General features: G+C 31.1%; 4 protein-coding genes across 9 annotated transcripts in view; 3 read left to right on the top strand and 1 right to left on the bottom strand.

Moving 5' to 3' along the window:
- Window positions 1–18,419: 18,419 nt before the first annotated feature.
- Window positions 18,420–45,000, top strand: LOC123302558. Its single transcript, XM_044885529.1, has 5 exons — window positions 18,420–18,691; window positions 42,732–43,078; window positions 43,197–43,458; window positions 43,731–44,087; window positions 44,890–45,000. Exons 2-5 carry the CDS (start codon window positions 42,732–42,734, stop codon window positions 44,908–44,910), a joined length of 987 nt encoding a protein of 328 aa, XP_044741464.1. The 5' UTR covers window positions 18,420–18,691; the 3' UTR covers window positions 44,911–45,000.
- Window positions 45,001–56,263: 11,263 nt separating this feature from the next.
- Window positions 56,264–60,832, top strand: LOC123302138 (inosine-5'-monophosphate dehydrogenase). Its single transcript, XM_044884944.1, has 7 exons — window positions 56,264–56,613; window positions 56,682–56,778; window positions 56,901–56,949; window positions 57,016–57,117; window positions 57,911–58,039; window positions 58,474–59,405; window positions 59,510–60,832. Exons 2-7 carry the CDS (start codon window positions 56,687–56,689, stop codon window positions 59,757–59,759), a joined length of 1,554 nt encoding a protein of 517 aa, XP_044740879.1. The 5' UTR covers window positions 56,264–56,613; window positions 56,682–56,686; the 3' UTR covers window positions 59,760–60,832.
- A 3,246-nt stretch (window positions 60,833–64,078) lies between these two features.
- On the bottom strand, window positions 64,079–68,823 carry LOC123302456 (26S proteasome non-ATPase regulatory subunit 2-like). Its single transcript, XM_044885359.1, has 6 exons — window positions 68,651–68,823; window positions 68,528–68,584; window positions 66,957–67,633; window positions 65,220–66,847; window positions 65,038–65,156; window positions 64,079–64,510 (listed from the first exon to the last, which is right to left on the bottom strand). Exons 1-6 carry the CDS (start codon window positions 68,720–68,722, stop codon window positions 64,334–64,336), a joined length of 2,730 nt encoding a protein of 909 aa, XP_044741294.1. The 5' UTR covers window positions 68,723–68,823; the 3' UTR covers window positions 64,079–64,333.
- Window positions 68,824–70,603: 1,780 nt separating this feature from the next.
- The window catches only part of LOC123302285 (transforming acidic coiled-coil-containing protein 1-like), a 5,735-nt gene continuing 4,249 nt past the window's right edge, over window positions 70,604–72,089 (top strand). Inside the window, exons 1-4 of one of the 6 annotated variants that reach the window (XM_044885156.1) lie at window positions 70,617–70,725; window positions 70,819–70,927; window positions 71,003–71,186; window positions 71,621–71,751. In XM_044885156.1, the coding sequence (XP_044741091.1) occupies window positions 71,064–71,186; window positions 71,621–71,751 (254 nt within the window). In that variant the 5' untranslated portion in view covers window positions 70,617–70,725; window positions 70,819–70,927; window positions 71,003–71,063. Of the gene's footprint in view, window positions 70,726–70,815; window positions 71,187–71,620; window positions 71,752–72,089 lie in introns of all 6 variants that reach the window. The other 5 variants (XM_044885155.1, XM_044885153.1, XM_044885152.1 and 2 more) reach the window with 5 other exon arrangements.

Raw genomic sequence — 72,089 nt, 5'->3', positions numbered from 1 at the left:
TATTTATGTTAGTAGGGTGGCAGAGCACTAAAAACATCCTTTATTAGGGATAAATGAAAGTCCGGCCATTAAAAGACGGACCCAATCTGACTTTTTGATATTCCAGCGCCCCAAGTTAACTTTTCTAACTTTTGTCGACTGGACTTTCATTTGTTCAACTGCTAGACTGTGAAGAGACCTTACAAACACGAACTAGCCGACACAAATTATGAACACCTATAAAGTTGTTGTAAAGTATTATCAACAATCTATACTTTAAAATCAACTCATTTGTTATAAATAAACGCACACCCACTGCTGGTAGCTTATGCACCAACCCCATTCACATTAAAGCACATAGACTGAACATCACCTATCTTTCCTTACAGTAGGAGGTGTGCCAACAACTGAGGTAATTTCTTGGGTCAGTTAGGAACATTTAGCCAAATAATATAGTAGGTTAGAGTCTCCTTCGTTATCGGAATTAACCAGACAAATCACTCCACCAATTAAAAACGGCCATGCACCACCACCCACTGAATTAAGAATGAGCTCTCAATTTGGCAATCCTTATAGTGTCTGGACCTGGTGAGTTTAACAGTGTTGAGTCAAATTAAGCCGCATATTCCACTTTTGGTGGTGCACTTCCGTCAATTCCTTTAAGTTTGAGCTTTTCAACTTCCCCCGGAGCCTAAATGCAATAAAAAAATACTAATCACGTATCATATTTTTTTTTACGAATCTACAATGACAAGTATGACAATAACACTTTGTTTTGACATTTCTACACCTCCGCCATGATGGATTTGACCTAAACAATTACCTCAGTTGCTAACACACTTAAAAACATTTGACGTTCAGTCTAGGTAACTAAATGGTTTAAGACCAACGGCAGCATATTTTAATAATAATGGTAGGAGTAGCAGATCATCAAAGACGAACTATCTAGTCAAGTACCAACTTTATATTGTCAACGATTACTTATTTACTATTGAATATTACGGGTTTCCAGATTATTCCTCTATTGTCTCAAATTTCTAATTATAAAACACATTAATTGGAATAATTTAATTAGAACAAACAATAAAGAAATTAATAGCATGTCAAAGTTTTTTTTAACGTAAAGTTTTTGAAAAATTGAAAATTAAATTTAAAAGAAAATAGTTTATTTGTAAAAATTATTTATTTGCGACAATTGGTTCGAGATTTTAACTAATTGAGTATTAATTATCTCACTTTTACGTCCTTAGCACGCTGTAAATTTCAGCTTGATATCTCTTTTCGTTTTTGAGTTATCGTGTGGACAGACAGACAACCGAAAATGGACTAATTAGGTGATTTAGGTGACCACTAATACCAAAATGTTTTTCGTAGCATCAATATTTCTAAGCTAAGACTAAACCTAGTATACCTTGATATATATTATATAAATACAGGGTATAATAAAAATGAAAATCAGTTGAGTAAATAAATATGTTGAAATAATTAAATAACGATCCAGCAATTTTGAAGTAAAACCAACGCCACAACATTGAGCATCCTTACATCGCTGTAAATTCTAATTTAAATTAGTGACAACCTAATTATTATGCCATCATAGCTGGAGCATTGAAAATATGCTATAGTACAGGCTATAAATGCGCACTCATTTCGAAAATTATAAAATAGGCAAAAATTTTAAAATATCTACTTACGAAAACACACACAACTCGTATAAAAAGTCAACGCACTACAATTATCGATATTTAATTGCGCTACAATATTCGATATGCAATTTTCGCGTTCGGAAACTCAATGTAAAGCTTGTTTGTATGCAGAGGTTTCATTAGATCGGAAGCTGAATTACGTTCTATCATTTCAAACGATAGACTCTTTGATAGGTCTTTCAGCAATCGACCAAAACTTGATAGAACGTTTTAGAAGGAAATTAATAATGAGAAAAATGATTTAATTTCTTTCAAATGATTTTCGATAACGTGGAGAAATTTGGCACTCCTCTGTCCTTGGACACTAGCCTCACATTCTTCTAGTATAAATCCAGATCTGAGAAAAACGTATTTATAAAGGGAATAAAGATAAATACGGCGAATTTGAAATGGTAATTAACAACAATTTCTATATAAGTGGATATACGTACAATTCCCTTCTTTGAATTTGAAATTGTTTACGTTAGTTTGATCTCATGTGGAAAATGAAATTTTAGGAAAATGTTATTATGATAAATTATGATAATTGAATGAAAAATTAATTTTAACAAAAATTAAATGCATATTTATATAATTGTATATTCCCTGATTCCCACACTTCTTCATACTTTCAGTTCCAGTTCCACGCACGTCACGATCTCGGTTTTACGATCACGACCACGACACACACAGCCAACGCGCATTCAAAATCAATTCACATTTTCAACAGCATATTTATTTCATTTATACTCAGCAAAAGTATTCAAGGATTATTTTTTTCACACTGAAATTTGAGTTGGCTGAATCTTTGCGAAAAATCGATTTTGGAACTTACTCTTTCAAATATAATATTTGGAAAACGTATTCTTTCTTATATAAGTATAATAATTGAGTTTAACCTTAGATCAAGTCTATAACAGCGGCCACCCACATTGGACTTAGTTACTCCGTTCTTATCCAAGTGACGATAGTGTGATTTTGCGGCGTCTTCTATGCACTAATTTTCTTTGTGCTCATTTAGTTAAAGAAAGTCAGTCAATTTATCTGGAAATCAATTCCCCTAAGATTTATGCGTAGTCCTTGCGATATGAAAAACATGATCCTAAAATACTTTTGTCGAGTATATTTTGATATTTACTTATTTTAATATACTAGATTTGATTATAGAATAAAATTCTATTCGAGTGAGTGGACTGTTATGAAAATTTTCCAATTATTATTATTTTCTAAAGAGGAAATGTAGATTATTCGATAGGAGTTTTATAGTTTTTATTATATCAAATATTTTCTCATAAATAATATTTGATTTTCTTCTGTTCGTTGCATTGTATATACATTATACAGTAGCGTAGTAGCGATAGCGTAGACTTCAGACTCTGTAAAGAATTTATTAGAAATATATAATACACCCCCGGATATTTCTAATGTTCAGTTACACCTTACACCCCATCTAAAGTTTTAAATAAGTTGATGATTTTATTTCATAACTCAATAAAATAACATCAATCGTCATCATATTGGGTTTCTTTGAAGAGCCATTTTCATAACAAATTCACAGGATGTAATCCTTAGGTGTGGCATCATAGGCGACGCCAAGGGCTGGAGCAGGAAGGGGCATCACAGTGGAGTATTTATCCGGACAAAAGTAAGAAAACTCAACTCTTTGGTTTTGCATTGAAAGTTGTTTTTCGTTGTAGTTAGATAACCACCCCATCACAAACTGGTCACTTGAGTTACCTTAACCTCACTCCCCACCTGTTTTTTCAGCCGCAATCTACCTGCTCTTACAGATGAATGTTATCATTGTCGTTGCTCTCGATTTACCGTGTCATTCAATTTACGTGTACTGCTCATTTCATGTATAATTAATAGTGGAAGCCGTTAACGTGTGTGAATTATAAAAAAAATATTGACATGTTAGCGTGCAACCTTGCACTTTCTATATGATTTTCTTGAAAACTGAACATATAAACTTTTAGCTCATTTTTCTAGTTATCAATACTAATTGAGTTGATTGATTCGTGAAAAGTTAAAATACAATTTTTTACAAAATATATCTTCAGTTCATGCGAAAAAGAGGTCATTACACGGAATAAGCTTGATAATTCTGTTTCTAAATCTTTCCATCTGATATATAAGTACTCTAACAACTTTTTTTTGCCAACCAGTGTTTTGTGCCAGGGTTTGGCTAAATTAAATAGACACGACCAAACTGAATGAGTTTTGTTACCTGTTCCAGAACATCCTGTATTTTGAGACGATGCACGGTTTTCGATGGGTATGGGGTTGCTCGCCAGACTTACTTAATGACTTAATATGCTGATTTAAAAGAAAATTATTGTGTTAGAATATTTACCATTTGTGTGTTGTGTGTACCCTTAATTACGGTCGTTAAAAAGTTCCCATTTTTAGGTTTTTCGTTTTCATATATACGTAATAATTATTTTTTTTAAAGTGAGATAGAATTATAGAATTCCTGTCCTCCTCACTGTTTCTGCTGAATTAATTATATATATCTTCGTCGTCGGTCGTCAGGTTCGAAGGTCACAAGTCAAAAATAGTCATATTAAACTAGAAGAAAATCGTGTATCTTTGGATATTTATAAAAAAATTAACTTTGAGAGTCACTAAACTTTGAAAAACAAAATTAACTTTGAAAAAAATCAACAGACAGTTGTTTAACACCATGAAGTTAGTCGATAAACGAAATGTCACTCACAATAGACAAAGATAGAAATGATGAAAGATTAAGATTCATCTATGAACACAATAGATAAGTTTATAGATCAGTCCCTCTATCAGGTAAAAACGAAATTGGCTTTTTTGAGGTACACACTTTGAGATCACGAAAATCCATAAAAGCTGCATAAAAATTTGGCTCGGAACGATCTTGTTTGAAAAACTATTTTTGGGAAAACTATTAATTTTTGCTGATAACATTAAATGGGAAAGTTGAAGATAATTTAAAAATACGTATTTTGAGCCAAGACTCGACCCCGTTCTCTAGTTATAAGCAGCGTAGACTTCTTAATGCTATAAGCCCTTTCTACTTGACAGCAAAGATGCAAAAATGAAATGAGATACATTTAATAAACAATGGTTTGGGGTTTGAGCGTAAGAATGGAAGTGCTTATGTTTGTTATATAAGAGATAAAATTGGTGTGAGAATACACACAAAGTTGTTATCTACTTAATTACGATTTAAATCTGAAAATTTTTTTTAATCTTTTCCTCCAACTAATTTTTTGGCTCGTTTAATTTTTTTGGTATATCCTGAATATTTCTTACAACATATAAATTTTTCTTAATAAAATTTTTGCCTAGTTGTTTAGGAAGCTATGTCTTAAGGAAATGGGTTTATGTGATTATTGATTGAAGATACAGTCAACTTTCTCCGGGGAAAATTGAAAGCCTAGGCGTCAAAAGACAAGTTGAAACACAAAAAGTCAAGATCTGGTACCTTCATTTTTGCTAGGAGAAGGGTGATTTTTGAAATTGTACATATCACTAATGAATTATCGTATATAACGACTACGCCGATTGCGGTACCTTCAATATAATTATAACCAGTTTTGAGTGTGTGTTGACTGTCGATGAGTATGAAAAAACCACCCTAATGCCTTATTATATTTAATATCATTCACATTTTGATGAACGCATTAAATATATATTTTTAAGCTTTTAAGCTCATGTATAAAGCTTTATATATTAAAATTATCAATTCGCTCCATTCACAGTTTATTCGGCCCGTACCTGCTATGCTACTATACTACTATGGTATGGATTATGAGGAAATGGAATGCAAAAATTTCGAATTCAACAAGCAAGTCAAATTTGATCCACTTCCCGGTTTTCGATTGACCTGAAATTTTGCATTCACGTTTAGTTTGGATGACTATGCATGGTAAGATTGTGGCGTCCTGATTTACATACATTTTTTTAGTCTTAAATTAAAAATTTTAATAAAAAATACTTTTTAAGGGACAAACTTTTATTGTACTCAAAAGTAGAAAATAATTTTATCTATGAGTCACTCATATCTGACTATTGGTAAAAGCTTGAGGTGCTTAATGTCAAGAATACATCGAAAAATAATGAGGCGTTCCTATTCATTTTTGATATTTTAAATTAAGCGCCTCAAGCTTTTACAAATAGTCCGGTATAAGTGACTCATAGATAAAACTTTTATTCTACTTTTTAGTACAATAAAAGCTTGTCCCTTAAAAAGTATTTTTTATTAAAATTTTTATTACTACTTTAATTTACTTTTCGTGCTTCAGTTGAACTTTCTATTGGCAATCAGCCACATTTAATATGCATTAAAAACCACATTTATAACAATCCGCCCACAACACCACTTAAAGCTAAACAGCTTATATTAATTGAATATACTATATCAATTTTAATATGCATTATGAATAATTTAAAGGTATACAGTGCAACTTGTTTCTATTCCTTTAAATACGTACTTGCTACTACACGTATAAACATCGACAAGGGGGGGATAAGGGTAGCTGCCCTTAATGGAAAGACAAACGGAAATGGACTCCTAATTAGGGAGTTCCACAAAGTAAAGCTCTCTACAATTAATTAATTATGTTAATTTGTTTGTAGCATTAATATTTCTAAGCGTTACAAACTTGGGATTAAACTTTGATTATATTTTGATATATTTCATGTTTAGGGTACAAAAATTAAATAAAATCATTTTTGACTATAAGTTTTTACGAAAAGAGCGCCCATACGATGAAATAGTGAAAGTAAAAAACAGCAAAAAAAGAAATTTTGAGGTAAGGCTCCCACACAAAAACACCAAAAAATTTCATGGTTCCCACCAGTACAAATTCGAATTCCAGGGTCTGTGAGCCCCCAAAATTTAACTCCACGCCTGTTTTCAGGTAAATTATGGTAAATAGGTCTAATTTTAAAATAAAAATAAATTTTCGCCCTTTGATTTCCTATATTTTTACTTGTACCTACAATTCCTTCTTTTCCCATTCTCCATAAAGTAATTTGGTCTCCTCTTTTCATGGAAAATAACGACAAGCGACGCCCTTGAACCCACTCGTTGTATTTCTAGTATTAAAAGAGTGAAGACGGATTGACGTACTGCTCTTGAAGACAGTTGCAAAAATTATCGTCGTCCCTAATAACAATCTATCAATAAGTACTTTACTTAGCTTTTTGTTATTATAAAATATTTATATATTTGTACTGCATACATATTGTCTGTAAACCATATTGTTAGCCATTTATATTATATAAAGTATGAAGAGTTCTTATGGACGTTCTTATGTATAAAACAAAGAGGGATTGTAGATGTGTATACATGAATCCAGCCTAGTTGTATACATACAATATCAATCAAACACTGTAACGCATAGCCATAACTTTCACACATTCCCTCTTTGTTTTATACATAAGAACATTCATAAAAACTGTTCTTACATCATATATTTTATATGGCTCACGAAATAGCTTACAATCGGTATAACTAAAACAGGTAAAACTCTGCTCAACGTAGGTGATCGAGCTATCGTTGTTAAATAAAACCGTAGGTGAATGCATCCACTGGATAAAAAATAACCACTGGATAAAAAAAAAAGAGCAAGGAAGGAACTATATTCCTTTTTTAATTTTTAGTCTTGCTGAGTTAAAAATTGTGTACAAAGTAGAATTTTTAATAAACCGATTGGTGTGGATGGGTTTCGATCTGACGATCTTCCGTGTGAGAAGCAGACACCCTAACACAAGGCCATGTTCACGTTGAGAATACCATTAATAATTCAAGAGTCAATCGGAAACTTTTTTTCATTTTGCTCCATCCGCCAAACGCGTAAAAAAGAACATAGTTTCAAAAATGAGCATAAAAATATGGCTCACTCTATTAGTAGTGTAGAGATATTTGGTTTTAAGGGTACTATTACGGTACGGAACCATTTAATAATAATTAGGTATGTTCAATTTCAGTTATTTTGCAAGAATGAATGGTATAAAGAGTGTTAAGAGTAACATGATAACAATGTAGGTATGAAGTTTGCTATTGTCTTGTCGTGTCTATAAATAAAAGGTAGCTTGGTCTCCACTTGACTCTCGCTACAACATAAGTCACAAATTCCGTATTTCATTTGTTGAACATGTCAACGTGCAACACACTTTGTCCGCACTTCAATTTTAATGAACGTATAATAATAAACTGTTGTAGGTACACACTAATTCATCAATAAGTGATACATCTACATGTTTTCGTTTTAATAGGGATCATTTCGTAAACACGTAAGTCGGTAAGTATGAGATATAATATGTCGACAATTAGCGTGTACTATGCCATCTGTTGATGTATGAGTGAACAAAGTTGGTAAGAAAAACTCATTTGAAATATTAATTATTATGTTCCAATTAACCAAATATCACGTACGAAGGACTTTGGCTTGTATGAAGTATACAATAATTTGAAACTTACATTTGTTTGAATAATAAAAATATGAAAGTACTTAAATGAATTCCTATTTGACATTCTTCAGTACTTTTCACTTTTCCCTCATTTCCATTGGGAAAAATTAATTTCCATGTCGATAGAACAATTAATTATGAATTTGAGTGTAAAACAGAAGACTAGAAACGTAAACATTTTAAAGTTATAATGCGTCGCGCAGTAGAGTACCTATTTATATCAAGTTTCTGGAAAAATAGAAATTTCTGGAATGAAAACATATTTATTTTTTTTTTTTTATATTTTTCTTAATTTTTCATAAGCGCCTGCACTACAACCAAATATTTAAGTAGTGGATGTGATGAAGTTTTATTTATTTCATTTTCGTCACTCATCCTTATAATAACATTCGCCTCTCTTCAAACATCCCCTCCCTACCCCGTTTCCTGTTCCATTCCTTCTGAACCCTCGAAATCCCCTACCCTCTTCATATTTCATTCACACAATCTATAAAAAATTTAATGTTGTTTATATTGTGCATTGACCTGTGCCTTAATTTTCATTGGAAAATATACAATTTTTATTGTTTTTTACTTATATCTCTACCATAAATATAGACTTATGAATTGTATCGAAGGTCAACCGGAAGGAGTGTTATCCAGAACACAATTGATGTGATTTTTTAAATGTGAAATGAGATGATATTCTGTAAATAAGTAAGCGCTTCATTTATAATATGATAGGAACATAGTTCCATCCGAGTGTCCCACGACACCTCTAATAAAAAAAATATTTATGGTCTATTCTTGATGTGGAGTTCTTTAAAATGAAAACATAAATATTGCATCTTTCCTATATTAATTATGATAATTGACTGCTAGTATGAATTGAATTAAATAACCCTGTACAATACAAATATATAAAATAACATTTGGTAGAACAGAATTGTGGGTTTACGTGCTTGAACACACTTTACGAGAAAAGTATTAGTATATAGTGCTTCAAACTTATTCATTCCTCGAAGATTTTCGTGAAATATCAACCAAATAAACTGGGACAGCCCGTTAGGTCTGTGGTTATAATCTGACTGTTTACAAAGAATATTTTCTTTTAAGAATTATTTTATCTTAGTTTTATAATTTTTATATAAAAAATTTTCCCTCTTGTTAAAGAATTTTCATTTTATTTTTCATTCTTAAAAATATATTATTATAGAAGAAAACTTAAGTAGCAGAGAAGAAACTGGTAGCTTTTAGCCTTGCAGTAGCAGTGGCTGTAGTATATAGCACATTTCACATCTGACATCGCTGATATCTCGCTGTACACTGTTGACTGTGACTACGAGTGAGTGTGAGAACAGAGGACTGTGTGCTCAAGCTCACTGTCTCACTGTTTCACTGTTCACTGTTCACTGTTCAATGTATAAAACCACATAGGAACACGGTTTGTGTGAGCTCATAGTCGATTTATAGCTCATACCAAACCCATCGTATTCATTCTCTTTTTTTCAACGTATTCGTAAGCAGCCAGGTGTTGCTTTGCTCCTTAACATCATTCAGTACTCAACTCAGTAGTGCTACAAACTGGAATGCTACAAATCACTTCCATAAATATTCCAAAAATTTTTCAAACTTTATCAATTTTACTCAAAATTGTCAAAACACTTTGGCCCTAGACAGTTTTGAAGTAAAACTTCTTTAGGCACGCGTGCCTTGGAGAATAAACTTGAGATTGTGAGATCAGAATGTTACGAGAATATGTCATCAAGCTTGTTACGAAAAGTGCCATCAAGTTGAGAGGAAGATATAAGTTAGTGAAGATAGAAAGAGAGAGAGTTGCGTAATAAAATATTATACATTTACACAGAGACCCAGTAGCTTAGTGGCAAAACCCGAGCCGACAAATCAAATGTTGCAAGTCAAATTTGATCCACTTCCCGGTTTCCGACTCAGCTGAAATTTTGCATGCAAGCTTAGTTTGGATAACAATGCATGGTAAGGTTGTGGCGTTCTGATTTTCTTATCATTTCCACCATATTTGATATATATACATTTCTTCTAAGTTTTAAATTAAAAATTTTAATAAAAAATACTTTTTAAGAGACAAGTTTTTATTGTACTAAAATCAAGAATGAATCGAAATATAATTAGGCATGTGGATTAGATTCATTTTTGATATTTTAAATTGAGCGCCTCAAGCTTGTACATGTAGTCCGGTATAAGTGATTCATAGATAAAATTATTTTCTACTTTTTAGTACAATAAAAGCTTGTTCCTTAAAAAGTATTTTTTTATTGATAGTTTTTTTAGTTACATGTCATTAGAATTACTTTTAAATAATGTTTTTTTTTCAATCGATCGAAGTATTTATTACTTTAAATTTTCATGGAAGTTGTTGTGGAAGTATTTGATTTGAAAAACATCAACATGTTTTTGTTTTTATTTACAATCTTTTTTTAGATATCTTGTTTTTATTTTTCCTAAAGTATAATTTATAAAAAGTTTTTCATTCATTTTCATTCATAATGAAAATTTAACAAAAGGTAACATAATGTATATGTGTGTAACACACTGTGCTTGTATATCTATCTACACTCGTTAGACGTCCTCGTGTATGTGTGTTCACTTGGGTGCTGAAAATTTTAACGTATATTGACTGTCATCCGTTATTTAATTCAATTTATTTTTAATTGACGGTCAATATTTTTTCAATGAAAAATGATACCTATTTTTTTTATTTAACTTGTTTGATTTCCATTAGGAAAATATATATATTTATACATAAATGAAATATATATGTGCAAATATATATTTATTTATTTTTCATGGGAAATTCGAGTCATTAATTTTATAAATCATTTGTTTAAAATTATCTTTGCAATTTACGGTCAACGTTCAATTAAAAATGGTCAAGCGATGCCTAATTGTAGATTGTAATGGCCGCTATAACCGTTATATTGATTTATCTAATATTCGTGTAAACGGTATGTTTACATGTGTACAGACATAATTGCTTACATTTTTACTCGCGTAATGAGAGGAATTTTCACGGTTTCTTAAAAAACTTAAATATATTTTGAGATATTAGCTCAGTTGGTTAAGGCGTAACCAATTCCGTACGCGGTATGCATAGGGTAGCGGGTTCCATTCCCGCCGTCGCAACAAAAGTAATTGAATTAATAGTTGTGATGGGCTGGTGTAGTGCATGGTATATGCATGAAGGAGGTGCACTCAGCCTCTGAAATTGAGGCGCTGATAAATGAAATTATCAGCGGAAAGGTGGTAAAACACATATATGGTATCACAAAGGTTCTCTATAGCCTAAGTGTGTCCTACGTGGACTACCAATATAACCTAACATAACCTAACCTAACTTGTAGATAAAAATATACGCTTTTATCACACGAAAAATTGAAAGTAAATTTTCCATACGAAAAATTTTTAACGAGATACTTAATAGTTTTCTCTTGTGGTTTGAAAAACGAAATTTAAGTTGATTAAAGTGAATGAGTGAAAAAATAATAAATGAAAATATGAATACTTATTTGCAAACCACTTCAAAAGCTTAAAACAAAAACCATAAACACACTTCAATCGAAATATCATTCTTACGAATTTCTATACAAAAAATACTAAATATATTTTAACCAAACCGACGCTACTACAAGTGCCGACGAGGCATTCGTTTTTTTTCTTCATAATTCGAGGAGTTTTTGAAGCGTAAAATGACTTATACCATCGAAAAAGATAAACTTTTTTCAAATTATTATTTTATTTTATTTAAATCAATACTGATTTTGTTTAATGCTTTGTTTACATTTCATACCGAAAAGTAACCCCATTTCTGTTAGCAAGGAGTTGCGTAATCTAAGCGATTCTTTTCTAACACTTAGAAAAATTGTTCTTTCCAACAAATTTTTTCACTCGTACTTTTATCTTCATTTTAAATTGTAATTCCAAGAAATAATATGCTTGGTTCAAGGTGAAATTTCTGGAATCAATGCTTTTTTTTCTGGTTAATATACTCGAAAAACTTATCCCGTTAAAGAGTTTTTTTCGTGTTGATCATTACCGATTCGCTTAAAGCTCAAATTTTGAAAATAAATATTCACGAGCCTTTCCTAAACCTCATTCTCAATCGTTCAAAAGTTGGGTTTATTTAAAGGTTTCGAAAACGTTTCAAATAAAAAACACAAAACATTTCGAAGAAAACTTTAAAAAATTATTTTCAGTATGCATCGGGTATAAAATCATGACGAATAAACGTTCTTTTTTTTATGAAAATAAATCATTTTCCTAAGATTTTTCATAAAAAAAAAAAATGTAAGTTGAATCGATTTTGATAATATTTCATAGAACAGCATAAAAAAAGCAGAATATAGTTCTTGTTATGTAAGTCATTTGTCATCTCGAAAGTTACGTGTCGATGTAGTAGAAAATACTATTTATGTATTCAACAAACCATACCTAATACGCTCTTTTGTTCGAAATTTATTCTAAACTTCGAATTCTTATAACATAAATCAAATTTCTAATTATTTCTGATATAATGCAATCAAAACTGGTTAGAGCGACTTCGGTTATAACGACGAATTTCTTGTTATGTCAAACCTAGATGGGTTGACATAACAAGACCTAGATAAGCGAGAAAACTCTATTCGTAAAAGCTTGAGGTGCTCAAGTTAAAATATCAAAAATCAATCGGAATACCTCAACTACTCCACATGCCTAATTATTTTTCGATTCATTCTTGATATTTAGCGCATCAAACTTTTACAAATAGTCGGGTAGGAGTGAATCATAGATACAATTATTTTCTACTTTTGAGTACAATAAAAGCTTGTGTCTTAAAAACTTATTATTTTTTATGGTGGAAGCGATAGGAAAATCAGAACACTGCAACCATACCATGCATTGTCATCGAAACTAAATATGCATGCAAAATTTCAGCTCAATCGGAAACCGAGAAAACCCCCTAAAATTTTCAGAATTGATTTAAACTTAGCCCAAGCTTTATATAAAAAAATCAGTCTTTTATCCAAAATTACCTTGGCGCGCATACATCCTTTTAATATGGCAAAGACATTAAAAAAGACTTCTTAAAGTCGTAAATAATCCTTCTCGCTAAAAACGAAATAGTGAAAAGTATAAAAAATCACTACTTTGTAGTGACTATTCACTTTTGGCTAATCAGAAGTATACCACTGTTTGAAATAGTGGTACATTTATCACTATAATAATAATTGGGTTTAAGCTCCGTTTCTCTTACCTATACGCCTATAACAGAGGCCATCCACATCATTATTTGTTAATCTTTATTTATTTTAATTACAAACATATTTACAATTACATTTTTGATGTGGGTGGAGTCGGTTACTTCGTTCTTATCCAAGCGACGACAATGTGATCAATTCTGCATTCCCATTAATTATAAATTGTTCACACTGCCGCTGCCTGGATTCGAACCCGCAACCTAAGTCTAAATGGACAAACAATCAAAGGCAAACGCCTTAGACCGCTCGGTCATTTAGGCTCTTTATCACTAACAAATAGTGATCACTAACAAATAGTGAATAGTCACTATTTTCACTATTTCAAACTTAAGCGAGTTCTTAATGTCGTTATAAGCGGTTTCGACTTTACTATCATATGCATACGGGATATGGAAAATCATACAAACACACATCACTCACATGTAGGTACGTTATGAATTTTTCACGACAATTTTCATTTTTATGACTTGATATTTGATATTTTTTATTAAACATGTAGGTAACTAGTCAAATATTTAAATTGTGGAACGAAACATGTTTCTCATTTATATTGATTCTCATTCATATGAACAGGTCCGTATACACTCGCGTGGGTGAGGGGTGGTTTGTATTTAAACACCCACCCCTATTGAGAATATCTACCTATATAAATTTCAAGTATAGTCCTGTAAATTCAGTCTTTTATGAAATGCATTTCCACTGATTAATTAGCTACATAATGTGATCAAATGTACTTGAAAGTTTTCCTATCTTCATATACAGTCCTTTACAAATTGTGAGAATTTCTCTCATCACGCGAGTAAAGGTGTATGCAAATATATTTTCACCACGGAAATTATCAGACCTGTTTCTGTACTTTCGTTTGTTTAATTTAAGTCGTACTCAGTAAATTTGTGATAGAACCGACGATTGACGGGAGTACTGACGGATAAAATGAATTAAAGTAATAAATTTTGAATTATTTCAATTATTCAAAAACTTACGGGAATAATAAAAACTTGCGGGAACTTTATTTCTCATTCGAAAATGTTCGACAAAAAACCAAATTAATGATAAATCGTTGTGTGGTGGCTTTGATTTGAAATGATAATTAAAATAATTATAATATGTTGAGATAAGTCATTTATAATGAACTAGACGTTACCCGCTGCAATGGATTATTTCATTTTTATTCAAAGTAATTTGTGTGAGTGTGGATTTGGGTGTGGGTTTGGTTCGATTGGGTTGAGTTTGGGGTGTGAGTTTGGTTAGACTAAATTTAGGTCAAACTTTTAAAATTTGTAGTCAAATTTAACCTACCTACAATAATTTTGAAGATAGTAGAACTCTGATATCGATATTTCGCACAAAAGTGACTGTTTGCTAAAAAATAACGTCAAAAATGAAAAGTTTGACCCGTAAAAATAAAAAAATAGTTTAGTTGAATTTATGTTTGACTGCAAAATTAGGTTTTTTTTTGCCTTTCTTTTCAATAAATTGGGCAAGATTGTATAGAAAAGGTGCTTCACTGCACCTAATATTGGCAAGGATACCCGACGAGAATACTCCACGAGATTGTGGATTAGGTGAAAATTGATTAGCAGTGAGACATAAAACACTCAGACAGATTTACCTTTCTATTTATTCTAATAAAAGACATTTTGCACGTTTTGAAAGTTGAAGAAAACAAAACAAAACAGTTGAACGTCTTCATTTGAACTCATTATAAAATTTAATGAAATATATACTAATTATTTATTAATTAAGGACTTTTTGTTTGAACATTATCAGTTTCAGTACAGTAGTTAGTAGTTAGTAGTTAGTAGTCAGTAGAGTAGCTTTGACGACTAGTAAAGGATAAAGAAATACAATTATAAGATGGCTTAGAATCACTTGTTTATCATTTTAATAATCGTTATTATAGTTTAATTTAGTTTAGTTAGTTTAGTTGTATAGCTTTAAAGCTCTCATATCTATATCTACATCTTTATCGTCATCTACCGCACCTAATACCTATCTAACATATCATATAAAGCTCAAACACCTCATATAGATAGCTCAATGCTCAACTCAACTCAACTCTACTGTACGCCATTCAGAATACTTAGAATTATTAAAGTGTACCAAGTTAAGTGTTAACTTTGAGTTGAGAACAACTTACTAGAATATCTTACAAAAGTGTTGAATGTTGGGTATGTATGTTTATGTTTAAATTTACTGAGTTATTCATTTCATTTCTCTCAACTATGTTCTTTATCATACGTTATAATTTCTTTGCTGGTTGGGACGTAAAACAAAAAAATGTGCAACAATTTAAGGATGTATGAGCATGACAACAATGTTTAATTTAAATGCTCAAAATTTGTTTGTAGGTAGTCTTTTACTCAAAGAATATGTGCTTAAAATTTCAGCTTAGGTATCCGTGCAAATTTTTAAGAAAAAAGTCATTAAAAATCGATATAAAATACATTGGCTCTTATGGAGGAATCTCAAAAAACGACATATTTTGGAAGTTTTTGATAATTTTCATTTGGAATGAATGAAAACAAATTTAAAAAAAACTTTTTAATAGAAAGTAAACATAATAGCAATGAATTAGAAAAGAAAAAAACTAAGTGTCACCGTCCATATAAGGGATGTAAGAGCAGGGTAGATTAAGGGTTGAAATTATTTTTATCTTATTTTCAACTTTGATGATGAATTTTGTTTTGGTCTATTCTTGATGTGGAATTCTTTAAAATGAAAATAAAAATATTGCATCTTCCCTATTTTAATTACGATAATTGACTGCTTGTATGAATTGAATTCAATAACCCTGTACAATACAAATATATAAAATAACATTTGGTAGAACAGAATTGTGGGTTTACGTGCTTGAACACACTTTACGAGATGACTACGAGAAAAGTATTAGTATATAGTGCTCCAAACTTATGAGCGTTCAGCGTTCAGCGTACCCACTAGGATAATATCGTACATCGTTCAACTTCGGTCTAGATTTGGTTTGACGAAGGAACAGTTAGTGTTTGTACCCGCTTTTTTTCTTCTTTCATTTATTTATTCGTATACCGGATGTCAACAATGGATACCTAATGTGAATGACTCGTGTTCGTATCGGATACTGTCCGTGTCCGTACTGTGCACCGGTCTACCCAAATTAGCAAAAAAAAAGTGTACTTATGTATCCACGTTATATTTCTTTAATAATAACAAATATAATAATTTATAAATAATGTAAATATAATAATTTATAAATAATGTAAACAAATAATTCATACTATTATTATGTTCATAGATTAGTCATCTATCTAACTTCATGCTGTTAAACAATTGTAACTAACTTCAACATGTAGTTTTCGTGTCAATCATTGCGCGCGCATTACAAAACCTCACTCTCATCATCAATGGTTTAAAACAAAGTCACCTTCCGTCTGTCTGTCTCTAATCCTTATGTATGCTTAGAACTTTAAAACTAAGAAACGGATTTTGTCGCGCTAATATACCGAGTGATTAAAGAGGACAGTTTTTCTGTATATTACATGCATAATATAGTAGAGTAAGGGGTTGAAATAGGGGTGAAAGGGATGTGCTTCAAAAGCTTTAAAAATTGTGCATCGATTAAGCTCAAATATTCTCAAAATATACAACCCGCTTCAAGGATTGTTTTTATCTATTTTTAACTTTCGGGGGGGGGTGGAAAGACGGGCCGAGAAAGTGGGAATAAATATTTTCAAATATATCCAAGTGGGGTATCAAATAAAAGTACATGACGTGTACATTACAAAAATGTAACCTCTGTGAATGTGGGGATGTTGGCCAACAAAGCGGGTAGTTCTCAGCTAGATTTTACTCTTGTACTCTATCCCCTCTACGCTTTTCAGTGGCTTTTATAACCAACTGATGTAGTGAAACCCAGGATTTGCCTAGCGCTGAGTTTCCTTATTTCTTCTGGTTCGACTATGGCCGGACCAAACCATTTCCTTCGCTGCTGTATGAGCGCCGGTCAGTAACAGAGAAAGTGGATCGATGTTTCTTCTGAATTTTCTCCGCATCTGTCACACACGGGAGATTGTCTTTTTATAATCTGATGTTGGAACTTGTTCAGGTTATCATGCCCTGTGACTAACTCTACGATGACTCTTATATCAGCTCTGTTTAGTTTCAAGATCTCCTCGGCTCTGTTACCGAGCGAGTTTCCTTCACCCAACAAGCTTTTTTCGATTCGCCCTCCCTCGTTGCTGGTCCATGCCTTTAATTGTTGGTTTTTCAGATTATCTCCTATTCTGTTAAGACCTTCTGGACTTGTTACTTTCTTTTCAGTTTTTATATAACGCAGTCGAATTTTTTAATTTTTGAAATATTCAAAAATAACCAGACTTAACTTCCACTCTGTATTTGGAAACCACGATGGTAATGTGGAGCTAACCGAAAGAAAATTCGCAGTTTTAGATGATGAGTTTTTCACTGAAAATATGAGGGGTGGTACGGGGCTCTATTTTATATATATGTATATATGCGCGAGTGGAAATTTTAAGGGATGCTTGCTGTGAAAATCGACAGGGCGGTGAATGTATATATTACAATGCTCTCATGTAGACTTCACCAGTAGTTTCGTGATAGTGTTATCAGAACACCAATCCAACAAGTGAAACAGTTCGACTACAAAGTTACTTAACATATTTACAAAATTCATATCAAACAAATTTAAAAAAAAAAAAAATATTTTTCTAACAAAAATTTTTTTTCAAAAACATGTGTACGTAACTTTACTAAATGTAAAAAAAAAAAAAAACCCAAAAAAAACAAACAAAGTCAAATTAAATTTTAAACAAAGTTTTTAATAACAATAACAAATTTTTATTTTTGCATTGTTTTTCTGTTTTTATAAACAACAAACACTTAAATTTTGAACAATACACTTAAATTTTATAATTTATTTTTCACTTAATTTATTGTTTCTTGTTAAATTTTGATTTGATGATTGAGCTTCGTTTATTAAATTTTCAATTTTAAATTTTTCAATTAAAAAGCACGCATTTTAAATAAATTGATTTAAAAAAAAAGCACATCGTGTTACTTGTTAAACATAACCTCAGAAACCTCATTAATCCGTTACGACTGGATTAGCGGGATAAAATATTCACATTATATTTTTCATTGTTTATAAATATTATTTCGGGCCATCTGTTGCACATTACATTTTACAAACAGTCGCATCGCACTTATAATTCAACCGCACTTAGAATTTATTAATTCTAGCACATAAATTCAAACGCAACGATTTTATTTCAGTAGATTTTGCACATTTTTTGAAATAATTCGCATCCACACTCAACTTTCAAGGTAAATTTTTTCAATTTTTTTCCGGTTTCTTTGATTTTCCTTAATTTTTTTTTATATTCTTTTTCTAGCTGCAAAAAAATGAAAATATTTTGATTCAAAAAAAACAAAAATGTACGACACAATTTTCAAATTTTTCGAGTACTTATTATTGAAATTTTATTGAGCAATAAGTACTTCCACTTATTATTTTAATTTTCCTGAGCAATAAGTTATGAAAATTTAATTTTTTTTTATATTTTTTTGTAGAAAAGTTTTTATGAAAAAGTTTTCTTTTTAGATAACATAAAAACTTTATTAATTAGGACATAAGCCGCTTATAATCGTATTTTCGATACAATTTTCAACAGAATAAGTCCATATTATAGAATATTGATTCGTAAAAGAAAAATGAATTTTTATATCTACTTTTCTTTACCCTCCAACCAACGGTATTTGGTTCGGGGTCTTTTTTCGTGCACGTGACAATTTTTTATTTTTATTTTCAAAAAAAAAATTGTGTCGAACATTTATCGATAGGACAATTTATTTTATAAACGAAAAAGTGTCCACCGTGACAATCCACAAAATCCCCTTCATGCAATTTTCTGAAAATCTGTCCAAAACTACAAAAATACATTAAGATCCTTGTTGTATTTAGGCATTAACTTTTCGTTCTAGGCGAAAAAAGAGGCCGAAAAAGTTTTAATAAAAAAGGCAAGCTTTTTAAATTCGCTTTTTTTTCAGCTCAAAGTAGATTAATAATACTTATAAAGGGGCTATCATCAAGCCGAATTCTTGTACAATAATTTCGCCGAAAAGTTCGAAAAAGCAATTTTTCGATCGCATGTATCATGAACGAAATAGGTGGCTTCTTTAAAAGAACCAAATTTGAATTTCTTTTCACAAGCCTTTAAACCTTTCAACGTAAACTTTCCTGTAAATCTTAAACTTAAAGAAAAGATGTTAAAATATAATAAAACTTATTAGAAAAAAAACTATAATTAGAAAAGTGAGAATCGTCATCGAATTAAAAAGCTTTTTTACTTATTTTGAGTGAATATATTTTGATTAATTCAACAATCATAAATTTTAAAATAGCTCAAACATTGACACTTAAACATACACGGAGTATTTAAACACTTTACTCAGCTAATTATTATTTTCTTTATAGAAAATTAAACATTATTTTTTATCAGCATTTAGTGTTGAATACGAATTTTTCAATATAAATGGTAGAACCACTTATAATTTTGTTTACTCGAAGATATCAGTTAGTTATTTCGATTACAAAGTAGTCATCATCAGTATAAATTAGCTATTCGCTCCGTGCGTGAGTTTCGTTTCCATGGTAACGATACACTACTTTAATTATAGAATTGTATGGATTGCATTTAAGACTTACATTGAAAATTTATTATTATTGTCTTACAAATTTAAATAAATAATTATGATAATTTACATTTGAAAAATAATATTTGTGCAATTTGATTTCTTATTTTCACAATTTTTAATGCATTCAGTTTAATTAATTCGCGTTTTACAATCATTTTAATTTGACATTTCTATAACATTATCATGTAAAGAATTGCAAATTAGTAATAACAGCCCCCTTTAACGCCAAAATTTTTCACTGGAAGCGCTGGAATCGATTTCATTGTCCCTACCATGACTACGCACACAACGAATAAGTAGACTAAAAACTATCATGTATAAAATCTAATTGATTCACTACGACATTTTATCGAGGGAAAAAAGATAAACCCAGAAAAAATGACTTTCTTGGCCCGAAAATATTCAGGGAAAAACTTTCTTGAAACTATTTTTCTGGCCACAAAAACTTACAAAATATTCCAGAGTTCTCAGTCTTACCGTTACATCCTGTAATTCCCAACGATAAAATAACGAAATACAATTCAACTTAAATAAATAAAAATTGCAAAATAAATTATGAAAAATATGTTTTTAATCCTAAAAAAAAATATAAAATATTTTCCAACTACTTAAAATTTCCCATTATTTTAACAAGAAGGAAATTTATTTGATAAGCGATACGGAGGCAGGGGTTGTAGGGGGTGTAGAACGTAATTTTTTTTGTTACATAAATAATAAAAACTACTAAATTTATTCTCGCATAAAAAAAAGGAATATTTAGGTTATATTAAACAATCTGTTTAAAAAAAAAACCGTAAATATTACGTCCCTAATAATAAAGTGGTACATTTTTTATGACAATTACGGTACATTAATATATATGATGTGATACTACCTTTACAGGATTATATGATCTTATATTCTCAAGTTCCCAATGGACATATTTTTATTTTTATTATCTGAAATAGGGATTTTAAATTCATTTGGGATACTGGCAAAAAATAAACAAGGATGAATTTTTGTTGACTTTGAGTTGAAACATAGTTATTGAAATAAATACCTCGATACTCGAAATAAAATTGTATATTAAGAAATTTTATTTAAAAAATACAATTTAAAGAACATACAACAGACTTACATGTCGCTAAATATCGATCGATTTAGATCGGATAAGATTTGCCTGAGCTATCCTAAAATCGACTTTTTGAACGTAGTGACGTCATGAAAAACCAAATTTTTTATTTAGGTCTATCACATCCAAATGATATCCAATATTTATTAACCAAGTATGTAATACTACTAAATTTGGGTCATACTTTTCAAATTTATAGTCAAATTTAACCTATCTGTAATAGATGTCAAGATTCTGGGATTCAGGTCCCTATATTTCGTCAAAAAATTAGTGGTTGCGAAAAACTAACATTATGGATAATATTCTTGACAAAAACTTAGTGGATTTCAAAAAAAATTTCATTTAGATCACGTAAAATTTTTCAAATTATGTGCGACGTGTTGTTGCTTCTAAAAATGAAAAAAATTTTCTAAATAGGTTCAGTAGTTTTTGAGTTTATTCATAACAAGAAAAAAAAATAAAAATAAAATTTTTTTTCCTTTTATATAATTAACGTAAATGTAGATGAAAACAGATTTTCATGAAGGAAAATGTGGTAAAATTCATTAAAAATATTTGTAATATGATATATTTTACGAATGTCATTTGTCAAAGTTATAACACAAATAATGCTGTGATATGAAAAACTAAGCATTCATGTCATATTTTCTTGAACGTCAGTTTCTTAATCAATATTCCTAGCTTTGTTACCTATGCCTAAGAAAAACGACCAAATGAAAATACATTGAAAAATGGAAAAGCTTAAAACTTTTAATATCAATATTCGAACTGAAAATTTCTTGTTTTGTTTTTAAATTGTTGCTGAGACTAATTTATTTTGGTGAACTCAAAATATAATGAACTCCCACTCAAGTGTGTATTTTGAAGAATAATTAAAATTTTTGAGGTCGAACATCGTTTCGATTATGATCTTTGAGATTCTTTCAGGCAGATCGTAAAACCATTCAAAGAAATTTTCAATAAAAATATTTTCGTGTTGTAATAAAAATATCAAGAACGCCTTCGCAAATGTAATAATGATAGATATTAAAACAGGACCGTATTTATTGAGAATGAGGATATCATACCCAAATACTTATTGTTTTAGATAATTTCTTGATTCGCAATTTTAAAATGTATTCCTTCCCAACACACCCCCAAGAAAAATATAATAATATTGAATAACCACGTTTCGTACTATTCTATTTCAATTCTTTAAGCTTGCACTTGTAGTTAGCCTATTACCAGTGTTTTCCTAGAAAATTGTCCTAAAACAACTTCAACTCTTGAGAATGAATACTTCCAAAACAATAAAAAAAGACGAACCTTTAAAAAAAAAGTAGCTGCCACTCTCAATAACCTTTTTGATTTGATTTCTTTGAATATGATACTTTAAAACAGGCATGGGCGAGTTATTTTAAGTCGAAGTCACCATTATAACTTGTTGTGTGCCATAAACTTTATTGTGTGTCTTTTTACCCAAGTCCGCATTCCTATAGAAGTGGAAGCGAGACGGGTATACGAAATTAAATGTTATCTCTCTGTTTGGTTAGGTTGTCTCTGTGTTACTCGTATTTTAGATACAGAAGTATGAGGGATTTCCCTAAGTCACGTTTGCCCATGCCTGCTTTAAAAAAACCACAAACAATAACAAAATTTAGCGATCGAATCCTCTTTACAGCAATCCTCCAAAATTACTATAGACCATAAAAATACGAAATTCAAGATCTTTAAATTCTCCTGAGAAATCAACAATTTTCGCACGGAACCCTCTCTTCTATAGCCTAAATTTAACCTGAGCATTTTTTCTTTTTCAATTGTTAAGAAAGTGATAATTTTCTTATAAAATCGAATTTTCATGTACTCTATTGTGTAAACTTTCTGTGAGCGCCCTCATCGGGATTTGATTACGACCCTGTGACAGGTAAATTCTATTGAAAGTTTATCAATTGAAAAACTATTTTTCTTGACGTAAAGTACCTACTTAGTATATTGTACACATAATATAATATATATAATATATAAATTGGAATGAAAATCAAATGAACTGATAGAGCGCAGCGCGCTCGTGGCGGGGCAAAGGATATGCGGCTTACTTTTCCATTTTCACATGTACTTCTCTTAAGATTAATTATGAACATCTTTTTAGTTGGGTTAGAGTATGCCGTGTACCGTGTACCGTGTACCATGTAGCGTGCGATGCTTTGAGCCATGCCGTGTACCGTGCCGTGTGTAGGTGGCTTATTTTCCCTAGATTTTCCCTCATTTTATCAACAATAACATTTTAGGTGTGTTTGTTTCTTTCTGTTTGAGTTTAACTGTATATGTGTCTGTCTTCGTCTAATCATTACAAATGTTAAATGTAATCATCAATTAAATATATATATATATATTTTTTTTTTCAAAACAGCTTATCTATTTTCTCATTTCTCTCACAATTAATGAATTTCCATTTTTACTTTTCATGGAACAAAAGGTTCAACAACAAATAATAACCTTTATCGGTTATTCTTTATACATTTTGATGAAAATTAAACACAAAAGTTTTCATTTGTCTATTTGATTTTCCATGTGGTTTACCGTTGCGTTTTAAGATATCTCTTTATTTCGATTTACCAAATACTGATTACATTAATCAGCTTACGATTCAAATTTGATTTTCATGTTTATGTTTTAACTTTTGTAATGTTTTACCTAACTAAGTGCCAACTTAATCTAGTACGAAAACAATAGAAAATGAAGGGATTTTTATGCTCAAAATCGATTCAAAACACTATTTAGATGCAAAAGTACCTTTTATTTGGCAATACTAAAACTTTGTTTAGTCAAATTTGTCTTCAAACCCAATTATTTGGGTTCTTCTTCAATTGTTTTGGCTTCTGAGCCACTTTCTTTCTTATCTTAGTTTGCTTTTGTTTCCACGTAAAGTGTTTTTTAAATTATAAGTGACAAATTTTCACCGGAAAACTGCTTGCTCCTTTTTTGCCTTTTGACTTAATAATTATAATAATAAGCCTTGATCCCAGTAAATGGGCAACGGCTTCTCCTTTCACAAATGTGAATGCAATCACAACAAGCGCAGAATGTCTAATGCGTTTCTCCACGTTTGTCAGTAGCAATTCTCGAACATGTATTTCCACCGTAGTTTCTAAACTTATTCGACCATCTCTTACGCTGTTCATTCTTGATGTCCACACACCAAGTAATATAGAAGTAAAAAACCAATATAAAAAAATCCTTACTTAATTTCACTTACAAACACAGTAAACGTAAATTGAATTAAACGGTAAATCGAGAGCAACAACAATAATAACATGCATCCGTAAGAGAAAAAGTAAAAAAAAATATAAACAATTTAGTTAGGGCCTCAGTTTCGTTTTTTTTTTGGAACCTAAGGCTTTGGTTACCTAGTTACGCCTCTGGACTGTGCATTCTTTGCAGATCCTGTACTCGTATTGTAAATAGAAAGTTATGACGACACCTGAAAACTTAATTAAATATGCAAACTAATTTGTTTGAAAACAAACATTTGTGTAGATCAAAGCACAATCTATATGAAAGCACAATCTTCATCTCAACAGCACACAATCACATACTCGTACAGTGACATACAGTGACAAACAGTAACAGTACAACAGTACAGAAAGCACATAATTAATAAGAAATACTAGCTCCACTGGTACGGAATTTCGATCCCCTAGTTATCGTAACCCGTGGCTACCCTGTACCCCACAAAAATTCAAAAGTTCTTAAATAAAAGTTCTTATTTTGTCGTTCAAATTATTTGTCTATCGTGTTTTTTCCTAAGCGATACATTTTTAGGTAATGAGGATATTTTTCGTCAAAGCTAGATATAATAAGCTTGAAAATGAGAAGCGAATCATGGAATTTGATAAAGGACTAGAACAGAAACAAACTTGCTAGAGTAATAACATACAAAGATAAAATCACTTTCACACATTCATTTTCACTTGTTATGTTAGAGCTTACCTTATTTGTTTGTATAATAGAGAAGTACATGCGGCCCCATACATCCGGAAAAAAATATTCGATTCGATTTCGTTTTAATTACGTCTTAAATAAATATCAAGAGTTTGCTGGCCGCAAAAAAAATTATCGATTTGTTTTAATCAATTGATTGGATTATATTAATTCAAAAAGGCTTTCTTTTTGGAAATTTCACCATTTCCGAGATACTAACAATTTAATGTTTGGAAAAACCCCCCAAAAAACAATTTTCTAGTCTCAAAAACATTGCTAAATAATTTTTGACTTACTACTACTATCCTAAAAGAACCTTTGAAGAGTGAAAAAAATTGTGTGTGTAAGCTCTGACGCACCACTGAAGTTTCCATCTTGAGAATTGTATAGGTTATTGCCAGTTTCAAACAATAGATGCTTCGTCTGTTATACATACTTTTTAGTATAATTTATATATGGGAACACGAGAAAACCCGAAGAAATACGATAAATGTTGGCTGAGTAGCTATGTACTCTTTCTGTATTGGTGGGTAACAACAACACTGTGTGCTGTGTCCGTTAGATTATTGTCAGTTTCAAACATAGGTGCTTTGTTGACAGCACACACGCATTGCTAAAAAGTTAGTTGTTGGTGGTTTTTAAAAACAAAATTATGCAAAGAAATCGAATTGGAAAGTTTTAGCAGACGGAGATGGTAATGTGTGCTCGTCTAACTTGTATATGTATTTGTAGGTACAGGTACAGGTAATAGATGTGTTTATTAATATATTATTGAATATGAATATGAGTTTTCAAGGGCGTCACCAACCGATGCCAAATAGGGGGGCAAGTTGATTTATGGAGAATAAATTATAGGAGTAAAAATGTATAATTTATTTTTTATTGTAAAATTAGACTTATTTAACCATAAATTTATCTGGATCTAGAGTTAAATTTTGTGGTTTCATAGACTCTGGAGTCCAGACTTTTCAGTTTTCCTCGTTTTCCGTTTCCTACAAATTTACTTTTCTATTAATTCTTTTTTCCCCTTTCATCTTATAAAGACACTTTTTCTAAAAATTTATTTCAAAGTATATTATTATGCTCCTATCTACCCCCTTTGGTGACGGCCATGTGAGCTTTCATATGAAAGCCTCAGGTTCAGCTCTAGCTTCAGCTCCAGCTCCCGCCAGAACCAGAGCTTATAATTATTATAATATTATTATGTAGTTATTAGTTGTATATAGGTACGTGCAACACCATAATACTAATAGATAGCTTATAGCTTATAGCTTTCATTTACCACCATACCACCACTACCACCATAGTTATATTGTTTTGTTTGTTATTCAATATAACAATAACAATATGAAGGTATGTGTATTATATTTATATATATTGTACTCCAAGCAAATAACACATTTGGTACTTCAGTCTTTGATAGAGAAACCCAATATGTCGAAATCAAAGTAACTATTTAGCTTCTTTTAAACAAACTGCTCGAGAAAATAAGGAATAGTCATGTATTTTTTTTATATTTTTAATTAATTTTTTACACCATGTAACATGTACAAAACTATTTACAATAGATAATAATTTTGAGATGTTTAAACTCAGTCTTCTTGGCGTTATCTGTTGATGACGTATTAATACGTGACCTGACAGTTTAATCTACTGTTTATTACAGGTCTAATACTCTCAGATGTAGTCATTATAGTATATATCCATGGTAATACCATACAAAATATAAGTAGACTAATGGTTTAGTTGAAATGTCCAGCCAATAAAGTTACGGAGAAAGAATATTTGAACCAAATTTGAATTTCATGAATATTCCCTATTGCAAATTGCTTGGACTATTATTTATCTATATCTATTGATACCTATAGGTATGTATATGTATATTGTATAGTTATAGTATATTAATTATATTGTGTTTGTGCAGAAGGATTATTAAAATTGAAATTTATATACTGCAAATTATTTAATCATTTGACCGTTCAACATTTCTAAATCATTCATATCACTCAAATTATATTAAGTACACTTCACACTTCACAACACTACGGTGACGGACACAAAGACGAAGACGGACTACCTTAAGGACAGGATACAGGCTACAGGGTACACCGGCAGTGAAAGTGATCGCTATCTTTCGGCGCCACCTTCACATTTCGTGTCGGATTCTGATAAAATGTCCAAAATCAATGCATACTCCGTTGAAGCGGCCAGAGACCAATGACCAATCGGTTCACAGATTTAAATAATGCTTTTTCACCTTATAGCGCCTAGTGATTGCCATATTGAATTATGATTAGTGCCACTAACACTCACGAGAATAAGACAAATCGATTGACATTAGAATTATCAAAATCGGGCCGCGGGTTTTGCCTCAAAGGAAGACACATACATATATAGACTTAAAAAAATGGATAGTACATTAGTTGAATTGCTTTTGGACAAATATAGCCAAAGCCATAGAAAAGCCTTGGATAAAGCCTTATGGATAGAGGCGTCAGAGCGTTTACAACGGGGTCTCTTTTCAAACTAACATTTAAATAAGAAACTTGATTTTCAAATCAGAATCTGTTTTTTAAAATACATTTAATTTATTTTCCATTGATAAAAAATCTAAACAATCCAGGAAACTCTTTAAATCACTTTCAGCAGCATTTCAATTAAACTTATCTTTTTAAAATTACATATATGCACCCACGTTGCATTTATGTAACACAAGTTGCATATATTCACACAGAGTTTAAGTAAAACAGTTTATTAATGATATTGAAAAGTTACTACTCAAGTATAAAAAAAAATGTTTATCAAGGAAATTACAGTTGATTACATTTTAGAAAGGAAAATAGATAATTTGTTAGAAACATTGTTCGCTCATTCATTCAATTATCTGATAAATTTCTTTGAAACAGTTTTTTTGCTTCAAGAAAAAAAATAAAATTGTGTTTGTTTTTTCAATATCCTGTATCTATGTATATTATATAACAATCGAAACTAGTTACAAACTAGCCTCCACCTCTTTTGATCTCACTTATTCCCCTTCCATAACATTCGAAGAGATTGTTTTACACAGTTAAAATATATTCACAGTTTTCTATTTTTAAAGTCTAAAATAGTTCATAATTCATTGAGTACATCAGAAAAGATGGCCATGAATTGTTTTACTTATGGTTCAAAATAATGATCATAGATGGGAGCAGTGAAATGTTTGATCAAATTTAATTTTTTTTAATGTATTTTTATAAATTACAGTTCATGTGTTATTCTGATGTATGAGCTATATTATTGTTAAGTTTTGGAACGAACAAACAAACAAACATCCTTACTTTCACATTTATAATATATAAGGATAAATGATATGGATATTTTATTCCTTAAGAATATTTGTTGTTCGCCAAAAGATAAGTTGAAATGCCCCAAAACAGGTATTCCAACAGGTTGGTAATAATTCATGCTGATATTGACTACCTTGGAGACAGAAATTCATAAAGTTGTTCCTTACAAAATAATGAACACTCACAAAGGTATATCAAGAGAAGATCAGATTAAGGCATCCCCTCCCAGATTTGGACCTATCATTGATTTCATTGGTTAAGGCACATACATTTTTGATTGGAGTGAAACCTTATAATTTTTTTTAAAGAATCCTCTTTAATATGGAAATAAAATTTATAAAAAAGCGGTTTTCCAGATAAGAATGATTAAAGTTCCGATTGAATTTCAAGCACCGCGATTATACCATTTTCTTTATCGATCTGGGTACTTTCATTTTTTCGAAAATCCTGTTAATTTTCCCAATTTATCATTGCTCACATCCAGGTACGAAACAACGGAGTATGAACAACGAAAATGGGAAAAATGAACATGATTTTCGAAAAATAACATATCCAAATTTTAAATCGATATCGAATTGTGTTAGAAATTCAATCGTAGCTTTAGTCATTCTTATCTGGAAAACCACTTTTCTTTATAAATTTTAAAGAGGATTTTTTTTTAATTATAAATTTTCAAGCCAATCAAAGAATGATTCTGAACAGTCTTAAATCCATGTTTTAATTTTTAGGCCAAAATTTTCTGCTTTTACTCTCCTCTTTGGTCCAAAAGCCGAATATGCCTATGTGTGATTGTTTCTGTTTTCTGATCCTTTTTACTTTGTGTTAATTAATCTTAAAATCATGAATCAAACGATAACGAATCAAAATATTTTCATAAAAGTGTTTTCATAAAAATATCAAATTCAACTTAAAAAATCAATCATTTTATTTAAATATATAAACTTATTTGTAGTTGTATTATTGTTTGTACCAGTTATTTATTTATACACTTAAAATAATTGCACGATATTGTTATTTTATTATTGCATGTGCTTTTATTTATTCAAATATACAGTGAAACTTCTGTATACCACCAAAGTGTAGCACAAAAAATCGTCACTGTATTTATTGTATTATTAGTCCTGGTTAAAATGGTTATTGAGTATGATTAATTTTGGCATGGAAAACTTTTGTAAGATCCCGTTGAAAACATGCTTCTAAACCTAAAAGTTGCTGGTGGGTAACCCGGTAGGATACTGTTTAAACTTAGGTTTCGAGTAAAATTTAAAAAAACATGATTTCAACGCTTTTCATCTCTCAAAAAGCCACGTATAAAACTTTTACTTGTAGTGTAAGCTTACTCAGAAACACCCTAAAAAATTATTGAGCTTATTGAATTTTAAGTACTTGATTGTTATCTGTTAAAAGATCCCACGAAAAACCACCCAAAAATAACAATTTGCTGTTCGATATATGCTAGAAAGATGCGATTTACATCAATCGACTCAAAATAAAGCCAAATCAACAAAAACATTTCATTTTCCAAAACGTAACCCCCAGAAAATCGGAAAAACGGTTGTTGCTATTTTCCGGGAGGTTGTGTTATGAAAAATGGAAATTTTCCATTAATTTGACTTCATTTCGAGTTGATTGATGAAAATCCCATCTTTCTAGCATGTATAGAACAGAAAATCGTTATTTTTGGGTTTAGGTTTTTCGCACGGTTTACAAGATGAGTCCTAGTCCTTGAGTCATTTACGAACTCAACCTTACTTTTTAACGTCTTGAGCACACAATTAAAATTTCAACTTGATATCTTTTTTATTTGTGAAAGCTTAAGACGCTTAATATCAAGAATGAATCGGAACGCATCATCTACTCAAGCTTTTACAAATAGTCGAGTATAAGTGACCCATAGATAAAATTATTTGCTACTTTTTAGTACAATAAAAGCTTGTCCCTTAAAAAGTACTTTTTATTAAAATTTTTAATTTAAGACTAAAACAAATGTATATATATCAAATATGGTGGAAGCGATGGAAAAATTAGGACACCACAATCTTACCTTGCATTATCATCCAAACTAAATGTGCATGCAATTTCATCTCAGTCGGAAAAATGGATCAAATTTGACTTGCAAGATTAATAAAAGCTTGTAAAAATGAAATCATTGATTTTCATATAATTAAATTTTCGGACGAAATAAAAAATAATATGATTTGATGAACGATGATTTAATATTAATAAAATATTATTACAAAACATGTGAAAATTGTATTAATAAATATCAGTAGAGGTTTTCATTTAAAATTTAATATCAGTAGGTGTCGTGGTCGTGAGCTTGAGCTTGAGGTGTAAATAAATTGCAGTATTTATATGAGGGCTGTAAGCTGTAAGTGTGCTGATGAGGTGCAGGTGGGGTGAGGATTGGGGACTGGGAAGGGTTGGGTTGGGTTGGGTTGGGTATGTATATAACACACTGACCCTGCTTGTGATCGCACATAGAAATGCAAACCTCATTGATAGCATAGTAGGTAGTAGCTGGTAGTAGTTGGTAGTAGGTAGTAGGTAGTAGGTACCTACATCTACATATTACAATATAATCCGCTTTTAAAAAATATCAGGTAAATTGAATCACCCACAACCCACGCCAAGCCACAATCAACTAAAACTGCATTTGAAGGGCACACCAAAACAACATACTCAGTCACATTTTTGTGTTTCTTTAATGGAATATACCAATTAATAGTCTCAGGCCTGTGGGCACAGGAGGAGTTTTGGGGGTTCAAAACCCCTCCCATTGAGAATCTGTTCCCAATGTACCCAATGTACCGAATTATAAGACGCATTTCCATTGACGAATCAGATATCGATATCCAAGCATATTTTGAGCTTGGTACCTTATTTAACTTTGTCTTTGAGTCGAGTTTATCAAAGAGAACTTCGACCTAGACGAGACTATCGAACTGGCTAATGCTAACTGACTATGCAAAACATATTTTGATTGGACGAAGAGGAAACACTAGAGAAAATGAAAAACCACGATCGATGTCTGCGATTAATAAAACAAGGCAAGGTTCGCGTCATAACAGGCTCAACGCTCGAATATACAGTTGAAGATTATAAAAAGATCTCTTTTGCTCAACTTTTTAAATTACAATATACAATTTTGCACGATAATTCCCGTGACATTTGGGTCGACAAAATTCAACTTTAGCGAAAAGCCATTACCGGGCGAGATGACGAAAATTCACTCGAAGCACTCGATACTTGCAATAAAGATGCGTTTCCGAATTTCTACCAAGGGCTGACCGTTCTGGAGCATTTTGCCTGTGACAACAAGACCGATACACACATTAATTTTTGAAAAAGAGTGACTAAATATCATATTTTCAACCTCCGAGCTAAAAAAAAGGGGGTATTATAAGTTTGATCGCTATGTGTTTCTGTCTGTCTGTCTGTGGCATCGTAGCGCCAAAACAGATTAACCAATTTTGATTTGTTTGTATTGTTTGAAAGGTAATGTAATGGAGATTGTATTAAAAATATATTTCAAAAAAGAGTTGAGACTTAGCATGTTTTTCCTATGTGCCCTTCCGATACAATTCAAGCTCGGCTCTCAAACTCAACTCAACTCAACATTTTTGAGTGCCATGTATAATATAGCTAGCTACATTACCTACTATTTATGTATTTATGTGCTGAGACTGATAATACCTAGGTACATACAAAAATATAGAATGTTTCAAAAATATACAAAGCATTTCAGTTTGATATCATTTTTTGTTTTTGAGCTATCGCGTTGACAGACCGACAGACAGACAGACGAACAAACAACCGAAAATAGACCAATTCGATGATTATATAAACACCTATACCAAAATTTTATTCGTCAATATTTTTAAGCGTTTAAGCGTTACAGGTATGGCAAAAATTGATAAATTTGTTCATTCACTGACTATGATTCGATAACCAGCAGCCAATGATAATCAGTAGATATTAGTAAATATCATTTAATAATATTCAACTAAAGAAGGGACATGAACTGATTTCAATTGGATTATATTATTTTGAAAAAACATTTTAAAAACAGAACACCGTGTATACATGGTATAAAAAGTAGGAAAAATTGAAAACTTGAGACGTTTTTCCTTGAAAACTGAAAGTTTTAAAAATCAAATTTTCTACGTTCTATGAAAAAAATTTATTTGCGTTGGTTTTCGAGATTCCAAGCTCGAAATTAGGATTCAGTTGGTTGTAATTACATTATAAAGACTTGAGCGATCTGCTTCGACTACAGGAACCCCTTGGATAACGTTACTAATAATAATGTAATAGGTATTGAGAATGATTGATAACTTTTGAAACGCTTTGTAAATTATATAATGCAGTTTAGAAGAGAACTATTAAAATAATTTAGAGCATATAATGGCCCACAATTTATTTCATAAATGTGTTGTAAATGTAAATACATTGCATACTCTCTTAGGCCCCATTTCCATTTATTCCGAGTTCATTTGCATTGCAATCATATTATTATGTAATGCATTGAAATAAACTTACATGTAATCATAGGTGTCCAAAAATAAAACCATTTGCCTGTTATACTTTAAAGATTTCCCTAATTCGAATATTTTCATCTTGTTAGGCAACCAGAAAAATTATCCCTAAAAGTAAAACGTTAGTGGGAGTTAATTTAGTGATTGTTTTTGTTAAAATCTCCCCATGAAAGCCCGGTTAACTCAAGACAAGCTGCAAAACTTAATAGTCGATATTCGGGTCAATGAAATATTGATCTTCGTAGGGGATTTAATTAAGAAGATATCTCCGGAAAAAATTATTGAGTTTCGTAGCGCCAAAATTACCCACCTTATGTTTCCAGTCTTCAAGGCATTTCAGACATGTAATAATAATAATAATTGAGTTTAACCTCCGTTTTTCTGACATATGCCTATAACAGAAGTTACCCACATCATTTTTTGTTAATCTTTATTTATTTAACTACATCCGTTTATGGGTTACTTCGTTCTTATCTAAGCGACGACAATGTGATCAATTTCAACGTCCCCCCATTAATTTTTTAATTGTTCACACTGCCGCTGCCTGGATTTGAACCCACAACCTTCCTTCAGTAGCAAGAGGGTCAAAGAACAACACCTTAGACCGCTAGACCACTGAACCGGTTGCATTTCAGACATGTAACTTTCTTATTTTCTCTGAAAATAATAAAATACGAAAATATATATAAATCGTTCGGTAAGCTTTAGTCGCGTAATGAAAAATATACTATATTTTCCCCACGTTGGCACGCCCATGCATATAAAAACAAATTCTTCGCTTTGTAAATTGACAATTTATAATTATTGAAATATTTTCCCATAATTATGTAACACTTCAAATATATTTCATTATTTAATAGTTGGCAATGACATCTTGTGTGATTGAAAATATTTAAGGATGTGTGAGCGCCAAGGCAATATAAAAGGATTGATTTTTTTTTTATATGAAGTTTAACTAAGTTATTTTTAAATAAATAAATGACTCCAAAACTAACAATTAAAATAAAAGTCTAAACCTTAATAAATTATTGAAAACAAAAATAAACCGTTGTGTCTGATTAATTAAGGATGTATGAGCATGGTAGTAGGGACTCAAAATTTTGTTTAATTATTTAGCTTTTGATATTTCTAAAACCAAGGCAGATATTAAATAGTTTTATTGTTATTTTTCGCCTACATTCATGAAATTGAAAATAGGATATAAATAGTTTCAATCACAAGTCGAAACTTTTCTTGGCGCTTGTACTACCTTAAAAAATGATCGTGTGTTACGTTCATTTACTTTGGGTTGCATACAAGCTTTATCCATTTTTCTAACAACGTAAACATATACGAAATGTGAATCTGAATGATCTGATTCTGATCTTGACATTATCTATGAAAATTATTATTATTTCATTTCTATCTATTTGTTTTTACGTAACCTAGAAAAATTTCTTACATAACACTTTAACAGTTTCTCAATCTCTACCCACGTCAACTCTCTTGACAACTTTCGTAAATTATCTATGTGGATAAAATTTTTTTGACACATGTTTATAAATTATTCGAAGTTTAGAAAAACTAAGCAAATTTTAATTATTACTATTTTACCATGTATATATGAAATATACCAAGGTATACTAAGTTTAGTCACAAGTTTGTAACTAGATCTTACAAATATTGATGCTATCAACAAAATTTTGGTATAGGTGTTCATAAAAATACGTAATTAGTCCATTCCCGGTTGTCCGTTCGTCCGTCCGTCCGTCTGTAAACACGATAACTCAAAAATAAATTTACAACGTACTCAGGAAGCAAAAAGTGAGGTCGAGTTCGTAAATGAGCAACATAGGTCAATTGGATCTTCCCCTCATGTAAACCGTTAGAGATAGAGCAAAAGTTTAAATGTAAAAAATGTTCCTTATCAAAAAATAAACAACTTTTGTTTGAAACATTTTTTCCTAAAAATCACTGTTTACCCGTGAAGGCGCAAATTATGCGTAAATTGTATAGTATGTATTATAAGGGAATATCAATTATATATGTGTGACATGTATGTATGTGTAATATGATAGAGTAATCAACACTGTCTATACATGGTATTTCAACAATTAACTCAGTCAATTGTTTGTTTTCACTTATTTTAAGCTTTATTCAAGTTTTTCTCTTACTTGAACCTCTGTTAAATATACACGAAACATTTTGCTACTTAACTGTATGGAAAATCAAGAAAATTAGTATTTTTATAACCTTACCAAAACAATTTGAAATATCAATACGAACAGACATGGAACTCAATTGGAATAAGAGCATTTTTAAACGTATTTTTGGTTGACTTGTTTGAATGTTTTAAAACAATTTCAATATCTCCGGAAAAACAATTAAAATAATGGAAAATTTTATTTTTAAAACAATAATAATATTGAATAAAATCAATAATTTATACAAAATTATTCATTAAAATTTATTTTCATTTCCCGCACCTCATCAAAGCGTAACCAAACAACCACCATCCTCCATTCTCCATCCCCAATCTTCCTCTTTTTATAAATAGGAATATTTTTATTTAAACGTCAGATAAATTATTAAAAATAATATTATTATTTATATATATATTGTTGATGTTTTAACAAATTAATAATCACCTCTATACGTAAGCTCGCTCTAGCAACAAGTCATGACTTTGAATAAAAAACAATGACAAATCAATGTATCAAAGAAAATTGTGCTTTCATGAGCGTCGTCAAAATAGGCAGCTGGCTCCGTTTAAAGATTCACAAAAATGGTTCAAAGTACCCACGAATTTTCTCCCAAAAGTATTAACCCCTTTTAACTTACTATCTTTTATAGCTTTCAGAGGAAAAAAAAGTTATTTCCGAAAAAATTGTTTCAAACGAAAGTTTAATTTTTTATAAGAAACATTTTTTACGCTGATACTTTTGTTCTATCTCTTTTGGTAGAGCCTAAATAGCCGAGCGGTCTAAGGCGTTTGTCTTCGACTGTTTGTCCATTTAGACTTAGGTTGCGGGTTCGAATCCAGGCAGCGGCAATGTGAACAATTTTTTAATTAATGGGAGTACAGAATTGATCACATTGTCGTCGCTTTGATAAGAACGAAGTAACCGACTCCACCCACATCAAAATGTAATTGTAAAATATGTTTGTAATTAAATAAATAAAGATTAACAAATAATGATGTGTGTGGCCTCTGTTATAGGCGTATATATCAGAGAAACGGAGGTTAAACCTCATTAAAGACCAAATTTCCTACGGATCCAAGACTTTGAACTTAAATTCACTTTTTATGTCCTAAGCACGATTTAAACAAACCTCTACTCGATATTTCTTTTCGTTTTTGAGTTATTGTGTTGATGGATGGAAATGGAGTAATTAGGTTAATTTTACGAATACCTTTATCAAATTTCTAGCATCAATATTTTTAAGCTCTAGTTACAAAGTTGGGACTACACTTAATATACTCTGATATATTTCATATATAGGGTATAAAAACTAAATAAAATCATTTTTAAAAACAAGATTTTTTTAGGAAAAGCATGCATAAGAATAAGAAGAGAAATCGTCTCACATTTCATTCACAATTCATTCGCACACCCACGCAATAACAATCATATTTGATTTAGAGCAGTCAACAGTGTGACTGATAAAAACAAGTATCCCATTCCTAATAAAAACTTTATTAATTATGCTACAACAGCTTTTCATTTTATAAACTGCTCACTTTGTAGGTAGTAGGTACCAGGCCTGGTAGGTACAGTGCTGGGTTTATTCTAAGGGGTTTCTTAGGTAATGCCCAGAGCGGAAAATACTTTCAAAATTGTAGTCTTGTTAGAACATTGGAGCCAAAATCATGAAGAAAAAAAAAACAGAAAAATAAATATATTCTTTTATTTAGTTTAGAAAATTTAATAATTCTGTATTGGTACCATTAAGGAAACTTAATATAATTTTAAAAAATAGCTGTATGAATCATAGACCATTAGTTAGTTCAGTGTAGACAGCTAGGTATAATATATCCATAGATAATAAGTATTTATATTTATTATAATCAGATGTCTATGAATATATAATATATGTCTATCAAACTTATTTGTGTTATTTCGTATAGTGATACAAATATTACGTCATCAAATTGGATGCCTGCGTTTTTGACAGTTTAAAAAAGGTTTAAAATTTAAGTTTTTGGCAAGAAAGTTTGGTGGCTTTTTATTAGCAAAATCAACATTTTGAAGTACTTTTTCAAAAATAGTGGAATATCCTATTACGAGTTGTTTAAGTTGAGTTTGTCGACTATAGAAGAGTTGGTTCGGTCCAGAAGTTTAAGCCCTGGCGTTCAAAAATGGGACAATATTACAGAAATTTTTTCGATCTATTAATAAAAAACAGCAATTTTGTGTCTAGATTATCTCTGATTTGATTACAATGGCTTTCCATTTTCTTTTTTATATGCAAAAATGAAAAAAGAAAAGCTATAGCAATGTGATAAAAGTATTTGATTGACCATCACAAACACAATCACCATATTGACGATTGACCTCTTAAATCAATGGAGCTGAAATACTCATTTAATACGAACATGTTTTGTTCACTTTGTGATACCGGAAATACAAACTCAATAAAGGATTCGATTGGAAAAACAACGAACGTTACAACTTTTAATGAAAATTAGTATAACAATTAATTTTCATCTATTTTTATAATACCCATTCTACCCATTCTGCAATAGTTTCTAATATCCAGTCTAGTTTATCTACAGTCAAAGTCAACTATAACAACGAACAGTTCTTATGATTAATAGGGTATTCCACTATTTTTGAAATAATACTTCAAAATGTTGATTTTTCTAATAAAAAGCCACCAAAAATTTATTTCGGAGAAATACACAAACTTTCTTGCCAAAAACTTAAATTTTAAACCTTTTTTAAACTGTCAAAAACGCAGGCATCCAATTTGATGACGTAATATGGGTATCATTACACGAAATAACACAAATAAGTTTGGCAGATATATTCATAGACATTTGATTATAATAAATATAAATACTTATTATCTATGGATATATTATACACAGCTGTCTACACTGAACTAATTGATGGTCTATGACTCATACCGATATGACATCACAGCAAGGCTTACCCGCGTTTTAGGTCACGTGATATACAGTTTAAAAATTACGATTAACAAAATACAAAATTATTTTTCATAAAAAATACTTTTTAAGGGACCAGCTTTTATTGTACTTAAAAGTAGAAAATAATTTTATCTATGAGTCACTCATACCCCCACTTTAAACCCCCCCCCCTCGACGACGCCCATGTATAGAACCATAAAAACTACAATTGTCGGTATTAGAGGAGTTTGAATCTTGTATTTGTCCGTTAAAAATACATCAGAACGGTGTTGGTATTATTGTTATTCATTCATTGTACAGAATTAAATAACCTAAAGCTCACTACGTAGTCAGTGATCTGATTAGTAATCAGTGATCAGTGATCAGGAGTATGTTTACATATTGGTTTCATATTTGCACAAGCTGTTTATATAATATTTCGTATAGGCAATTGTTGGCACATGACAAATATTTACTTTATATGTTCAAATTCAATAATGACTCTTTTAAATCAGTCAATCTTAAGAGATTCAAATGGCATTTTTCTTAAGGAAGCTCGACCGTGTTATAGTCAAGTCCATATTTTGCATATCCATGCACTATTTGTGACAACAGTATGGAATAATTTTATTTATGAGTCACTCATACCCGACTCTTTATAAAAGGTGCTCAATTTAAAATATTAAAAACTAGCGACCCGCCCCGGCTTCGCACGGGTGCAATGCTGATACTAAATACACTACAGAAAAACTGTGTCTGGCTTCGCACGGGTATAAAATATATAACCTATGTGATTAAAATCGATCCAGTAGTTTTGATTTATTCATTACATACACTACATTTTTTCTTATTTACTTTTTACATTTTTAACTATTAACCTCAAAAATAGCAGTACTTCTCTACTAATGGATGTTATTATACATATAAACCTTCCTCTTGAATCACTCTATTTATTAAAAAAAACCGCATCAAAATCCGTTGCGTAGTTTCAAAGATTTAAGCATACAAAGGGACATAGGGACGGAGAAAGCGACTTTGTTTTATACTATGTAGTGATGATGAATCAAAACGCCTCATCTACTCCACATGCCAAGCCAGAAGCCAATACGCGAGTGATTTAGCTTAATGTTAACCTATTTTGAGTGATCCCTTCAACTTTAAAGACTATCAATATTTTCGTCAGAAGAGTTGTATTGGACGTATCCGTATGCTCGTAACAACCCTAAACAGTACTTCTATTGGCTAATAACAAAATTTCTATAAAATATAATATTTGCGTTTTTTAAAAAAGTTCAAAAAGAAATGAAAAACTCTTTGAAAATTCGTCTACTAACTTTTTTTATTTATTTTGTAAAATATGTTGAAAATATTTCAGGTTGTTAGTGTGATGATTAATGAAGCTATTCTAAGGGTTCAGTTGATTAACAGCTTAACTACTTTACGCAATATTCCTATGGGTAAAGGTTCGATTGCCACCGACTGTGTTCCAACTCTCTAAAATAATTGAGGAGCTGAAATAATAAACCAGTCGCACGTAGTCAAAATCGAGACGAAAAAATTTGCAATCGGCTGAAAATACTTCGAAGAGGTTATTTTGTGCGCTGATCACGAATTTATCGCTGATCACTGCCCAGCCCTTGTCATGAGGAGATGTTCTTACTTGAGCCAGCCTCTCTTTAACGACCTCTCCGACCTGAAGCCCAAATGGTTCATGGAGTAGTGGCCGGAGATGGGCCAACCCTCTTTCGGTATCACAACGGACCCTATGGTTTAAATGTGTCCCACCCCAGGACAGCCACTCTAACCTAACCTAACCTAACCAATAACCAAATTTGCACGTAATTTTTAAACTGAAAGTGAATATTGAACTCTACTGACTACAATTAATAAATTTTTAATGACTACTGCATCAATTACAAATATCAACAACCTTTTGAAAATTTGAAAATAATATTTCGAATGAAAATGAAAATATAATGAAAAATATATTAAGTCAATTGTAAATAAATAAAATACCTACGTTCTGTTTGTAATTCTATCAACATTCAACACATCCACAATCACATCGCTTTAAATCCTTTATACAATTATTTTAAATAAAGCTCAACATGTTTAAAGCTCTAACTTGTTCGTATGCTGTGTTAATGTAGGAAACGAAGCATTTGACTCAGGAAAAACTCCGCGCCAGTTGATTTTATCTGAGTTCCTCAACAAAATCATATTCATGAGACCTTGTGCTTTTTCGATTTACGCCTATGGGGTGAAGCGGCAGTTTCCTACTCCCGGACACCATATTCTCAGGACCGGAACCACAAAATACTTTTCGTCAGTAACTAGTTTTTGGCGAAATTTCCACATACTTTTTTTTTCAAATGCTTATATCTCGAAAAGAGTGACGTTAGATAAAAAATGTCAAGAAAATGTTAACTAAAGAGAGTATGGTGTTCGGGAATAGGGAACTTCTTCCCTACCCCATGGGGGTAAATCGAAAATTCATCCCCAGTTCTCATGAATATGATTTTGTTGAGGACACTCAGATAAACATTTTTCACAGGCTCCATTAAAATCGGAGCACGGAGTTTTTCCCGAGTCAAATGCTTCGTTTTCTACATTAAATGGTGTTTCTGTTTTAACTTCCACTCTCATTATTTCAAAAATCATATCAGTAGAAGTTATTGTAATCGAATGAGAAAAAAATTTTCAATTTATCATTTTTACGTTTCAAAGTACGGTCTACAGATTTAAGAGGTTGATTTTCCTGACTGTAGTTTCCAGAGGCTTTTCTATGAAGCTATAAAAAACAGAAGGTTGCAAATATATTTGGAGCTTTAAAGAGTAGGATTATTGATCCGAATATCATATCAACTCTCTCTGATAGTTTTAAGAGAGTGAAAAGTGGTATAAAAATCATCTTTTGTTTTTCTAAGGGAACAAAACGTAAACAAAAATGCATTTTTATGATCTTTTGGAATGTAATTTCCTTTATTTTGATATCCTGCTAAATAGTTTTGGTTAATTTTTATACCATGTATATAAGAAATATATCAAGGTATACTAAGTTTAGTCCCAAGTTTGTAACGCTTAAGAATATTGATTCTACGAGCAAAATTATGGCATAGGTGTTCATATAACTACCGTCTGTCTGACAACACGATAACTCAAAAACGAACAAAAATTATCAAGCTGAAATTTTAATATAGTGCTCGGATCGTAAAAAGTGACATCAAGTTCGTAAATGACCAACATAGGTCAATGGGGTCTTGGATCCGTAGGACCCATCTTGCAAACCACTGTAATCAACACTGTCCTTACATGCTATTTCAACAATTAACTCAGTCAACTGTTTGTTTACACCTGGTTTTATTAACGTATTACTATTTCGCACCCAAAATCCGTCATTTTGTTCTTTTTAAACACCTATCTATGGACAGTTGGGTTTTTAAGACGAATATAATCATACCTTAAATATCGACAGCAATCGAGTTGTTTGAAAGATACGAGATAATATAGAAATTTAGAAACAAACATACTCCCCTTAACTCCTGTAATGCCAAACAGGAATTAATGTTTGAGTGGAATCATTAGCAGTGTTTTTATATTGTGCATGCTATAAAGTATAAATAAATAGTTAAATTGATGTAAAGTACTTACATGTAAATGTACATGCATGCCAGATTATAATAATAATCCATTTTCATTTACAAAACTTTTCATACAAACAAAAAATGTATTGAACAAAAATACATAAATGATAATATTATCACATCCCATTTTATACAAAGCCATCTAAAAATAAACTATCCAATCTCAAACTATTTACTAATAAATAGGAGCTTAAAGCTTTAAACATGACCGCACAAAGACGAAGGCAACGCGACAAAAAGTTTTTTCTTGAATCAAGAATATTTTTCTTGCTATTAGAATTTACAAGGAAGATCAAAATATTCTTCGAGTAGAACTGTATTTGTAGCAAGAAAAATTCATTTTTCTTTGATTCTTGAACTATGAAAACTTATTTTTCATAGCAAATGGAAAATTTTTTGTGGAGGTAAATAGGTTAAAGAATGAGGTGAAACCATGAAACGTGAGCTAAAGCAATCCGTGATGCGTAGGTCTTGGAAGAAAAGTCTTACCAACATACGCTGAGCAATGTCAATTTGATAGCTGACAAATAATTTGTGCTCTAGACTTGCGCTAACACAACGGTCACAAGTTTGCACAATTTTTTGGTTGACAAGCGGTAATATAGTGCCAACAATATGCCTTTTTTATTAACGGAGTAATTATTCTAGAGAGGAATTTGTTTCTAGAAGCTAATTTGGGGACTTATTCACTAGAAATCATCTTTCTGCTAAAAAAATGAAAGTCTATTTGCCAAAAGGCAAGTTGGAAACTAAAAAATCGAATTAAGATACACCAAGTGGGTGATTCTGATTAGAGTTTGACACTTGGGTGATTCTGATAAGCATTGCGACTTTGAGCGACCATGTGTGGGTCTAATTTTTAGATGACTTGACTCAAATGTTTTCGTTGTTTTAATGTTGTTTGGTGTGAATCAACCACCAGAATGATGTCGTATCGTAAATGATGTTTTTCTAATCTGCAAAATTGGATTTTGTAGATGATTCATATCCGAAGCGTGCTGTCTGTATGCATCTTTTTATGGGTTTGCATAAATACAACCTGGGCTCGACCACGTCCTGGTACAATTGTCCCAGGCACTGCACCAGGTACAAACACAGCGAGTGGTGTTCTTGCAGGAGAAGTATTAAATTCAAAGTCGTCATCAGATGATACCCCAGCTGGAGAACCAAGTTGTGATCAATTACGTGCCATGTGGCGATTTTCTAAGCGTCAATCGCGTGCTGCGGAAATGACCAATGAAATACCATCGTACCGAGATCCATTTATAAACAATGTTTGGCAAGCACCATTTGATACATATGCGCGTTCCCGTAGTCTAGGAGGGTAAGTTTACAATGTTTTCATGCACTAAAGATTTAAAAGAATGCATGCCAAAATTACTGAGTAAAATTTGCCATGAATTCTTAAATCATGACCTTAAAATCTGAAAATTTTGACTTAGAATGCGTGTTGGATATCGTGGATATCGACCGGTGTATGGTCGTGTTGTACACAAAGCACCACGTGCCCGTGTTATCAGTCATCCAGAACGTAATCGTGCCATGGAAGAAGTAATACGACTGTACGGGGATTCAACACGTAATGGTTTTCTAATGGGTAACGCACCTTCAAATCGTCGTCAGACACAATTCCGTTTATCTGGCGGCTATGTTGGTCGTAATATTAATCAAACCCCACACAGTGGAAGTTTCCAACATTTAAAAGTATGGCTTACGTTAAGTCTAATTCCTCTAGAAGCCAGGCTATATTTCGTAGCCGTCAAGGTCCAAAGCTACTCTTAAGTTTTTCTTTCTTATTTTTAAGTGCTGAAATCAATTGACAACAAATAACAAAATTTATCTTTGTGTTTTCAAAAGTGTTTTCAGCACATAAAAATAAGAAAAAATTTGATGCAGTTATGGATGTCGATCGGCTGCGCAAACTGTCCTGACTCCTAGATTCGATTATTTGATTAATTAACAGAATTTGTTTCTAGGAATTAATTCGCACTGAACGAGCTCGTGAATTACAACAACAACGTTTAGCCGAGGAGATGGCTGCACGAGCAGCTGTACTAAAAGCATCGGGTGGGGATCTGAATTCACGCAGACATGCTTCATCCAAATACGCATATGAAACCAATGGTGACGAGGATGTGATGAATGACGAAGGTTCAATGCGTGATTACATGATGGTTGGCTACGATTCAGGAGACACTAACAACAATGCACCAGTTTTAACATTCCCAGATCCAGTTGCACCTCCCGCTTCAATGTTACGTTCCACTAATCCAAGATTTTATGATAAACAGAATTTGGACGAAGATAATTCCTATTTTGACAGTGATTTTAGTGTAAGTTCTTTTATTTTATAAAATTGAAAATATTTTTAAAAAGTATTCCCGATTATTAGGTTTATTTTATTTACTGAAGAAATCCAATTAATAAAAAAGTTTAGGAATAAAATCCAGGATGTGTACATCCTATAAAATTCCCTTAATTTCAATTTTTGCCCTTCAGTTACACGTTCAAAGCTGATTTTTAACAAAAAAAGCTTGCTTTGGTGTATCAAAAATCACGACAAATCATCGGAGAATAAATTCGTCAAATCGAAATAAACCGAATAGTCGAAACTTAAATTAAATTTTAAACCTTTTTAAAACTGTCAAAAACGCGGGAATCCAATTTAATGACGTAATATTTGTATCACTTTACGAAATAAAACAAATAAAGTTTGACAGATATATTCATAGACATCTGATTATAATAAATATATTATTATACCCAGCTGTCTACACTGAACTAACTGATGGTCTATGACTCATACCGCTATGACATCACATCAGGGCTTGCCCGCACTTCTAAAATTTCTATTTTCGATTTCGATTACTTTTCGATTAATTTTAAATTCTTTTTCCTGAGATTTGTCATGAATTTATTCTGAATACGAAGTTAAATGATGAGTTAAGGCAATCGAAAAAGCTCGATTTTTCTCGATTTCAACTCCCCATTGCTTTTAGGACAAGTTCTTAAATGCTCGAGTAAGTTCAGTTTTATGGCAAAAATCAACTTTGAGTGTGAAAGTGAAGTTACTTGTTATACTTTCATTTGAATAGCAAAATTTTCGAAATTCCAAAATTTGATTTATATTTTCAGGATACTGATGAGAGCTTATAAACTGACGGGGACAATCAAATTCGAACCAAATTATAAATATTATTTACAATTGTAAATACTTTCCCAAAACACAAGCAACCATTTACAAGAAGGCATTAAATCTCCATTCCATAAAATTATAAAGATATAACAATTTTTATCTTGATACAAAAAAAATGCATGTTGTCCTAAACTCAAAATGGAAAAAAAATGGATATCTTGGTCTGAATTTTTATTATTATTTTGGCGCAAGTTTTCAATTTTTGTTCCTTTTTTTTGGTGCAAATGATAATAAAAATTTTAAAATATGGAAATAAAAAAGTAGTCGCTAACTAAACCTCTATGAATGTACCTGACAAAAAAAAATTTGAAAAAAAATTTTCATCCAAATTTTAAGATGTAGGGCTTAAAAGAAAATCAATAATTTGCATTCATTCAAACAAATCAAAGAAAAACTTTTGACTTGAATGGCTTTTTAGGGCATTAAAAAACAAATACTTTTCCAAACATTTCTGGAAAAAGGATTAACTATAAAATAAGTAACTAAAAAGTAAAAAATAATTATCCTTAGAGTTGCGTTATTTAGATCAGTAATTCTCAATATTAGATTAGAACTTATATGGACTAAAAAATTTCCAATTGCTTAAAAAAAACAAATTTTGTGATATTAATACATATTTCAGTGTTAAGAATATCAAAACATTTTCGGAGGAAATTGAATATTTTTCTATGTAAATTTTGGCTGAGTTTCATTCTAAACAAAAATCAAATTGTTGTAGAAAATTTAATGCATAAGAAGAAAAATCGGTTGTCGATTCGTTGCTTAACCCATACGCTTCCAAAAAGAGGGGCAATATGAGGCATACCGCATGCCCAACCCCCCCCCCAAAGGTTTGTAAGATGTTTCCTTGTTAACAACTCCAGAGAAAATCAAAACATTTGGCGCAACTAATTTTATGAGAATAGAATATTTGAATATCTTTAAACAGCTAAATAAGTTTTAAACAAAGCCAACAAGTTGCAGTGAGTGCTTTCTGCTTGCTGGTTACTGCTTGCTTGCCCCATACAACGGGCGCCAATGATAATCATTCGTGTACATATCGGACGGAAGTCATTAAAATTTATGCATTTGTAGAGCAAAATCAAATCACATATTTATATTGAGAATAACTGATCTAGAATTGAGTATATTTTCTAATTTTTAAAATATAATAATATACCATGTGTGTTTGTACCATCTAGGCATATACATATCTGTAGTTTCACAGAATACATCCGTTTAGTAATGCATCTAAGCAAGAGGTATTATATACATGTGTTGTAAGACTACAGATACCATACGACAGACCTTCTGTTGTATGCATGTAGAGATTGGGAGTTTTGTTGCATACTTACTAGTTATCTGTAACTAAAAAACTCCCACTCTCCAAGTGTCTTCCAAATAATGTTCAATACATGTATATAATACCTCTCGCTTAGATGCATTACTAAACGGATGTATTCTGTCATACTACAGATATGTATATCCCAAGATGGTACAAACACACATGGTATACATACCTATATAATATGCAGCCTTTTCTCAAAATGCTTCAATAAATCTTAAATTATTTTCAATAGAGCCAAAAAATATTTGCTAAATTGGATATTTACAAAAAAAAAAATTAATTAGTAATTAGTGTCTATTACCACGCTAACTTTTTTGAATTCAAAAATTTATTAGAAAATATCGTGATATACGCGAAAGAAATGTAGAACAAACTAATTTTTTATAATTATAATTTTTAAAATGTGTTAGAGACAATCTTGAGATTCATTGCCTCAAATTTTTAAAAAAATTTGAGCAATGTATTTTATTTTTATAATAGTTTTTACACTTTAATTTTTCTTGTGGCGTGGTAAAAGGTACGGCGTACAACTCTAAAAAAAAAACGATTTATCAATTATTATGAATATTTGTCAATTAAGAATCGTCTTGTGTGAAAAAAAAAAATACAATAAAATTAACACGGAGACTTTAAAAATTAAATCTCTCCTGCTAACGTGTAATTGCTTTATTTATTAAAAAGAAAATGTATGAAAAAACTGTCTAATATTTTGGAAAAACTACTTTTTTTAACATATTTAATAATCATATCGATATTCCGTTAAGATACCACATATCAAAAATATTTAAAAAAAAATTATTTACAAACTCTAAAAAAAAAATTGAAAATCTTAAAAAAAAAAATATTTTATGACTTTTACTAAAAAAAAAAAGCTTTGTACAAAATATAAAATTAATGAATAGATTAATTAAAAAAAAAAATAAAAATAAAAAAAAAAAAACAAATCTGGTGCGATTAATTGTTTAAGTCATATCCTATAGTCTAATAAAATTAAATAGAATATCATGGTAATAAAGAACAAATTAATGCATCTTTGAAATTTTATTTATTAATTGTTTATTAGGTTGTAAACACTGAACTTAAAAAAGTCCACCTCTCAGAAGCGTACTTAACTCCCTTTTTTGGGGTAGTTGGGGGGTTTTAATCAGTTTTTTACAAATTACAAAAAGAAACTTAGAAATTTAAGAGTCTAGCTAAAGTATTTGTGCACAGTTAACTTCAAAGTTGACTGAGATATGCCAATTTTAAAACATAACTTTTTTGCTCATTCAATCAAATAACAAAGTATCCATCTTGTAAACCGTTAGAGATAGAACAAATGTTTAAATGTAAAAGTTATTCCTTATAAAACAATTAACAACTTTTATTTAAAGCATTCTTTCGTAAACATCACTGTTTACAAGTATAGGCACAACTTAAGAAAAAAAAAGTTATTTCTTATTAAAAAATAAACAACTTTTGTTTGAAGTTTTTTTTTCTAAACAACCCTTTTTACCCGTCTCCAAAAAGGTGGTACACTATTGAGAGTTCGAATTTTTTTCACGAAGTATTTACACCTTAATAAACAATTGTGGAAAATTTCAAAGATGCATCAATTTTGTTTCTTTTAGATATTTAGTTTAATTGTACTACTAGTAGCCAGATTTTGAAAACATTTTTAACAAATTATGGAAGCAAGTAAAAAAATTCATGCAACCTTCCCTGTACTGAACATTAGTGAAAAGAAAAAAATTTTAATATATATATTTAAAATATTTATTAAATTTAATATTTATTAATATCAAATCGATTCCACTGGCGGATTTAAGAAAAAACAGTTCCAACATTCAAATTATTTCACAAAAACGAGTCAATATCAGTTTTAATAACATTTGCGAGGCTTCTATGGTCGTTATAATTATTTTACGGATAATTATGTCACCAGGAATTAATTAAATGAGTATTCGGTCGTTTACCTCGAAGTCATCTATTGGAGTGGCCGACGAGGTAATTGCTCCGTTGTGCTTAAATTCGTCACTGATCGGTTCACAATTCATAGTAACCGGACTTCACTAACTCAATATGGTATTGATCGTATTTTAAGTAAATTTTCTTGCCATGGCAATTATTTTTTTCGTTGCTTGTTTTAAAAATTTCAAAATAATTCCCCTGTAAACAATGCCCAAAATGATTTCAGTCTTTAAAAATAATTGAGGGGCTGAAATAATCAGCGAGAAAGTGGCCTCTGGCCTACGAGTGACTGCTGAAACAACTTACCTCTGAAAAATACTCATCGACGAAGATAAAATATGACAGACAAGGGCAATGTTTAAAAGGGAAGCCCATTGGTTTTGATTGTTAGTGAATCCTGTTACAAAATCATGAATAACATGTAATTCATATTTAATTTGAGCTTGAGCTCGTAACTCTTCGTACATGGATCTGATGTGATCCTACTTATAATTAGGACTTTAAAATTAGTTGAAAATGAGGAAAAAAACAAACGTTGTGCTTCTAATTCAGACAATAAAACAGATAAACGGTAAAATTTAGGTCATAGTCAAGATAATATAAAATATATTCATGAATTTTTAGTCTGAGGCTAAAACTAGATGGACAGGGCACAGTTGTAATGGAAAATTTTCGTACGTACAACAATCCAGACGGTGGTAAAAGAATGACTTCAGCGCCAGTTTAATGGTAGAGGAAGTTATGCATATTTGGAATACCAGAAAATAAAAAGGGTTAGGATCCATCCCAATGGACATCAGGCATGCTTTTTCAAGGAAAAACTATCATTGGAGGAACAAATATTCCTGTGGAACTCATACAGATCACAATGGTTATTAAATATTTATAAAATCAAATTGAAATAATAAACTAATAAGGTCACTTAATAGTTTAAAGGTCACTTAGTAATTATTAAGATTGTATTCTTGCCGAAAAAGTTTCCAAAGCAGACGTTATGTTCCTCCGTGGCTCACAGCAAAAAAGTAAAGATCGTGCCGCGTTTTCAGTATTCATTGACTTTATGTTTACGGTTCCAAAACACAGATGGCATTTATATCAATTGAATTAGCTGAGTTATTTCAAATTAGCATCCTTTCCTCTAGCGGTCTAAAAGTAACAGTTGTATTGAAGTGACGCATTCGTTCATTCATTTTGTTGTTGAAAATTTAACTGTGTCATGGTTTACTATAGTATGTAACCATAAAAACCGACATGGTTTTTACGTAACTTTATAGGATGTACACAAGAAACTTATCTCTAAAATTGGTATGTTTCTTGTGGGCTCCAAATATGTCTTTGTCGGTTTCAACTTCCATAAATTTATCTATAATTTAACAACATATATTTAAACAATCTTACCCCAGAAGAGTTAAAATTTTCCAAGTAAATAAGTAAAACCTTCATATATAAAGTTCCTAATGTTAAAATTAATTGTATGGTATAAAAAAAAAAAAGTATGTTTTCGTAGGAAAATAATCCTAAACGACTGTTCATTTCCCTCACCATCTAAACTATAAAAGTATGAAGTTCAAAATTTTAAGAATTTATTGCAAATTCATTGAAAAATTTCAACTTTAAACCTAAAAATATATTTACAAAAAAAAAAAAATAATAATAATAATAATATTTACCCTACATGTATAACAAAATATTTTTTTAAAATATCATTTTTTGGATTCATATTAAAATTATATCAAAGATAATCATATTAAAGATTTTACGTAGATATATCTTATATCAAATACAATTTCTATATCATATAGTTTGTATCATAAATCATGACAGATCTTTGGAGAATCAATTCCAGAATCAAGAAGAAATTTGGATCTGAAACATACATTTATCAAAATCAAATTCATCCAATGAAACACTACTTAAACACAACAAAATGATGTGGTTTGTCTGTGAGTATGTGTATCTTAGCATCTATTTAACAAAACGGACTATGGTTCGTTTTGTTAAATAGATGCTATGTCTTATTAAGACTTGTGGAATTGTTTTAACTTGACAAATTCATTCTAAAAACTCTAGAAACTAGAATTGGCCGTGATCGTGACTGTGATGTATGATACACGCTGTAGGTATAGATACAGTGTACACCATACTTACAGTGTTTTACAAATCGGACATATCAAAATCAATATCTTTTACAAATCCATCAACAATTACGAATACAAATTTATGCTATGAAATAAAAGTCTGCCAACTATTTTGGTTCAATTTTTTATAGACGTACCAGTAACGGATTTATCTTAAACATTCAACTTCAATATTTTTGAACTTTCCTTCTTTGAAAGCTCTCATAAGGGCTATCCATAAAATGCACCAAAACTTCCACTGTTTTTACCCCTCAAAATAAAGCCCCCTTCTTCCAAATCACATTTCGAGAGTTTTGGCAATACCTACCCCATTCAAATTAATAATTTGGGTAGGATATTAGAAAATAAACAAAATACTCTTAAATTTCTGAAAATTTTAGAGAAAACAAATTTTTAGATCCGTCCTTGGGCCAAAAGCTGGTTAAGCCCATGGATATAATTTTTGATTTGAACTAGATCCGTGACTGGTACACATTGTAACTGTAAAGACACTGTGAGGAAGATTTATTTAATTTAATTAATAAAAAATATATGATTAATTAAAAAACTATCTATAAATTAAATAAAATTAATTAATTAGGTAAATGTTTAAATTAAAAAGTCAATTTTGAATGAAAAAAAAGAGAACATATGAAATATGGACAATTTCCTCCTAAAAATTTTTGTATCTTATATCAAAAAAAAATATTTAAAAAAAAAATAAAAAATCAAAAAAAAAAACAAATTATACATCAAACAAAAATATTTGCCATTTCGCATTTGGGCCTTAATGACTTTGGCAAGTTTTTTTGTTTAGAGGGATTAATAAACCAAAAAATTGTAAAAAAAAAACACGCAGACAATAATTAAATATAGAAAAAAAAACTTTTAAAATGAATTTAATAAAAAAGGTAAACAAAATATAATCGATATAAAACTATAAAGTAAACTTTAAAGATAAAATGATTGATTGATATTGAAATGAAACTAAATTACCACTATAAATAAAAAAAATAATAATTTTACTTGTATCAGTAATCAGTAAATCAGTAATCAGTAACCAGTATGTAATTATGTATGTATTATATATCACAGATTACAAAACAAATCTGAATGTCATTTAAAAATTAAATTTGTGAAATTAAACTTATTTATGGTGTTTAACTGTCTTTTTATTTTTAATAAACCCCTTCACTTCAAATTATCCTATATTATCAAAATATCCAACTCCAGAAAGCTCTTAATGACACAGAATAATACTCCAAGCGGTACTATAACAATAGTGGTAAAATTACAAAACTTTCATCATGAAATATTACTATTAAAATATCGTTTCTTCATTTATTTAGTCCATTTTCGGTTGTCTGTCTATCTGTCGTCTGTCCGCCTGTCAACACAATAACTTAAAAACGAAAAAAGTTATCAAGCTGAAATTTACAGCGTACTCAGGGAGTAAAAAGTGGGGTCGAGTTCGTAAATGAGCAACATAGGTCAATTGGATCTTTCCATCATGTAAACCGTTAGAGATAGAGCAAAAGTTTAAATGTAAAAAATGTTCCTTATCAAAAAATAAACAACTTTTGTTTGAAACATTTTTTCGTAAACATCACAGTTTACCCGTGAGAGCGCAAATTATACCCAAATTTTATAGCATGTATCATATGGGAATTTCAGATATATATGTGTGACATGTATGTATGTGTAATATGATAGAGTAATCAATACTGTCTATACATGGTATTTCAAAAATTAACTCAGTCAATTGTTTGTTTTGCACTTTTTTTAAATAAATTTCCAAACCAGTTAGTTCAAATTAAATATAAATATTCGCGCCATCTATAAATCATACTATAAAACTACACTCAAGACTCAAACCAATTTTATAATGAATTTCAATTAGTTTTCCAGACAGTTTCCTCTCTGGCTAGTTAAGTTATTAATAGAATAGTAATAAAAATTTTAATATTTCAAACACATTTCAGGCATTTATTTTTATTTTGGAATAACGATCAAAGAGAAGTACCATAGAGAATACAAACCACACGTAATTATGAAAATTAACACTTAATTAAGGTCAAAATATTTTAAATACTTGTATATTCAAATAAGACAGGGTGTCACGGCTATTAGAAGAACGTTGGTCTTATTTTATCATCCTTCAGCTAACTGAAATGGTGTCAGGGGGAAGGCAGGGTAATAAATAAATAAAATTTATAACTATTCCTCTCTGTTTCCACACCCCGTGGTGACGTCCTTAGGTAATGGTTATCGATTTAACATAAAACGCATTAGATTCAAAATAAAGTTAATGAAAAATGAGTGCTCAAAAAAGTATATTTTGGTCGTTATAGACCACTAATTTTTATGAGGATTGGTCACTATTATCGATGTGTTATTTTATCCAATGGTTTTTATTTTATCCAATAGCTCAATTTGGATTTTACCAATTTATACTGATTTTGATTGTACCTAAACAATTTTAGTTAGTGTTTAATTTGTTAGATGGCAGTAGTAAGTTAAGATTATACTCAATATTGGGTGGTCTACTCTACATTGTTACTCTTTGGGTGTGTTGTAGTGATGCGACGAATACTTAACTTTATGAATACGAATGTTTGTTGCCAAAATTCGCGAATGCCAATGTGAATGTGACAAGGTATCCATGTGCTAAGGTAGCCACATGAGCGGAATTTCTCAAGGGTCGAGCTACTACATATAATTCAGCTTTAGCGTAAAAGAGTCCGTCGTATAAGTCTATTAAAAACAAACCATATAAGTCTATGAAAAGCAAAATTCAGTTTTTTTTTATTTGAAGTTATTTTACTCTAATTGCATTTGTCCAACATTCAAATTGAACAGTGATTAAAAAGTGACCTAAAAATATGAGTAAATATGAGTTAATTTTGTGCGAATACTCGTCCCTTCACTAAAATACAGGTTCAGGAAAACGTAAACAATAAATCCATAAATCACATTATTCATATTCAGTTATTGATCATTGAATTAATCTTGTTTATTATTATTATATAATCAACTAACCGATACCCGTCTGCTTCAACTGTGATGGACAACTCTAACTTTTTTCAAAAAAATTTCTTTAAAAGTAGGTATGTAAATAATGAACAAATAGATATACAATAAACAATCTTTGGTCCTTTGGGGTTATATCCAGTTAGAATTTTCAAAGAATCGATTTACAAACAGACAAGCAGACAGAATTACTTTTGCATTTATAATATTAGTTCGGATAAATGTATTTATTTACCTGTTCTAGTTGTTTAAACAAAGAGAATTCACATCTATTAGCTACCTTGAATATAAAAAGCTGTCCTTGAGAATTTTTATAAGCTTCTTATGAACGGCAACCGCCAAATGGCAAGTTTTATAACAGTTATAAAAAACAATTAAATAGATGGAATAAAATTAAACTGATTTAAAAAAAAAAACGGTTTTCCAAAAGCATCTTACAAAACACACGACACACAGTGGAGTCTTTATACCAAATTTCCGGACAAAATATAATGAAAGGATTTTTATGCTCAATAATAAAAAAAAATTTTTCGCCTTCATCATATTTGTCTTCAAACCCAATTTTTTCATTTTCTTCTTCAATTTTTTTAATTTTCTTTGCTTCTGAGCTACTTTTTTCATTTGTACCTGCTTTTGTTTCCACGGGGATTTTGGAATTATAAGTTACAAATTTTCACTGGAAAACTGCTTGCTCCTTTGTTTTGACTTTTGACTTAAGCTGTCTTAAGCTATATCCTTATCTTAGATTTAAAAGAAAGGCACAAGTTCTTGTTATAAAAAAGTTTGCAAAATTTTGTTTCTTTTTTGAAATTGGTTATATTTTTTTTCTAACTTTTTTATTGGTAATAAAAACCTTCTTCTTTTTGAGATCGGTTAAAAACAGTGGTTATGCCATATGGTAACGTAAGTCATTTTTAAAACACTGTAAGTGATTTACACAAAAGTTTATTACTATTGTCTCTAAAGCGTGATTTTAATTTCTCTTTTAAAAGCATTAACAGTTTCTCTTCTCTAGATCAAAAATTAGCGTGTTGTCATTTTCTGGGACTAAAACCTGGATACAACCTATGGCCATTTTTGTATACTTGTTAAAATTTATCACAGTTTAAGCAAAAAACATTACTATACCGCGCTTTCTAAAAAGAAAACAAAAAACTTTAGTTTTTGGCGCTTTTTTGATAGTTTTATATAATTTTTAGACATTTACGTCATACAAATTGCCTAGCTAACTAGTTAACAAGTCACGTGACAGCTGAATCGCTTTAAGGTGTAAGCGCTCAGCGCCAATGGTGGTGATTATGGGATACAAAGGTTTGTTAATAATAAAGCTTGAAAAATAATACTATAATAGTCAATAAATAAAATAATTAGTTTACGATTTCAGCAATTTATTTAATTAATATTTTAAATAAAAAATATAATTCTTATCACTAAATGAAATAATATTAATTAACATTAACAAAGTAATATTAATGCAACACAATATCATTTATGAATTTTTATTTATAAATATTTTAATAAAAATATTAAAATAAATCATTCTCATATAAAATTACAAATCAAAATCTATTAAAAATATTCAATTATTCATTATTATTAATTATAATTATAGATAATTATTATTTTTAACAAGTTTCTTATCTACTCAACTTGCATAAACTTATAAACTGCGTGAACTATTTTTAAGGAAAATTCCTTTTTTAAATAAATTGCTTTGTTCGAACATCTGCGATCTAAGCCATTTTTTTGCAAATATTTAGAAGTTATTGTAATCGAAACATGATAAAATTATTATAAAAACAAAATCATTAAATCAGTCATATTTTTTTCAAATTTTATATCAAACGCCATCTATGAACAGTAATCATAAGTTAACAAATATTAGAAGCACTTAGTTAATAGTTAATTGTACAGCTTTAATTATTATTACATAGGTTACGGTGTTATGTCATAGCATGTTGAGACGCAAAACCATAAGATTTTAAAAGATGGAAGATTGTAAAGTGGGAAGCTATGAATAGTAGGTATATTCCATCCGTTTAGTATTTTCATAGATTAAATAAGTTCTTTTGAAGCTTTTCTAATTGAAATAAACGAAAATGAAAAGTTTGTTTTCGATATGAACCTTTTTTAGTTCATTAACACTAGGTTTGAGGTTTTTAAACTGAATAAATAAAAATTGATTTCAAATGAACTGTATGTGAACAAACTATAAAAAAACCTCCTAATATAATATTAATACATCTATCTTTATCTATTTTCTTTAAACGACAGTCAAAACCACTTATAACGAATCGATATTGAACGCACCTACAACTAAAATTATGGTTATGTTATTATATCAAATAATAGAATAATCCCAACCCAACTCTTTGGTGTTACAGTTTGTCCTTTGATCACCAGGGTTTCACTTTTCCTCGGAAAAGAGTGATTCTAATGAAAAAAATTACCAAATTACTCCTTTGTAACAGAATAATTTCCGGTAACTAATTCATAATGATGTTGACTTTCAATATAATAAAAAATAAATTCATAATAAGGTTTTCGCCCTCTTACTGTAAAACTGTTACTTAGTTAAAACCTCACTGTAAAACGTTCAAAATTATGTGAATTCAACTTAAAATTAAATTAAAAGGTAGTTCTTTTACTAGATGGAAGTTTTTTTGCTTTTCCTGGGCGTGGATTTGCCATATTTTTTAGTTGACTGTGTATTCATCGAAGTCGCTATAATCGATTTTGACTGTATTAAAAAAAATTTGTAACTAAGAAATCTAGATATCTTTGTCTGTCTTGTATAAGAATGGTATAACGCGAACTCTTTTTAACAAGACATAAAAATGTATAGTGCTCATGACGAGATTAGAGCCAACACAGTTCATTTTGATCGCTCATAACATGTGGATACGCGATTTTATTTAAAAAACGAATCAAAATTCAACACTTGGTTCCACACAAAAAGGATTTTCATTTGAATTTTCCAACAGATTTTATTGAGGGATCAACATTCGAATCGTGATTAACTTCAGATACGTCTGTCAATTGTTTTATTTTTATTAAAATTTGCATGTGTTTAAAAAAAATTTGAATTCGTTTTTCAAATGTTTTTTTGGTAAAATATTTCATGAAACACGTGGTGATGAAGTTTTTCTGAAAACTAGTTGCTAAAAGTACTCGTATCAAGTGTGGTAAATAAGTGGTGATTGTTTTAACGTTTAACCGGCTTTTTTGTGTGTAACAAGGTAGATTTTCTTTTTGTTTAATTCAATTAAGTAATTCGATTATTGAGTTTTCCTTTGAATTCTTACAGAAAATATGACTTCATCCGAAATTATGGGCACGGACGAAACTGAAGATGGATTATCCGCAAAACAAATGTTTTCTCAAGGGGATGGTCTTACTTACAAGTAAGTATCTTTAGGTTATTTTTTTCAAACACCTCGTAATTTGAAAAATCAAATTCATAAATTCAATCGAATTTTCACTTTATTTGATAAATATTAAAGCTCGTATTTTTTTTTTTTTGTAGTGATTTTATAATATTACCAGGATACATAAATTTCTCAGCAGATGATGTGGTAAATATCTCGTTAAATTTCCATTTTTTTGGGGGAACGTAATTAAGTGATATAAATTTTTTGCAGGATATTTCAGCACGATTAACTCGCAAAATAATGTTGAAAGCTCCATTGGTTTCATCGCCCATGGATACAGTTACTGAAGCAGATATGGCTATTGCAATGGCGGTAAATATGAATTATTTGATTAATTTTTTTGTTGCTGTCCATTTGACATCCGATTGATCGCTTGTTTTCTAAAAACTTGACTCAGTGAGAGGAGGGGGGTTATTTTTTGGAATGTATTCAATCCTATAAAATTGATAAACTTAGGATAAAAAAATAATTTGCCTTTTTTTATTGCAAATTTGCATTTTATGATCTATTTTTGAGTTTCAAGGTTAACCAGTCTAAGTCTTGTTTTACCGTTTCATGTAAATAATCTGTTTATTGATAGCCAACACAAATGAAACCATAAAAATAAGTTAATAAAAAAAATATAAACTTGAGAGCAACAGAACTCCTTCACTCAAGTCATATTTTCCCCTCTTTATATATATTTTTATATCCTCCTGTATATATGTAATATACAGGGTGTTGCATTTAAGATGAAGACACCCTCATATTTTCGTTATTTATAGGATTGTCGATTTGAAAATTTGAACAATCATACAGGGTGGTAGGTCAGAGTTATTTAGATATTTAACCGAAACCTGGACCTTCAACTCAGCCTACTACAAATTGACAAATAGGGCAAATTCTAAAAATTTTGCTTAGCGCCAGAGATGGTTAGAGATATCAAAGATGGCTAGAGATTTTTTTTATGCCCAAATACCGATTTTCATGACCAAATTAGCAATTTTTTCATTATTTTAGTCTCTACTCAAAGTTATTACAAGTTTTCAATAGTTTCAGTTAATTTTCGAAGTATATTTTCGGGGATAATATGGCTAATAAGTTTTTCTCTTTTGTTTTTTTTTAGCTATGTGGAAGTATTGGAATAATTCACCACAATTGTACCGCAGATTATCAGGCAAATGAAGTCTCCAAAGTGAAAAAATACAAACATGGTTTTATCCATGACGCCATTGTTTTAGCCCCAACAAACACTGTAAGTATGAAATTTCTTTATTCTGGAAATCGATTAATCTTAAACATTGATTATTTTCCAAATCATTTTAAACATTGGTTTGTTTTTTTAATGAGTTGCATTTTTGTAACACCCTGTATTTCAATATGCGATGGTTGTTTGTTATCTGTACCTAAAAAAACTTGCCGGGCGTCAGGTTTTTAGAATGTTTGAATCCGAAACCTTGAATCCATAAACCCTGAGAGAAATCGCGGCAGAGAAATTATGGAATTTCTTCATCTGCTTAAAATAGCATCTCTTTACCTGGAGACGTCCCGCCTTTGGGTGATAGGTTATTCTCAAGGAGGGTCCAGAGGAAATCTTGGTCTAAATATTAGGGACCCATCAACGGTACCCCTTTTATGTATTATAATTATTAATAATTTTAATTGGAATACTTTTTGTTTCTTTGAAAGGTTGAAGACGTACTAAATGTGAAAAAAGAACATGGATTCTGTGGCATTCCAATAACAGCTGACGGTAAAATGGGTGGAAAATTATTAGGCATTGTAACATCACGCGACATTGATTTTCTGGAAGAAGCCAACAATAAATCAGTTAAATTAGAAGATATTATGACAAAATTAGAAAATTTAGTAACAGCCCCACAAGGATGCACCCTAAAACAGGCCAACTCAATCTTAGAGTCCAGTAAAAAGGGCAAGTTGCCAATTATTAATAAGGAAGGTAATTTAGTTGCCTTAATCGCACGCACCGACTTAAAGAAAAATCGTAGTTATCCAATTGCATCGAAAGATGACAACAAACAATTGTTGGTGGGAGCCGCAATTGGAACTCGTCCAGATGACCGACATCGATTAAATTTATTAGTTCGTGCTGGTGTCGATGTAGTCGTTTTAGATTCGTCGCAAGGAAATTCCATTTACCAAATCGAAATGATAAAATATATCAAAGAAACTTATCCAGCGTTGCAAGTGATTGGGGGTAATGTTGTAACGGTGAAGCAAGCGAAAAACTTAATTGAAGCGGGAGTGGATGCGTTGCGTGTGGGCATGGGCAGTGGTAGTATTTGTATAACACAAGAAGTCATGGCTGTGGGACGACCACAAGCTACAGCCGTTTATAAAGTGGCCCAATATGCAGCCAAGTTTGATATTCCAGTGATTGCCGATGGAGGTATCCAATCGATTGGCCATATTATGAAAGCGTTATCGTTAGGCGCATCCACGGTTATGATGGGCTCACTGTTAGCGGGCACATCTGAAGCACCTGGCGAATATTTCTTCTCTGACGGTGTACGATTAAAGAAATATCGTGGAATGGGTAGTATTGAGGCGATGGACCGAAAAGATGCTCAAGGAGCAGCCATGGATCGCTATTTTCATAAGTAAGTTCAAATTTTCGAGTTTTGTTATCATCATTACCCGAACATTCTGTGCATTAAATTGAATATTTAAGGATTCCGTTGTAAAAAATGATGTTTGTTTTCAGTGAAATGGACAAATTGAAGGTGGCTCAAGGAGTAAGCGGTGCAATTGTGGATAAAGGATCTGTATTACGATTTTTACCATACCTTCAATGTGGCTTACGTCATGGCTGTCAAGATATCGGTGCAAAATCGTTACAAGCTTTAAGAACAATGATGTACAGTGATGAGTTACGTTTCGAGAAACGTTCACATTCAGCTCAAGTTGAAGGCAACGTGCACGGTTTATTCTCATATGAAAAACGTTTATTTTAACATAAGTTCCCACCATCCCCTCTACCTCCCCCATTCTAATTGATGCGCTTGAACGTCATGTCATGCATATTTGCACGCATGCGTTCGTCTCATCAAATTAGAATGATTTAATCGTTTTCTTTTGTTTTTTTTGGAAAATTATTTGTAAATTTATTTTTTTATGTACATTTAGGGTCTTTAGATTTATTTAATTTTTGGGTAGTTTTATTTCTTTTTGTCAAAAATAGATTTTAAGTCAAATTACGTGGATTTATAGTCAAAATCGCTTATAACATCATTGACGAGACTTAAAATTCTGCTCCTGATATCCGATATATTCGTTGTATGTGATAAAAAGTCTCCAGTAGTTATTTCGATGACATCCAACTCGATTTTTTGGGGCTCCAGCTTGAGAAGGATAATTTTAGTGATGAAATTTGTCGCTATAATTGACATGCCGTTTTATCTGACGCTGTATGTCCTCAAATGGATCTTAATTGGTCGTTATAAACGATTTTAACTTTGACATTTGATATATAATAGGGTTTGTACATTTACTAAATCATTTATATACAGTGTGATCATTTTAAAAGTATCCACCCTTAACAATTCTTTACCTGATGTGAATATTGTCTTGAGTGAAAATACGTCGATTTAGATATCGAGCAGGAAGTTTAATCCCTTCGCCCCTAGCACCCCCTACATTGTAATATATCACTTCGAAATAATTTCGGGATAGAAATCGTACAAACCCTAACAATATATCTAAGCACCACCCGAAATTAAAAAATTTTCCACTTATATCAATTTTTTTACTTTCACTTTTTTTATCCTTCTGAATATTCGAACGATTTACACCGAAATTTTTCTTGCTTTAATTTCTAGATCATGTATTTATCAAATTAGCGATTATTATCTTAGAATAATTACGATTAGTTTATTCATAACATAGAAATTGTGATAGAATAAAAGCAAATTAAAATTTCTTTGCCATTTCTTCTTGAAATGGAAAGAACCTTGGACCATTGTGTATGGAAAATGGCTTTCGGTCAAATCTCGTCAAAACTTTGGCAAGATTTATTCAGAATGACAAGTAGCCTGGGGTCCTTTGGCTATCAAAATATCAAACCAGTTGAGTGTTATTTTCGATTTTGAAATAGCAATTTTCGATAATCGCCAAATTGGTTTGTTTTACGAATCGTTCCAATACATAGGGTCAAAATAATTCCTTTCCCTCCTACATCGAAACACTGTTAAACCCCCCTCCCTCCCCGAGTGTTTCTATTACTTGATTATGTTTGCATTTCTAAATTTATTTCAATTGCATTTTTTTGTTCCATTAAATACAGGATGTTCAAGATTTTTTGGTAATTTTGACAACCCCCTCCATCCCATAGTATCATGTAACAGAATTTGTCCTTTCTTCAATACATAAATTTAGATAATTGAAGAATTTCGTTAAGATTTAGCCATATTTTTGTTACGATTGTGGCAAATTAATATTCCGTACTAATTGAAGCAAGGGCATTTAAATCGCAACGTAAAATACGTTTGCGATTTACTAAATAGTCATATCGTAGTTAATTTAAGATAAACTTCTGTCCATTGTTGGAAAATAGTTTTTCTGTAGTTGATTAAGTGTTCATCGTTTTCTGACTTCTGCCTTAGAGGGGAGATCGAAAAGTACATTATTTTGGAGAAAATTTGCTGGTTTTTATTTGTGGGGATATAAATTTTTGATACCATTATATTACCCAACAATGGATAAACCTAACACATAAATATACAGAGTGCTACTTAAGTTATTCTTTATAAAAATCTCTGCTTTTTTTTTTAACTTTTAACATCGAATGTACAGAGTGTCCCACAAATTGAGAAAGTTTGATAGGAATGTTAATGGTCGTTACCATTTTGAACAGAAAGTTAATACTTTTGAAAGCAGAGCTTATTATAAAGAATAAATTTTTATCGTAAACCTTATAATAAAAAAGTTTTCTATATGTAGCCAACTTAGCTAGACACCCTGTATACAATATATATATATATATATATATATATATATATTTATAAATAGTCAAGTCTAATTGAACGAGTTATTTGATAAAAAGAATTGAACCGATTTGGAAGAGATTTTGCTCAAATTTTATGGATAACTGCTTTTCTCCATCCCTAAAATAGTTTTTAAAAAAATGTTTGCATGTAACTGTTGTTGATTTTAACATGTTGTTGGTTTGGCTCGTTCCCAGTTCGGTTTTTAGATCGTTTTTAGACACAACTAAAGAAAAAAAACTGGCCAAAAGCAACGAATTATTTTTGAAATATATAACCAAAAAAAGTCTTCGTCTACGTCTACGTCTATAGACTCTTTGGAGTTAGATAAATTTTATAAATAAAATAAAAATTGTATATTTTTGAAAACAAATCAATAAATATTTTGACATAAAATTATTTTTTTTCTCTATTTTAGTCAAACAAATTGTATGTCTCACTTACACTGTCTATCTCATAATTATGGCAAAAATTTTGACAAAAATCGATTGGTTGAAGGTTTTGGGTCTACCATAGACTTACAAATTGAAACAACACGTCTAGAGAGATAGAACTTATTGGATTTTAATGCTAAGATGTCAGCGCCACGAGTATCAAAATTTAAACCATTCTCGTTACAATCAGCTGATTATTTCAATGATTAAAGAGAGAGGAGATATATGCTTTACTATATTTGGCGTTCTGACAATAGTTCTTTTTTCTATCACTAGATAGAGTCTTTCTCAGCATTAAAATCCAATAAAAGATATCTAGTCTAGTCCAACATTTAAACTTGGAAATAATTCGGTTCTTGGTGAGGTTAGAGAAAGAGGGATGATTGATTTCGTTGCAGAAAAATTTCGGAATAGTTAGGTATTTATAGTTAGCAAACCAATGGATTTTTGTCGAAATTTCAGCCATGACACTATTTTATGCCTTTTCTCTGTTTTTGTAAACATTGTGATAAAAAATAAATTTTTTGTTTTTTTAAATAATGTCGTAATTTATTTATTCGAACATTTTTCTCTATTTCTAGATATTCGGCATTTATCTTGTGATGCTTCAAATTGGTTGTTCGATTACGATTTCTTATGTAATCAAATTCGATTAAATTGTTTCAATTTTGGTTAATTTGTATCTCAAAAATTAATCTCAAATTCTTTCGCTGGCACAGCGAATTACCGAACATTTCATATGGAATTTCGACCGATATCATTGAAACTACTAGCCCAATCGCCAAATAAACCCAATTTTTGAATTATTTGGGTCAAAATTACCTTATAAACCGAGTTTTATCGAATTTCGAAATATAAAATATTTTTCGAATTTTTCGATTTTTGTCAAGGGGTACCCCTTAAGAAAATTCCAAAAAATCGAAAAAAATTTCATCTTTCCGATTTGGGTGAAACTCATTTTATAAGGTAATTTTAACCCAAAAAATTCAAAAATCGAGTTCAATTAACATTTGGAAGAGTATTTTTGGAGATAACGACAAAAATCGATCCAAAATACCGTTTTTCTCAGAAACTATTAACTTGATCGCCAAATGAGTACGATTTTTGAATTATTTGGGCCAAAATTACCTTATAAACTGAGTTTTATCAAATTCCGAAATATAAAATATTTTTCGAATTTTTCGATTTTTGTAAAGGGGTACCCCTTAAAAAAATTACAAAAAATCGAAAAAAATATCATCTTTCCGATTTGGGTGAAACTCATTTTATAAGGTAATTTTAACCCAAAAAATTCAAAAATCGACTTCATTTAATATTTGGAAGAGTATTTTTCGAGATAACGACAAAAATCGATCCAAAATATCATTTTTCTCAGAAACTACTAGCTCGATCGCCAAATGAGTGCGATTTTTGATTTTTTTGGGTCAAAATTACCTTATAAACTGAGTTTTATCAAATTCCGAAATATAAAATATTTTTCGAATTTTTCGATTTTTTCAAAGGGGTACCCCTTAAGAAAATTTCAAAAAACCGAAAAAAATTTCCTCTTTCCGATTTGGATGAAACTCATTTTATAAGGTAATTTTAACCCAAAAAATTCAAAAATCGACTTCATTTAATATTTGGAAGAGTATTTTTCGAGATATCAGCAAAAATCGATCCGAAATATCGTTTTTCTCAGAAACTACTAGCTCGATCGCTAAATGAACCTGATTCTTGAATTTTTTGGGAATCCGAGATATCGTTTTTCTCAGTGCCACATGTGCCACGCACAACCCCCCCCCCTACCGCGCCGTAAGGATGCCTATGGTGGCAGTAATAATGTTGTCAAAATTTTAAATAAAACAATGCAATAAATCAATAAAAAACTAAATCAATATATTTGTATTTATTCATTTAAAGTTAGGTTAAAAAATGGTACACTTAAAAAAAGATTTAAATACTTAAATATTAAATTCAATACTTACAATTTGTTTAATAAAATATAAAATTTGTTATAAAAACTTCCGTAAATGAAGGACGGAAGGAAGTTTGAGCTTACAAAGCTCTTAAAGCTTCCAATCCAACTCAAACACAGCACACTTAACCCTATAAATAAATATCCACTTCTCTTTACAAGTCTGGATTCTTTCTTAATATAACAAAACCTTCCACGATTGGTGTTAATGGAATATATTCTTCAGTAGCTAATTCAGCACGCTCACCGTACGCTAATAACACAGGTGTTGTGTGCGTCTGGAAACCAGTTATGGTTTTAGGTCGTCCTGCTTGTCCCACAACATCCACAGCCTGTTAAAACAAAACAAAAATCTTCTCAATAACTTCAATAATATAGTTTTTATGATGCGCGCGCATACAGTAACATGAAAACAACATATTAATGTTAGGTTAGTTTAGAGTGGCTGTCCTGAGGTGGGACACACTTAGACCATAAGGTCCGTTGTGATACCGTAAAAGAGTTGGCCCATCCCCGGCCACTACTCCATGAATCATTTGGAGCTGTTTAAGAACAGCAGAAGGGCTTTGACGTCGACTGACTTTAGGTCGGAGAGGTCGTCAAAGAGAGACTGGCTCAAGTAAGTCCATCTCTTCATGACAAGAGCTGGGCAGTGACAGAGAAGATGATCATTGTCTCCTCCTCGTCACCACTGTGACAGCTCCTGCAGTAGTCGTGATACACTGCCACGTCTAAGCGTTCAGCATGCTTGCCGCCCAGCCAGTGTCCTGTGATAACCGCAATAACTTTGCGAACAGAGGCCCTTAATAGAGTAATAATAATTTTCTAAGGAGTATTCGAATGAAAGACTTGGACATACCATTCCTACACGAACAGGTACAGCCAATGGATTTAATTCCTCATCGAAGGTGACTAGCATTCTCGGTTGCATGGCAGCGGCTAACGAATACAGCAAATAGTGTGACTTTCCAAGAATAACTGCAAAGAAAACAAAATTATTAGTAAAATGCTTAAGTATGAATTTTCAGAATGGCGACTTACTATTTTTCACATCTAAAAATCCAATAATTGTCGCTAAAATTCCAGCTAATGCAACAGGACTCAATAGTTGTCTATCACTGTGATATGGACTTAAAGTCAATGTACCTTTACCTAAATGCGCTAAACCTTGAGCAATTCGTACCATAAACAAATTATTTGGATCCTTTGCATGATATTGTGCTAATTGACGTAACATAGCAGCCAAACGAGCATTATTTGTGCCAGCCCCAACGAGACCCATCGCAAAGATTGCGTTATGCGCTACTTCTGGATCTGAATCGTGCGAAAATTTACTTAACGTATCTAATATTGTTAATTTTGGATTTGACACGGATATCAGACCCAAAGCTAATGGAACAGATCGTCGTATAACCGGCTCACAATACCGTAACAAATGTCCGAACGTTCTAAAAGCCATTTCACATCCAAGTTCTTCGCCCATACTAATTAAAGCTATACCCAAAACCGCAATCGCTTGTTTGCTACTTTGATCGCTACGTTCCCGTTCTTCTTTTTCCCGTTGTGCTTTTTCTTTGGCTTCCTTCGCCGACGCACGATCCCTACTATTCACAATATGTGTAATTGGTGTACCGCCTGAATAGGTCGTGGATGATTCTTCGCCAGAAGTTTCGTAATGTTCCGAACAGATGTGAAGTAATTGTTGAATTTTTAATACATTTCCAGTTCCAGCATAAGCGCAAACTTCAACCAAAGTTGTGGCCATCGATTTGAAAGGTTCTGGTATAACTTCTAAAGCAGCGATTAAAGCTTCTACAGCGTCTTGACGTCCCAAATGTATTAGACCCAAACTTAACGGTAAGAATCTCGCATATGTATCCTTCAAATCAGATTCAGATTTCTCCATCAAAGTTTGAGTAATTGTGGCCGTAATTTCGCTGTTACACGATCCAACGGCGATCATTCCACAAGCTAATCCAGCAACTCCAATCACTTCCATGTTAGATTTAGGATCGGAGAAAACTGGAGTTAATATTGATAAAACTTCTTCACGATTTGAGCCGGCGTACGCAAGACCTAAACCTAATATTGCACCTAGACGCATTACAATTGTGTTGTGGAGAACGTAATCGGAGAGTAAAGCCAGAGCTGGATCGCATTCGTTACGAACACCACAATTAACAATACCACAAGCTAACAGTGCTCCAGACTTGATGTAGTCCTCGGACGAATACAAATATTTATCGATCGGCGTCAAACCACCATCGACGTCCCACAACAACACAAGTCCAAGTGATGCAGTCGCACTCATCATCCCATGTTCCTTGTTCTTAAACAACCATTTATTCCCATCAACCATTAATAGCTTATCCTGGCCGAATCCAGCATTTACAAAGCCATTCACAAAACTGGATGCTAGATTTTGACGAGCGGAATCAATTTGACCACCACCGAAGGGGGGTCGTGAACTGTCTAAATGTGATTTGTAAACATCGTCGGGTGTTTTGGGTTCCATGATATCTAATTCTCGGGCTAGATTCAGGAAGTGATGATTAAGATGCGCATTCGACATGATCTCCAACAGGTCATCGTAATCTTGTGTGTTTTCGTTCAATTCGATGAAAATTTGTTGACGTGCTAGCATACATGCCAATTGCTTTTTAATAGCTCTACAACAAACACATATAATTGTTTAAATATTCTGTATATACTAAGTTGTAAAACAAAAACATAACTGAAATTTTTAGGATAGAAATAAATTGGCCAGAAAATACTTACACATCAGTACAGCTGGTGAAAATTTCCTCAATCAAAGAGCGATCATTATATTGCATGGCTAAACGCAACGCTTGTGGATACTGATTAAACATTTTGTAGAGACGTAAAGCCGTTTTTAATAATGGCGAATATTCGGGATCGGCAACATACGGTACACACGAATGCAAATACAAGCAAACTCGTTGGTAGACATTTTCATCGACGTACTTGTAAAGTAACTCCAAATGTTCGATTTCCATCAACAAATCACATGCTTCGGCTTCAGCATTATGCGACATATTATACGGTACAATTTGTTCGGCCAACGCAACCAAACGTTGTCGAATATAATCACTTTCGGGGAAATCGGGTAGCTCATTCCATTCGCATGCAATTTCACCAGCTAAATGACGAACGTATTCGTGACCCCATTGTGAGATGTCGTTCGGTGCCGCCAGTAAATTGTATTTTAAGCATTCACGATTTTCGCCCATTGTCATGGAGAGAACACTTAGAACATCGGCGCATACTTTTTTCGTTTGTTTATCTTTGATTTTTTCAAAGACCTTTTGCATTGTGTCGTAATGTGTGCGCATGAACTTTAATGGTTTCGGTACGGAGGTCATTGATGTGGTCGATGCTCGAATATGAGATCGAAGTATTTCTAAGGATGGTAAATATAACGATTGATCATCTTCCTGAAAATCAAAATACAAATTTCAATCGATATCTTTTCGTTTAGAGAAAAATTCAAGCAAAGAAACTTTCCCTCACTAAAATTTTTACATTTGCTTCTAGACGAAGAATTAAGCACTCAAAACGGGTCAAATATCGATTTCGTGATCAGTCGGATCAGGATGCGGTTTTTTTTACATTCAATTAGTAAAAAGGAAAAACTGAAAACTAAATAAAAATATCGATGAAATGGTCTAAATTTTGTAGCCCGGGATTCTGGGGCCGCTGAGATCGAATATCACAATGAAAATGGGCCCCCGAGGTACCTGGTGTCCAGGACGAGCAGTATACACATCGTCTCTTGGATGTAGCATATTTCGTCGCTGTGTGTCCCTCTATCGTCCGCCCTGAGCACCAGGTACCTCAGAGGCCATTTTTGATGTAATATTCGTATTCAACAGCCCAGAAAACCCCCCGAGTATGTATACTGCCAACCGTGGGCACCAGGTACTTCGAGGGTCATTTTCGTTGTGATATTCGATATTTAATTTCCAGTTTTTAGCACCCTCACTTCACTTCACTCACGTCATACTACTCACGAAATCGACAATTCATTGCTTTATTTCTTCGACTATTCATAATTCTGAATCCTAAAATTACTAAAATCTTGTTTTAAATTTGAAAATTTGCTCTACTTCGATAGTTTTTCTATAACTTCACATGTAAAGAAAAGTAATTGGTTCAACGCCAGTCCCAAACTTCAAAAAATTGATTATTTTCGAAGACAAAATACTTGAATGTTTACAAATGAAATAATTCGATACCTAACCTTATTTTCGAATAATTTGTTACAATAACAAGTAAACAAAGTCTTAAACGGGAATTTTGATTGAAAAATAAGCCTGTGAAATATTTACCTGTAAACGTTCCACACATAAATCTAATTCTTCTTGTAGCTGTTTATCTTCTTCAGACTAAAAACAAATTTTGAGAAAATTAACCTTCTTTTGATTTTCTCATTTTTCTATTTAATTACATACCAATTCTTGTTTATCATCTTTAACTTTAGCCGTAGCCGTTGGTTTTTTATCCGGACTAATTTGTTCGGGCATATTGAAACTTTTAATAAATAAAAGAAAACCTAATGAAAAATGTCAAGATTGTAACAACAAATGAAAAGTTTATTATTACAAACTACAAACTTGCACCGTCAGTGAACATTTGTTTGTCACCACTGAAGTTTATTACAAACTCAACAATTTAGAAAATCCCTCAAACTAAATATTAACAATTTCACAAACTTTATTTATCTATTCCGAATATAATTCTTTTTTCTCATTATCTCTAAACTTTATTTAAATAAAAATTTTCTTTCAAATTGTCTAAAATATTTTATGTCTAACTATCTGTTACACGTCCGCTTCGTGTTCCAATTTCATACAAAATTATTATTAGGGTATACCGTATACGGTATACGGTATTTTTCAAAAATTTTCAAAATTTTCTTAAATACTATTTTCTTAAATACTATTTCAAAAGATAAATGAAATTATGATGCTATATGAAAAAAAAATTCTCAGCATAAAATCGTAAAAAGCTAAACATTGTTTAAACTAAACTGACCACGTGACCTAATTTGACGCTCAAACTCAACGTCAAACGTCATTATGTACGTCATTTTATTTTGCTACAAAACAATCTCATCATAAAAACCCTATATGTGTCGAACAAATAAACAAAATTTTCTTAAATACTATTTCAAAAGATAAATGAAATTATGATGCTATATGAAAAAAAAAATCCTCAGCATAAAATCGTAAAAAGCTAAACATTGTTTAAACTAAACTGACCACGTGACCTAATTTGACGCTCAAACTCAACGTCAAACGTCATTATGTACGTCATTTTATTTTGCTACAAAACAATCTCATCATAAAAACTCTATATGTGTCGAACAAATAAACAAAATTTTCTTAAATACTATTTCAAAAGATAAATGAAATTATGATGCTATATGAAAAAAAAAAATCCTCAGCATAAAATCGTAAAAAGCTAAACATTGTTTAAACTAAACTGATCACGTAACCTAATTTGACGCTCAAACTCAACGTCAAACGTCATTATGTAAATAAACCTTAAGAGAGTAAAAAATTTTATAATAAACTAATTGAAATCATACGCTGATTTTGATAAATAATCTTACCTGAATAATTTTTCTTTAACTTTTCATAAAAATATTCTCCAATAAAATGTTTTAAAATGTCAAATTAGATATATTACAAGTACAAGCAATGCTCCGCCATTTTGATATAACAGGAGCAGTTTTGTTGCAAAGAACAAACCTAATACAATCAAATGAACTTGATTTTGTGTATAGTTATCATGGACTACAAACACTGGACTACTGGACTAATTAGCATGTTTGCGGCTCCAGAATATGTAATGGTTGATAATTGTTCATTTTTTAGCAAGACACAGCTCAACAAATTTATACAATGCAGTCAATATTAGTTTGAATAAGTTACAAAGAATTACTAAGTACTAAAGTAATAATTTGGTAGCTAAAATTGTAAGATAATGCTTATATGATAACACCCTAATGTCAGAGGACAAACTGTGATACGAAAAAATCGAATTAGGACGCTATATCAAGACCGTTTTTGTATTCTAACATGTTTTCTAACAGGCTTTTATTTAATTTTGTTAAAAGGAATGGAAGAATTAATAATTTTGAAAGAAAACTGCTCCAGCTATATAAAGGTGCTATCGGATAAATACACGCATTTCTAAAGATTTTCAAAAACCAACTTTTCTGTCCGTGCAGTGATAGTTCTTCATCTGAAGTGATGACCAAAATTGAATCACCATCTCAATTGTACAGTCCCTTTAAGATAGTTATAATCGGAGCGGTTTTTAACGTAGTCCTATTTTTATAGGTTGATGACTACCAAGTATATTTTGTGTATCTATAGTCTATAGAAATAAATAAGATAGTGAGTTGTGAGTAGTAGACTGTGGATGATGGCTGTACAAGAATAAGTGAAAAACAAAAGAGAGTTTTAGTAACCAAGAGACACAAACGAATAAATTTTCATCAGTTTTTCATTAGAAGTACGTAAGTAACATCGAAGTTGAATTTCTGTTAAAAAATTTTCTACTGTAAAATTAAAAAAAAAAATGAATGATAAAAATCGGAAATCTTCAGTAGATACGTCGTGGCAGGGAAAGAAAAATACAAAGAAAAATACCAAGAAAATACCGGAACATACATTAAATAGAACCTATACAATACTAGAAGATTGCAGTCCAGGAACATCGAAGGACAAGATCGACTCAACTCCACCAGTCTTAGAAGGTAACGTCGTCGACTTATTAACTCCAGGAACATCGAAGGACAAGATCGACTCAACTCCACTAGACTTAGAAGCTAACCTCATCGACTTAATAGCCTCAATGACATTATCTGAAGTGGACGACAAAAAAAAATCGACTGCAGAAGAAAAGTTAGCCGAAGTACTGGAAAGCGCCAACGCACTTGTTAAAACGATTTCAAAACGGGACGATGTGGATCCAAACGTAAGTTTATTCATTTTTGTATTCTGTATTTTGAATCAAGTGATCAAGTGATAGTGTTTAAAATTATCAATTTTTCTTGAATTAACAAAATTTACAAATTTTTAATTGCCAATAAAAATGGTTTTTCATTTCTAAAAATGAATAAATGTAAAGTTAATTAAAATATGTTATTAATCGTGTAAAGTTAATATTTCAAAGTTTGGGGTTATGGTGTTTGTTTTTAAAGCACCTTGAATCTACATTGTGTACTGTGTGTACAAAGAATTCATCTTCAGATTTTCTGACCCACGGGTCAGAAAAAATTTTGATATAGGTTTCAATAAAATCACTTAATTAGTCCATTTCCGTCTGTTAACAAAATACACGATAACTAAAAAAGGAAAAGAAAAATCTATTTTTTTTATGATTTTTATTTTTTTTTTTGTAATTTACAGACAGCAATTATGGCGCGCCAATTACTCAGTAGTGTGATGGAATTAAAAGATTTACCCTCCACCAATACTAGAGCAGATGAAAATTTGGTTCAGCAAGCAATTGCGGCCAAAAAAAACGAGGAAAAACTGAAGTAAGTTCATTTTCATTTATTTATTTATGATGTAAACGTTAAATTATAAGTTATTGCTGAAAACCTGGAAATTTCTAAAATTCTAGACGTTAATTCACTCTGCTCTAGCTACGGTTTACTAGACTAGAGCGGACTAGAGTAGCTGTCCTGTGATGGGACATACTTACATCAAAGATTCCGTTGTGATATCGAAAAAGAGTCATTACTACAAGAACTCTTTGGAGCTGTTTAAGAACAGCAGAAGTGATTTCAGATTAACGGAGTTAAGGTCGGAGACGTCTTCAAAGAAAGACTGACTCAAAGGAGTCAGACATCGTTTCCTCAGGCCCAGGCGTTCA

This window comes from Chrysoperla carnea, chromosome X, assembly GCF_905475395.1.
Source record: "Chrysoperla carnea chromosome X, inChrCarn1.1, whole genome shotgun sequence".
NCBI lineage: Eukaryota > Metazoa > Arthropoda > Insecta > Neuroptera > Chrysopidae > Chrysoperla > Chrysoperla carnea.
The sequence above is the reverse complement of the archived record's forward strand: the minus strand, read 5'-3'. Positions and strand labels throughout refer to the sequence as shown.

What these genes read in the sequence shown, in the direction of transcription:
- LOC123302558 (XM_044885529.1), top strand. Translation starts at nt 42,732, where the DNA reads ATGATTCATATCCGAAGCGTGCTGTCTGTATGCATCTTTTTATGGGTT. An exon ending in CGTTCCCGTAGTCTAGGAGG is followed by an intron (nt 43,079 to 43,196) that starts GTAAGTTTACAA and finishes ATTTTGACTTAG; the next exon opens with AATGCGTGTTGGATATCGTG. An exon ending in GAAGTTTCCAACATTTAAAA is followed by an intron (nt 43,459 to 43,730) that starts GTATGGCTTACG and finishes ATTTGTTTCTAG; the next exon opens with GAATTAATTCGCACTGAACG.
- LOC123302138 (XM_044884944.1), top strand. Translation starts at nt 56,687, where the DNA reads ATGACTTCATCCGAAATTATGGGCACGGACGAAACTGAAGATGGATTA. An exon ending in ATATGGCTATTGCAATGGCG is followed by an intron (nt 57,118 to 57,910) that starts GTAAATATGAAT and finishes GTTTTTTTTTAG; the next exon opens with CTATGTGGAAGTATTGGAAT. An exon ending in TTTTAGCCCCAACAAACACT is followed by an intron (nt 58,040 to 58,473) that starts GTAAGTATGAAA and finishes TTTCTTTGAAAG; the next exon opens with GTTGAAGACGTACTAAATGT.
- LOC123302456 (XM_044885359.1), bottom strand. Translation starts at nt 68,722, where the DNA reads ATGCCCGAACAAATTAGTCCGGATAAAAAACCAACGGCTACGGCTAAA. An exon ending in ATTTTTAGATGTGAAAAATA is followed by an intron (nt 65,157 to 65,219) that starts GTAAGTCGCCAT and finishes TTTTCTTTGCAG; the next exon opens with TTATTCTTGGAAAGTCACAC. An exon ending in TACCTGTTCGTGTAGGAATG is followed by an intron (nt 64,511 to 65,037) that starts GTATGTCCAAGT and finishes TTGTTTTAACAG; the next exon opens with GCTGTGGATGTTGTGGGACA.